The sequence below is a fragment of the Populus nigra genome, chromosome 17 (genome assembly GCF_951802175.1).
Source record: "Populus nigra chromosome 17, ddPopNigr1.1, whole genome shotgun sequence".
Lineage (NCBI taxonomy): Eukaryota > Viridiplantae > Streptophyta > Magnoliopsida > Malpighiales > Salicaceae > Populus > Populus nigra.
Window position 1 is genome coordinate 9,738,326 of NC_084868.1, and position 69,653 is coordinate 9,807,978.

The following is a 69,653-nucleotide window of genomic DNA, read 5'->3' on the forward strand; positions in this document are numbered from 1 at the left end:
ATTGAGGATATGAAATTAAAATATCCTACATAAAATAAAAAAAAATAACAAAGCTCAAAGTTTAATAATATAATATTAAATAATAAAATTAAAAAAAAAATTAATTTAAAAAAATATCAAAGGAAAAAACTTGAGTCAACTCGAGCTTATTTTATTAGACAGTCACCTGCAATATAAGATTCGAATAAAAATTTAAATTCTTAAAAAAAAACCTAGAAAAAATTATCAAAGTTAAATAAAAAAATATTAAAAAAAAACTAAGTATTTGAGTTAACTTGATCAACTCGCGATTCAAGATAATCCCACAAAAAAAAAACAGAAAGCTCAAAGCTAATAACCTAATGTCAAATGATGAAACTAAAAAAAATAAAAAAAAATCCAAATAGATCAAAGTTAAATCGGGTTAATTTTCAAAACCAGTGACTGAGGTTAAGAGATTGATATGACTTCATAGAAGGCGAAAACAAAAAACATAATGAAGCAGAATTCTAAATCATCAAAAATTAAAAAAAAATAACAATCAAAATAATAAAAACTAAATTTGATATTAAATATTAATAAAAGAAAATAATAAGGGACTAAATTAAAAAATAAATTAAATTAAAAAATAATTAAAAAATAATAATCAAAATAATAAGGTTTAAAATTTGATAAAATAAATAAATAAAGTAAAATATTAAAAAAATTTAAAAACTAAATCAAGAAAATAAAATAAAAAGAATGGAAACATTGATATAAAATCAAATCAAATCAAATGGCCCTTGTAATTTAGCTTAGGCCCAATTCTTGTTTCCCTTGTATAATACCCCCTTGTATGATACAAGGAGTCACTGTTTCCCTGAAGCTCGTTTTCCTACTTCAGTGGTTCATCAATGCCATAAAATAACAAAAGCAGGACCGTGTCCCCTCAATTTCATCTTGCAGCGCTACAAAATGGAAGAAGAGCAAGTGAAACCTCAAAACGACAACGCTTTCACTGAAGACGACGACGACCCTCCAACGTTAAGTTCACACGCTCTGGCTGCTTTGAAAGAGTTCCTCCAACAACAACAACCCATCACTGACCAAACTTCACAAACCGACGGAGAAGGTTCTGAAACCGGAGAGAAAGTAGCCTTAGTAGCAGAGGACTGGAGGCTTAGCCAGTTTTGGTACGACCCGTTAACCGCAGAGACTGTAGCAAACGAGGTTCTTGCTTTATTAACCAATCCCAGTTCACTCGCAGTTTGTATCGCTTGTCCAACTCTTTATGCTTACATCAAGGTAGTACACAAAATTGAAACTTTTGAACTGGGTTTTGCTTCTTTTTTTAGTGGGTGCTGTTAATTTTCTTGGTTTTTGGGTAAGTGGGTTCTTTTTTTGTTGGCAGAAAATTGATCCGAGTGTGAATGTGCAATTACTGGAGTATGACAAGAGATTTGAGCAATATGGGAGTGATTTCACGTTTTATGATTATAATAAACCAGAAGATTTGCCTGGTCAACTTAAGCATTCTTTTCAAGTTGTTGTTGCAGATCCTCCTTATTTGGTTAGTTATAAAGTTTGCCTTTCTTTTAACTTAAATTTGTGTTAATTCATGTTGTTTTTGCCATGTAATTAGTTTCTAGTATTACTAGTGCTTATAATAAAAATTCGTATACAGTTAAAAATGTGTTTCAAGGATTATTTTATTAGGATTTTACAGACTCCTAATGCAAGATGTATGGAATGTTATTTAATAGGGTATCTTTTTTTTGTTTTGACTGAAAGATTGAAGATGTCTGTTTTACTTGTTTTATGTTAAGGTTGCCAAGGAGAAGATTTTGTGGTACCTGTCTGTGCCATATTTGGTTTTGAACTGTTGTATTATTGGTTGAATAATTAGATATCCTTTGTTCAGGCATAGTGACCTACTTAGAAGATCTCTAATATTTGTTTTCTTTTTTTCTGGTTATTTTATTACAGATTTTGTTGTGCCATAATTTCTACTTGATCGGTAATTCCTTGTACATGTTTAGTAAGCTTCAGGTTTTCAATTTTGTTCAACTGTGTCTTGTAGTCCCTGGTGGATATATATGCAAGGAAGCTTGTTTCTTGTCATTGTGCCCTGGATCTTTCCCTCTTTTTTTTTTTTTTTTTTGTTTCTGTTTAGTTGATAAACAGCAAACTGTTCAATAGTCATGTGAAAAGGCCATGGTCTCATTTAACTGATGCTTATGATGGCAGAGTCAGGAGTGTTTAGAAAAGGTTGCTCAAGCAATTTCTTTTCTTGCAATACCAGGAAAATCATATTTGCTTCTACTCACAGGTAAACATTGATCGTTCTCCATCCTACTGTGATTGCTTTTGATTCATAAGCTCTTTCTCATTTGCAAGCTCTGGTGAGTCTGCTAAATGATGCTACTAGTCCAATCTCAGCAATCTGTAAATTTGGCTTGTTTACAACATCCACTTTACATCTCTTTACTCTATTTGGAGTGACAAAGTGCTTATAGGGTTCTAGATTATTATGCTTGCCTTCCCCTAAATTTTCTGTTGCCTAGTTTTGATTCTCTTTCCCTGTCTCTTAATTTTTTATGCCATTTTCCTCTCTTTTAGAATCCCTCCTATCGCAGCAAAACTTACTTGTGTGATATTATCTTGGTTGACAATTGGATTTGGACCTTTTGCAAGAAAGTTGTGGGATTTTTAAATTTGTTTGGTAGAGAATATGTGAGTTTTGGACCTGATCTCAAAAAATACAAGGGATCTCTTGAATCTGGGATAAATACACATGGGTTTTCACTAGAGATGCTAGTCTTGTTCTTGTTGCTCAAATCTGTTGATGGAATTACCATTAAGTGGATTATTAGCGGGTTTATAGATCACTTTGGTATAATTGATCAGAACAAGAAAAAACAATAAAGAGAAATCACCTTGTTCTTTGTTGATGGAAATTGAGGGCTTAGAGAAGATTCTTGCAAAATATTTAATTTAGGGGACGGTAATCTACTGGTATTTGTTCTTGTTTTAATGTGTAATCTCTTTCTTGCTTGGTCTTGGACTGCTTGTAATGATGGAAATTTTTTGTTACTAGCTCTTAGTATCTTTTTCCTCTTGCAATTAATTAGTTTGATTAAAATGAAGAGATGTGATGTGGACGTTCTAGATGTGAGTATTGAAAAGCAAGTGTTAGAGTGAGTGTTGCTAGCACTCCAAACGAAGTTGCATTGTATTTTCTTTCCAGCTTTCTGGTGAATCTGATGGATTATATATTCTTGACTTGTAGGAGACGTGCAGAAGGATAGGGCAGCTGAGCTCTTAGGATTGCATTCATGTGGTTTTAGGCCTCAACATTCTAGCAAACTTGGGAATGAATTTAGGCTATTCACAAACTATGACCCTGGAATGAGACTAGGAGGGTGGGAGCTGGAGAAATAGATCTTTTCTCTCACCATGGATCCGGTGAGTTAATATTGTTGAAAACTTGCAAGTATGTACTTTTAGTAGAGTACCGTATGGCATTTGCACATTGCCTAAAAACTTAGCAGAATATATGAACTATACATTGTCCAAGCTCAAAGTTTAACTCTGGCTTAGTTCATCGTATGTGGGCAGAATTTGGACCATTGATTCGATGCAGAGAATGATTATAATGGGAGCCTTTCCTTTAACAATAAATGGAAAAGTCGAGGTAGATCGATGCATTTAAGAATGCTTACACTATTGACGTGGGTGTATGGTGCCAAATTTTCAGCTTCCTCCTGAACCCCAGGATATCTTCTGCTTATTTTAATTTTTGAACTCTGGGAAATTTTAGTTTGTAATTTTGGATATGTGAATTAGTCCAATGCAAACTGTCTAGAGAGAATTTTTGAGATTTTAAATCAGAACCGCTTTCAGATGTGCTCTTGCTCTAGCTGAGTAAAACTCACAGGTTGTACTTCAATCAACTAGTTTTTGTCACATCCCTCTCCTAATTACTTGGTATCTTTGATATATTCACTATAGGATAGTGCTAGCTAAGTAAACCAACCTCTCTAATTGCTTCTTATTGTTACCTAATCAGTTAAAACATGTATAAATATACATAACTTGGGAACTTATATGACATCTTGTTGTCTTGTCTTGATCATTCACTTATAATTTACATCTTTACACATAGTTGTCATATTGATCTATCACACGCCAAAAGAGTTCGTGCATGATATATGTTTACATATGCATTTACATGTGTAATGACCCATACTAAAAAACTAACCTATAAAAGATACAATAGCATCACTTAAGTTTCAAGCTAGGATTCCAAAGAAACTTTGGTTGGTCACTTTGGTTCTTTGAAAATAATTCATCAACTGCTAATGAGATAACCTAGTGAATTCATCAACATGTATGCCCAACATCAATATCTCATATCCATATACCACCACATTGGTAGCATATGTAATATATAGGTGGCCATAATTTCTTTGAATGCAAGCTTTACTCTTTTCACATATCACGTGCAATTATATCAACACAATATTTGGGCTAAAACTTATCTTTTGCTTTAGAAGAACACATCATAATTCAATCGTTCACAATCATACTCTTATTTAGCAACTATCATATGGAGTTTCTATTGAAAACTAAGGTTATACATATATATTATGAAAATCCAGCAAACATTTAAAGAACTTCTTCATACATAAAAGCATCTAAAACTATAGGATTTATGCATACTTATCAATTTAGTCACTCATTTTAAGCTTTAGCCCTCTTTCTTTTCTTTCCTTTCTCTTATAACCTCACAAACCATCTTTGATTTTCTTTCTAACAATTCTATTGAATCTAATCCCCAATACGTCACAATTTGTTCTTGGAATATATGGTTTGGTGGTGTTAATTTGTATGATGGGTGTTTAGCTCTCTTTTAGGTTCAAGAAATGGAAGAAAAGGATGTGGTTAGTTCTGAAAATCTTAAAGGAAAGCACCTCTCTACCTTTCTTTGGACACCTCATGGCTCATGACGTGCCAAAACTTCATGCAAAATTTATTAAACTTTTAACGATTTGATGACATCTCAACATTGAAAGATACATGAAAGATGACACCAGATTATTTAAGGGTAGCAACACAAAATTTTGTGTTTCCTGTGAAAATGGAAACATACAATACAAAATGTTTTAGAAAGAGGGCCAGAATAGAGCTTGTTATGTGATATTTTTTAAAATCTATTTTTATTTAATTATACAAAAATTAAAATAAATATTTGTAAGAAAGACAACATTTAAATTCATGAAAAAATATATTTTTTTAGTCAAAACTGTCATTTCTTATCTATGTAGTTTTTTTTTTTTAGGTTTAGTAATAATATGTCCTTTTATTAGCAACATGATTTATGGAATAAAAATTAATGGCAATTAAAAAAGATATTCGTTAAAATTATAATGACTTAAATTAAATAGGTAAAAAACATGTCTTCTTAATAATAAATAAAACTTCCTTTTTTTTATTCATGTACATATATCTTTAATTGTTTTGATGATAACTTTTATTAGAAGCATTGTTTCTTTTTTTAAAAAAAAAAAAACTTATTATGATCCTGAAGACATGTTTTATACAAAAAAAAAATCAATGAATTAATCATTTCTGCCGACTTGTGTGAATCATTCTAAAAAAAAAATTATATAAAAAATTTAAAACAAAAAATTAACAAAATAGATATAAGTATTAATGAGAAATGTTTTAAATTTCTTTTGCATATTAAGTGATATATAATTATTTATAAAGTAATTGTTAATAAATTTAATTTTCTTTAAAAATGTGATATAATTGGATAGTTTTAATAAATTTATTTAAAGTTAATTTTATTTTAAAATTTAAATAAAAAATAAGATTAAATATTTTTTAATAAACAGGACAGGCGCGCTTGAGTTTGCACACTTGGCCTAAAAGAAAAGGCCTAGTTAAGCATGTCCTAGAAGATCAGGCTCACGTGCCTTGTTTTTTTCAATAGAAATTGTCTTATGGTTCATATTTCAGCCATCTCTTGTGGCTTGAAAGTCAAAGCCATAGTTTTTAAATTCAAAAATCTATTTTTCAACTTGTTTTTTCTCTAAACACCTAAACAATATTTTAGGTACCTATTAAACTATTTTAACCTAAAAGCACTACCCAATCACTCAAAAACCTCAAAAATAGATTAAATAAAAAAAATGTTCCAAAAGCCTAATTTTTTTTTTTTGACATGATGAAAAATTCCAATGGCCTCCATAAAACTCCTCTCTACAAGATAAAAATATTGACACTAAAATTGATCTTTCTTGTAGCGTGAATGTACCCGATCATCATTTTCTTTCTCCTCTCATTTTTAAACGACTTTCTCTCTCATCTCTCAACACTCAATGATTGAAACATGCAAATTAAAGTTTAGGACAAAAACATAAAAATCTAAAACCTTAAGGACCAAATAATACAAACAACCTCCATGAAACCCTTCTCTACAAGATAAAAATATTGACACTGAGATAAGTTATTTTTGTAGCATAAATATGCTTGAACGACCTTTTCTTTGATCTTTTATTTTTTATGACTTTCTCTCTCCTCTTTAACACTCAATGATTGAAACGTGAAAAATAAAGTTTAGGATCGAGATGTAAAATCCTAAAACTTTAAGGACCAAATAATACATAAATTGAAACTTCAAGAACCAAACGGGATAGTTTGGTGTCTTTTGAACAATGTGTTCAATTTTTTTGTTTATTTTGATCATTGTTCTTTGATTTCTTTTAACTATAACCCAAAATTCTATTTCGCAACATGATCTTTAATTTAACATCAGAATTTTCTTCGACAGGTCACATATATGAGAGGATGTAAAGTGAAAACAAAATCCTTAATAAATAAAAACTATAAATATAAAAAATAAAATTCAAGAAAGAAAAAAACACAATGTATAAATAAATAGTTTTGAGTCTACAATGTTTACAGCGAGGGGCTACATTGCTTGTGTAGTAGTCTAACTAGACGAGAGCTCAAGCTACGCTGCTAGTCTGTTCTAATTTTTCATAAAATATTTAGGCATCACAAGTGTGTTTTAAAAAAGAAAAAAAATAAAAATCTAATAACCCGAATCATAGCCTCGACCAACCAATTAGCCTTGGAAAAATCTAGTCAAAACTTGTTGACCTTTTTCTTTTTTAAAGAGGAACAATGTCATTTTACATGTTTATAAAATAAAAAAGAGGGTTGACTTGGATCAATCCACTTGATCCGAGTTAATTCAAGTCAATTAACCTGACCCGTGACTAGGGATTTGCTTCGGGTTCATCCCTGGATTTGGTTTGAAAAGTATGTGACAAATGAATTTTAAAACCTGAGACACATGTTATTAGAAGTGAAGCACCATACATGGAAAAACATAGAATTCTAATCTTCAACAAATCAAATGTTAAAAAATGTAATCGAGAAAAAAATCAATAAAATAAAATAATCTAAAATAAAAAATTACAATCTCGACCCGATAATTTAAATCGTGAACCAGGTGATCCAAGGCCTCTGTTGGGCCAGGTTCCAACAAAAATAAAAGGAGGATTAACCCGAAATCATCTAATTAAAAAATAGGATTGACCTGCAACCCAATAAGCCATGAGAAAACTTATTCAAAATCCTTTGACCTTTTTTTTTCTCTATTTTGTTTTTCAAAATAATGTCATTTTTATATGTTTATATATATATAAAAAATGGGTTGACATGGGTCAACCAACCTTACACGGGTCAACCCACTTGACTTGTTACCTAGGTTAACTCTTAGACATGTGATCCCGGACTTGCCCTGGATTGACCTCTAGGTTGAGTTTAAAAGTTATGTCATAGATAACTTTTAAAACTCGTGGCATGAGTCATTACATCGGAATCACCATATATGAGAAACTGAGAAGCCCATTCCTTGACAAATTAAATGCTGAATAACAAAATTAGAAAAAAAAAACAATTGCATGAAATAATTTAAAATAAAAATTAGTAATTAAAATAATGAGGGTGAAAATAAAAATAAATTACAGGGCAAGAAAAAATCTTTGATTGGAGGGTTAAATTGAAAAATAAAGGACCAAAAAAAAATAAAAGTATAAGGACCAAATTAGAGAAAAAAAACACATCAAACTTGGATTGAATGATGAAATTAAAAACCACCAAAATCTTGATAAAAAGGCCAAGGAAAAATTAGAAATTAAAAGAACAAGTACCAAATTGAAAAATATTATATATGAAAAATTAGAATTGATGACTAAATTGAAAATAAAAAAGGTTTTACAAAAGGACCAGGGAAAAAAATCAGAAATTAAAACGTTAAGGACCAAAGTGGAAAAAATAAAATACCTAAAATTAGAATTGAAGGACTAAATTGAAAACAAATAAAACTTTTATAAAATTATCAAAGAAAAATTAAAAAAATAAAGACTAAAATTGAAATAACAAACAAAAAGAGAAAAACTTGTATTTATTGCGAGGAAAGAGAAAATAAAAAGAGAGAAAATCAATTGGTAACAAACCGCCAAATTATCGATGACATGCGCTGCATCAGGTGGAAAAGAACATAGCGATGTATTCAATGATATGGTGGAAGAGCTTGTTCAATAACCAGAAGGCACTACACACACCGTTCAAAAAATAGTGCTTGCAATTTTATTGATTAAAAGGTTAATATTTTAAGAGAAAAATACTAAATTATCCTTCATGTAGAGATTTACCATAAAACCTATTTAAAAAGATAAAAGACTCTTGAATCCACTGTCATTTTTTCCTTTGCTACAAGGGAAAAGTTGACTTTTTATTGTTCTAATGAAAACAAAAGGTATAATTTTTTTTTTATGAAATTAAGGATGATTATATTATTTAATTGTTTAAAAATTATGGAAGATATATATATACCTGTACAATCTTTAAATGATTAATAAACTGTGTAAAAAAATCTAAAATACGCCGACTTATGGTTTTCCTTGGAAAGGATAAAAGCATTATTTTACTTTAGCCAGCGGTGAATATAAAAATGTGTATGAATACAGTAAATTTGACTTCTGATTTAATTGTTTTTTTATATAAAATTACAAGAGAAACCACCATAGAACGCAGGGTCAATTACTATTCGTTCCTTGGTGACTGACGTGTCATTCAACTTGGACTAAGGGTCGTCTATGACCACAGATTATTAACCGCCAAAACTATCTTAAATATTGAACAATATTACAAATACACCCTCACTATAAGAGCCTCACATCTTTTATCCACGGCTGCGTATCTCCTTCTTCCAAAAGGAAAGGGACCCTTTCACTGAATCCAGCCTCGCCATCAACAGCTTTTCGCAAATCCAACAATCAAGCATCTCGATCCAGGTACTCCATCCCTCCCTCTTTCTCTCACTTTTTGAATTTTTTTGATAAAAAACATATAATTTCAATTTTGAATTGGACAAAATTAATCTGCGAGTTAACAGTAAACTGAGCAATTAAGAGCTAGTGAGTTTTAAAGATTAAAACTTGGTTTAGTTTAGTTGCTTGCTTTAGTGTTGAGTTAGTTCTCTGCTTATTAGTTTCCGGGGGGTATAATTCTGTGTTTTTTTTTGTTCGTTGCTGTGTGTTTTTTCCATGCAGAGTAGACAAAATGTCGTCGCGTTTCTGGACACAGGTTGGTGAAGTTTGCTAATTTTAATTTTGTTATTTCATACTCAAGGAGAAGGGCACGGTGCTATTTATGGTATTTTTAGTTTTGTTGTTTTGGGTGTTCTTATTTTACTTTGTGATTTTGTTATAGGGTGGGAGTGACTCTGACGAGGAGGAGAGTGAAAATGATGAAGATGAGGTTGAGAAGGAAGAAGCTGGGGAGTCTACTGCCCAATCTGCTCAAAACAGATATCTTAGAGAAACTGCTAGTGATAGTGATGACTCTGATGATCAAAAACGTGTGGTCAGGTCAGCCAAAGACAAACGTTTTGAAGAGCTGTCAGCCACTGTTGATCAAATAAAGAATGCAATGAAGATTAATGACTGGGTCAGCTTGCAAGAGAGCTTTGATAAGATTAATAAGCAACTTGAGAAAGTCATGCGGGTGATGGAATCAGAGAAGGCCCCTGCTCTTTACATCAAAGCTCTAGTAATGCTCGAAGATTTCTTGAATCAAGCTTTGGCGAATAAGGAAGCAAAAAAGAAAATGAGCAGCAGCAATGCCAAGGCGTTGAATGCAATGAAGCAAAAATTGAAGAAAAACAATAAACAATATGAAGACCAAATTAATAAATATAGAGAACACCCTGAAAGTGAGGAAGAACCAGAGGCTGAAGAGGAGTCTGAAGAGGAGGATGAGTCAGATTTGGAGTTTGAGGAGGACCCTTCTAAGATCGCAATGTCCAATGAGGAGGATGAGGATAATGTGGATGACCAAACTGAAAAGGACGGGGGCTGGGAGAAGATGATGAGTAAGAAAGATAAGCTCATGGATAAGCAGTTTGCAAAAGATCCTAGTGAAATCACCTGGGATATTGTAAACAAGAAGTTTAAAGAAATTGTTGCTGCCCGGGGAAGGAGGGGCACTGGAAGGTTTGAGCAGGTTGAGCAGCTAACTTTCCTGACAAAGGTTGCTAAGACCCCTGCACAGAAGTTGGAGATTCTATTTAGTGTGGTCTCTGCCCAGTTTGATGTGAGTCCAGGTCTCAGCGGGCACATGCCAATCAATGTCTGGAAAAATTGTGTTCAGAACATGCTTATTATTCTTGACATTCTGGAACAGTATCCTAGCATTGTAGTGGATGACACAGTTGAGCCTGATGAGAATGAAACCCAAAAAGGAGGAGACCATAATGGTCCAATTCGGATTTGGGGAAACTTAGTGGCTTTTCTTGAGAGGATAGATACTGAGTTCTTCAAGAGTTTGCAGTGCATTGATCCACATACGCATGAGTACGTTGAGAGACTGCAGGATGAACCAATGTTTTTAGTTCTTGCTCAGAATGCCCAAGAATATTTAGAGCATGTTGGAGACCTTAAAGCTGCAGCAAAGGTTGCTTTGAAACGAGTTGAGCTGATCTATTACAAACCGCAAGAGGTTTATGATGCCATGAGAAAGTTGGTTGAACAAACAGAAGATGGAGGCAATGGTGAGGAGCCTAAGGTTGAGGGAAGTAGGGGTTCCTCTGCATTTGTTGTTACTTCTGAGCTTGTGTCTCGAAAGCCTACCTTTCCTGAGAATAGCAGAACGATGATGGATGCTTTAGTCTCCCTCATTTACAAGTCTGGAGATGAGCGGACCAAAGCTCGTGCTATGCTCTGTGATATCTACCATCATGCTCTCCTGGATGAGTTCTCAACCTCCCGTGACCTGTTATTGATGAGTCACCTGCAAGATAATATTCAGCACATGGACATTTCAAGCCAGATACTTTTTAACAGGGCTATGGCACAGCTTGGTTTATGTGCATTCCGTGTTGGGATGATCACTGAAGCACATGGCTGCCTTTTTGAGTTATATTCTGGTGGGAGGGTGAAAGAGTTGCTTGCACAAGGTGTTTCACAAAGTCGATATCATGAGAAGACTCAAGAACAGGTGCTGCTCTTCTTCTTATTTTCTAATGATTATTTTTTGTCATACTTGCTGTGCTTAAGGAGTTGCTTTTGTTATTTCTGTGGAGACTGTAAAGCTAAGCTGTAGTTTGTCTCATAATTCAAGCTGGGTGAAGGACAGTTTACTTGTCTCGAGAAGCTCATGATTTTGCTTGGATAAGCAGTCAACAATAGCTGCCAGGGCTGATTTTGTTTCTGGACATTTAGCTCATTGTTTTGAGTTGAATGCTGAGGGCTATGCTTACAGTCTAGGCACCAGATTTAATCACTTGTCATGTACTTCAGCTTTATATACTAAGTTTTGATTTCTATGTGTTCATCATGTTTTTTTTTAACTCTTATATTTTGTATCCTAGTTAAAACAGGTTCTAGATTAGTTGCATCGATCATGTTTATTCAGACTCTTATTATTTGCTGACAATTATGTGCAAATGTTGTGTATTGTGATTTGATTTATCACCCATCCATTTCTTTGCAAGTATAAGTGTTTATTTCTTGTGATATTCAGCATGTAATTCTTGAAGATGTGGTCCATTTTTTGTCATACATACATTTTCACAAATAAACTGTCCTAGGTTAATCATTGTGAATGTTTCTTCACAATAATTATGGTGATAATTATGATGGAGAAAATACCACTGGACTTTGTAATTTCATTTTTTGTGAGGAGTGGTCCTATCTATATATTCAGTTGCAGTTGATTTTAGATGCATGTATATGCATATATATTCAGTTGATTTTAGATGCGTGTATGAGTATATATTCAGTGCTATCAATGCCCGTATTAGTGTATGTAACTAGAGCAAGCATTTGGTCTTTTATCGCAATGCAGTAAATATTCCACCTTTCATATCTCATCTTGAGTAAAATTTTAAAAGCTCATGGATTATGAAAAAATAAGACCTATGAATTGCCGTTGAGCATGAATATGTTGCTCTACATTTGTTAGCTTCAGTGAATAAACTTAAAGTCTTGGATATATCATTTTTTACACAGCTTTTTTCTTGGGTAAATGCTGCTCTTAGATTTATATCCGTCATATTTGATCATTTGTCCAAGGACACCTACTCACTGGCGCAACTAATTGATTTAAACAGGAAAGACTGGAAAGGAGACGTCAGATGCCATATCATATGCACATAAATCTTGAGCTTCTAGAGTCTGTTCATCTAATTTGTGCAATGCTGCTGGAGGTCCCCAACATGGCAGCCAACATTTATGATGCTAAGCGCAAAGTCATTAGCAAGACATTTAGGCGGTCGCTCGAGGTAACTGAGAGGCAAACTTTCACTGGTCCTCCTGAAAATGTCAGGGATCATGTAATGGCTGCTACACGGGCCCTTACCAAAGGAGACTTCCAGAAGGCCTTTGATGTTATCAACTCTCTTGATGTCTGGAAGCTCCTCAGAGATAGAGATGGTGTTCTTGAAATGCTCAAAGCCAAGATAAAGGAAGAAGCTCTGAGGACCTACCTCTTTTCCTACTCTTCCTCCTATGATTCAGTGGGCTTGGACCTGCTGAGCAAAATGTTTGGCCTTTCACCAATCCAGACTCGGATCATTGTAAGCAAAATGATGATCAATGAGGAGCTCCATGCAAGTTGGGACCAGCCAACTCAGTGCATCGTCTTCTATGACATTGAGCGCACATGGTTGCAGGCTCTGGCATTCCAGCTGACAGAGAAGCTGTCAATCCTTGTTGAAAGTAATGAAAGAGCAATAGAGACTAGGATTGGTGGTGGTGGTCTGGATTTGCCTCAGAGGCGGAGAGAAGGCCAGGATTTCGCTAATGCGGCTGCCTCAGGTGGTAAGTGGCAAGAAAACTCATCTTTCATTCAGGGAAGGCCAGGTTATAGCCGTTCTGGATATAGTGGTGGTGGAAGATCCCAGGACCTAGGCCAAGTTGTTGGGGGTGGCCATTCGAGGGGGGCTGGTCACTTACGAGCAGGAGGTGGATATTCTGGAGGCTCAAGGTATCAGGATGGTTCATCTCGCATGGTTAATCTCCAAAGGGGAGCTCGTGCTTGAAGAAATTTTGCTAGAAACCACTGGAAAGAGATTACAACAACCAATTTTCTGCTTTTCTAATTGCTCTTGATATTGATAGGAACCTTATTTGGAATCGAGTAGTAAACTAGGAAGTTTGTTTTGTTGTTTCCATTTCTTGTCAAACACTCTTCATTATCAGAACTCGTCTTTGTGGAAATCTCGATCAAAATAATGAACTCCATCACAGTCATCCTGTTTCTAGCTGCTTTTGCTTGCACGTAGTTGTGACTGTCTGTCTGTTTACTGAGAAGAAATGAAGTAGAGGAATTAAATGGTGAAAGAATAATCCGTGCTGTATGCTAACCCTCTGGTATTTTTCACTTTCACCAGCAGTATTGATTTCCAGTTATCAAATAATATACCATGCATGTCATGTGACATGTACTCATTCCACGTAAGTGCTATTTAGAATAAATAAATAAATTAAAAGGGTTAATGCCTCGCAGCTCACACATCTCTCTGTTACTTTCCTTGCAGGATTGTGGTTTATATGGAGGCATAATTATTCTAACTTATCATGATAACTACAGCGGGGATGTCGGGCTTTTGCACCTGAGTAGCTACCTAGTAGTTGATTGTCATGCAGCCTGGGAAACTACTGATAATAGTTGTAATGTTACTGCTCCGATTTTTGGCAACGTCCAGAGTCAGATGCAGTTAAGTTGGATGCGGACGGAAGCTCTCTTTGAAACCCAGGACGAATTGGTTTTGGTGGTCTCGTCAAGAATCGGGATGACAAATGGCTAATGGATTTCTCAGGTTTTGCAGGTTACAGTCAGAACAAACCTTCTTCCAGAACTATTGGCCCTTAAACATGGCTAGCTGGTTGCTTGGAATCAAGGTTACAGTCAAATTGTTTGTAATTTAGATTGCTTGGAAGCATTACACCTAGTGCATGATAATCATACTCAGTTCCATCGCCCAGGGCAGTTATCATGGATATCAGAAATATTTTAGCCACAGATTTGGAGGTTTATATCTATCATAAGTTAAATGAAGCTAACTCCTGTGCTTATTTCTTAGCCAAGATGGGAGCTGAACAGATGATTGAGTTTTTTATTTGGAATTCTCCTTCCCCATAGATTTCTTGTTTACTTGTTAGTTATCTCAAGGGACGCTAGTTTTCTTCTTCTCTTTTTTCATTCCACTGTACCAAAAAAAAATACATCTCTATGTTGTTATTACCACTCCTGTGCGTGACATTTTTATTACCATTGCACCTTCTGTCAATTAATATTGCTAGAATAGTAAAAAATTAACACGTGTCACATACTCGCGCCGTGAAATTTTTATTGAAGCATATTTTGATCCCTAAAATTTCTTAAGAAATGTAAAAGGAGAGTTGAGAGAGGAAGCTAGTGAGGATTTCAAATTGAAAAAATGGCAAGGAAACAAGGCGAAGGATCAGAAAGTTATTTTATGTTTAAAAAATATATTTTTTTAAAAAAAAAAACTTCAAAACACTATAGTTACTGATTAAAAAAAATCAAAACACTTCGTTATTTTATGTTCTGTAGAAGGGTATTAAAAGAAAATAAAGTAAAAGGCACTTCCTTAATCATATTTTAAAGTATCAAATCCCAAATGGGAAAACATTAAAAGAAGAAATGGAAATTTTAGTAAAATACAAACTAAATTAATGGTTCATTGGCATGATTATTTATGTTTTTACGTTTTAAAACTATTTTAAATAAAATTTATTTTTTATTTTTTTTCTTTACTTTAATTTATTTTTTTAGTATTTTTATATATTTTAACATGTTAATATCAAAAATAAATTTTAAAAAATAAAAAATAAATATTATTTTAATATATTTTTTTTTAAAAAATATTTTTAAAAAATAATCATTATCATAATACCATTAAAGCTCAATAAACATAATATGGACCAACTAAACCACAAGCGATCAAACTATAAATCCCTAAATAAAAGTTGAAACACGTTATAATGAAAATTACATCCTTAAATTTGGTTAGAAAAAGTTGTTTAATCTATTATTTTGAGATTCATTAATTTTTTTTATGGTGATAATATTTGTCTTCTTCATAGTACATTGATTGTCTTCTCAATTCATATTACCTGCTGTCCCAACTTCTGACAGAAATTGGCATAGAACTAACAATACGAACACAATAGTATCTGTTATAGATGGATTAGATAGGAACACAGGATGGATTTTGAAGCGTTTCTGGTCTGAATGTTCGTAGCTGACAAGGGTTATGGGCAGAAATATGAGCCCTCCCTTGAAGCCTCGGTGCTTTCCTCAACCTGACACTGAATCACTACTATCCTTCTGTGCCTGATCTGGTCTTGGAATCCCATGCGTGACGCTGATTCCATGTAAAGAACTACCTTTGAGTGCACTAAGTGCATCTAACCTCGAGTCCCTGTCTTTAATATAACTTAATAATTTGTCTTGAATATCTATAGAAATAATATCTTTTTCCCTGAGTAGATTTATGAAGCCCTCTGCATTATCCATGTCCCCGGAGTCTTTCAAGTGCTGCAAACAGGCAACCCAACTTACAGTGCTGGGTCTGCTCCTTGGTCCAGATAAAACTATCATTTCCTTCATTGCTTCCACCGCCTTTGGAGTTTGATTATGCTGAAGATACCCTTTTGCCAATAAATACCATGTATTTGCATTAGGTTTTGTACCATTTGATATTGTTCTCTGCAGAAGCATTTCAGCCTTCTCCAAAAGACCTTTCCTAGAATAAGCATCGACAAGGAAGTTTGGAATGATGATGTCACCACATAACTTTTGGGATTCCCACTCCTCAAAAATCTTCTCTGCGCTTTCAAGGTCATCAAACTTCAACAGAGAGGTAATGACACTAATATTTGTCCGATTCCCAACATGCTTCCTGTGAAGTTCCCAAACCCTCAAGACATCTTCTTTTGTCCCAGTTGTGGCATATTGTGTCATAAGGTAATCATATGGTGTACTTCGTCTTTCTCCAGTAATCAGTCTCTCGCATCTCTTTAGCTTTTCCAGAGCTTTGTCCAAAAGCCCAACTTTTGAATAGCCATTTGCCACAGTAGCATAAGTGGCCCAGTCCAAAACAACATTGGGATCAGATTCTATCCTTTTTAGAGTCTTCTCCATTCCCTCAATGTCAGAAGCGGCTGCATATGAACTTAGACGTATGCAATACGCAAATTTATCAAAAGCAATGCCATTTTCCTCCATTTCTCGCATCAGAGGGTCAAGTTTCTCAGTGTTCCCGGTCTTGTAATAAAGGTTAAGCATGACTGTGAAAATTAAGGGTTTTCTGGCAAAACCCAATTCCCTCATTCTCTGCATCACAGCCTCTGCTTTTTCCACAGATTTTACATAGGCATAGCAGTTGAGAAGTGCACCATAACTCTCAAGTCCTTTTAATTTTGTTGGAATGTTATTGAAATAGTTTTCTACTTGTTCTATCCCATGAACTTTCGAGATCAAGTCCAGCCGCACTGCAACAGCACGTGATGTCAGAGCAAGATATCTTTTGTCAGTCATCCACATCGAAATCTGGGAAAAAGTAGTAAGATCCACAAATTAGTAACCCGCATTATAAAATCATAATATCATTAAAAATAAAGATAACATCCAAGATATCATCATTTATCTAACATACATTAGAATCACTAACATGAATATATTGTTACGCAAGAGAAGCAGAGATGAAGGACAACAAAGAAGCAGTGTCAGAATCCCACAGCATCACATGCATATAGAATGTCGAGCATGACAATGCAATTGATTATTAAGTACATTAACTTCAAAGCCTTATACTACTTGTGTGAAGTGGCACAATAACGTTATTCAATGACCATTAGCATGCTGGCTGAAAGCTCATTTATGGCAGAGTTTTACCTGAACATACAACTGAATTCAAACATAAAATCAAGGGGAATATACTAATTTCATTTCTAAATTTTAAAAGGTCACGCTCTCTAATCACAAGAATGTAAAAATAAGAGAAAGATCATATGGTAAGAGACATTCCTACCATAAATAACATAAACTAGTCCAAACTTAATTGGACAAAAAATAATTAGAAATTTATGTTAAGGAGTTTATAACAATACATCATGATAAGCTGATTCCGGTTTACCCGAAGAACTCATGTGGTGCAACTTAGATGTAACTTTGATCATAATGAGAACAATACTTCTTTTGAAAAGAAGAAGAAGATGAAGATATTAGTAAAAGGAAGAATTTGTAATAGCATTTTTCTCTTATGGGATACTAAAATAAAAGTAAACACAGAATTGCTTCTCTGAAAATCAGATAAAAGTAATGACACTAAAAGCTTCAGTAGAAACCTACTATTTATTTGTGTAAAACCATTTAATAGAAGTGTAGAAATGGGCTACATGACAACGCTATAAAGAAGTTTTCTAAGTCATCATCTGTTATTGAAAACATTTGAAGAAAAAAAAACGACAATACTATAAACAAATTATCTAACTCATAATTCACTTCCTGATGATATTTGAGAAAATCAAAATTTGGGATTTCTTCACTTCTTATATATATATATATATTGGATTTCTTAACTTCTGGTTACCCCTTAATTTGAGTAGAAAACTTGGAGTAACTAGTATGCGAGTAACTTTAATTTTTGAGACCTAAATGGAGTCAAGATTCATAAAAACAAAATCCAATTTACTTCGCAAACATGAAACAACATAAGCATCTTAAAAGCAAAACAGTCATCACTAATCTATAAAAGAAAAAACACTAAAAAAATCATTGTTAATAGTTGCTTAATTCAGGAGACCCACAATGGTATCTCAACAAGCAAAAGCAAACCCTTTTCATATCATAAAAAATTATGTGAACCCAAAAAAAAGTTCTCAATCAAATTCATTTCTTTACACTTCAAAGGTTCCCACTTTATAAAAAGGAAATTTCAAAAAAAATTATGGGATTAAATACCTCAAGAGCATGATGATAACGCCTGTAATGACGTAACTCCTTGATTAGGGCATGGATTAAATCTTCCCAAATAGTTTCTCCTTCTTGAATCCATTTGTCGAGAACTGGAATCACTGAGACATTGTGGTCTCTGATTCTTGAAAGACGACGTGACAGTCGAGTGAAGGGGCCTTTCCACGGTGGCTCTCTAGATCTTGGGTTTTGTATTTTTGAGTAAAAAAATCGAATGCCCACTACGTTTTTGGGATTCAAGCGACTGATCGTAGAGGATACATAGGCTAATCGAAGGAGATTCATTTGCTGCAAAGAATACCAATAGCAACTGTGAATTTGAGAGAGAAGGGTTCAAGGAGGGTTTTAAAGAAGATAGTGGGCTGGTGATTTTGGCCCAACTTGAATGTTAAAGTTACAAATGAATATGGGTCTATTTGAGATTATAATTAAAAGAAAATTAAGTATTTTTAAAAAAATATATTAAAAACATTATTTTTATTATTAAAACATCAAAATAATCTAAAAATATATATATAAAAATTAATTTAAATTTTAAAAAATTTAGAAATTAAATTTTTTAAAAAAACACAATTTAATAGGGATATCTTGTATTTCTATAAAATAATAATAAAAAAAATCAAATCATACAAACCGGAACGCCTCAGTCATTTTCCTACCTCAATTTTTGAGAGCCTGATATATATATATATCAAATATCATGTCAATAGATATTTAGCAAGTCAGCGGTATTTTTTTTTTAACATAAAAATATATTTAAATAATGATAACTAAGTCAACTTGAGTTTATTTGATTAACTTATTGTTTGAGATAATCTAAAAAAATAAATAAATAACAAAAAATTTAAGATTCAATAATCTAATATTAAAAAATAAAATTAAAAAATAAAATTAAATTGGATTAATTTTCAAAACAAGCAATTTTGATTATGAGATCAAAATGACTATTTACAAAACCAAAAACAAATCTTAAATAAAATTCTTAACCATCAAAATAAGATAACCAAATCTGTTATAAAAAATAATGAAAAAAATAATGAGGGATTTAATAAAAAAATAAAAAAAAGAATAGACAAAGAGAAATTAAAACAATGAGAACCAAAATTGGATAAAAAAACAAATGAAATAAAATGTGAGGGACAAAATTGAAAAATTAAAAAAAAAACAATTAAAAAATAAAAACTAAATCTAAAAAAAAAAGAACTAAAATAAAATATTGAGAGACAAAATTAAAAGAAAACGACAAGAACAAAATAAAATAAAAACAACAATCAAGAGAATAAATATCATACTTAATATAAAAACAAAACAAAATCAAATGAAAATAGGTGAAACTAAAGAAGAAAAAAACAATCTAAAACAAAGAAGAACCAATAAAAAAGAGGATTATAATTAAATTTTTTCTCCATTATTTTTTATCAAAATAATATAATATTTTTCTTTTTAGATGAATAAAATTTCAAGTGATTAGTTACGAAAAAATCATGTCAATAACTATTGATTTTTTTTTTTTTGCTATTATTTTTTTATCAAAATAATTTTATTTTTACTTCCTGCATAATAAAAATCTAATCCTGATGACCCTGATTATTCGACCCAACTCATGACTCAGGATATGATAAGAATCAACTCTTAGGTCGAGTTTTAAAAGTTTTAAAATTATGATAAAAAAAATTAAGTATTAAATGTAATATGAATATTCAATAAAATTAAACAATAAAGATAAAATTAAAAATTAAAAAAATAAAATAAAATCAAAGTATCTTAGGCAAGCAGCTGTGATGTGGATTGCTCGAGTGTCGTACATCACTACTGGAGCATGGCATATAAGTTGCCATACCCTTTTTCCCTTTTGCATCTTTGTACTGCACAGCATTTGAATCTCTAACTAATGTTGGTCCAAGTAAGATTAAGGAATGCTTCTGTTTTTCAAACAAAGATACTGGATAAGCCACTCCAATTTAATTGTCAATATTCAATTGAGTAAGGGGAAAAAAAGAGGGGAAATCGATCAGCTTGGTATGCACATCAGTCATCACTGCTATCCTCCTCTGGACTTGAGGACTCCAGGGTGGTGGTGTTTGCATCCAGAGAAAAGCCTTTCAGAGCCCTGAATACATCTAAATATGAGTCCCAATACAAGTCAAAGATCTGTCTTGAATATCTAAAGAAGGAATAAAATTACTGTTATATGCATATAAATTGAAAGTGACACCTTCTGTCTACCTTAATGTTCTCCTAGATGATATAATCCTTGATGGGATGAGTTTAAACCATGATATTGACTGGGATTATGGTCTCTGCCCCCAGTTCACATTTATGGACATCTGATACATTTCATTTGACCCCCAGCAAACCATGAAATGCATTTGCTTGCGAGCTAATTCTGAAACAAACCATCTATACAGCACAGAACAAATAGCTTGATTTGCGTTATAACTTGGGCTACAGTAAATGGACTTCCCCAACTAAATCCATGGTCCTCGTGCTAGTTGGAGCTTTCACTTCATAAAGTTCCCTGGAATTGTATCTGATATCTTCCTTTGTTGCGGTTCTATTTGGTCTGCAATGGCTGTAACAATCTCTGGCTTTAGTTTCGCTTCAATAGCACTGAAGAATCACAATCCAAATTCGAAGAACATGGTGCATCTGAGATTGTTATCAGATGTGTATTATAATTCAGTTATCCTGAACATTGACAAAGATGATATCCTTATATCCCGGTTAACAAATTCAACGGCTTCCTCCTGGTCTCCTCTTCCAAGTTTTTCAGACAGGCCTACACACTGTCATTACCTGGGGTCCAGCTGTGCCTAGAAACCAGGGTTGCTTTTTGGTCATTTCCGCTCGCTATTGAAGAAACCTTATTGCTGAATAAGACCACGAACATGCTTCAGTTTTCCATGTATTTGACATTTGCCTTGTTGATAAGGTCCTAAGGATTTTCATTTCTAAAAGACCAGGTAAAAGAACTAATTTTTGCACGATAATGGGAGTTAAGTTCACTCAGGAGTTTACCCAGCAAATCTGCAAGAAGTTGCTTGATCATGGACCAAATCACTGCTAACTAAAAGACTGCCAGAAGAAACATCATCCCCCAATTTTTCAGATTTCTGTGTGCCTTTTTTTTCTCTACCTGATTTGCAATAATTGCCAACCCCCTCTGATCTTAAAATTCAAGTTAATTGTTATTCAAAGCACCCAGCACATCTGAGCTTCACTTCGCATTCTTAATGTGATTCAACAATCTTTCTTGAATATCCAAGGAAATAATATAATTATCCCTAAGTAGGTCCATGAAATTCATCAGTTTCCCCAAATCTCCCTCCACTTTCAAGTACCCCAAACAGTTAGCTAAAATTTCATTGCTTGGCTTCCACATTCGTCCAGAAACCACTACTGCTTTCTTCATTGCTTCCACGGCCTTCAGAGTTTGGCCATTCTGAAGATACCCTGTTGCCAAATGGTACCATGTTTTTGCATTAGGTTCCCCTCCTTCTGATATTGCCCTATCAATTAATCTTTCAGCCTTCTCCACGAGACCTTTTCTCGAATAGGCATCAATAAGGAAGTTTGGAATATGGATATCATAACAAGAATGATTCTGGAACTCCCACTCCTCAAAAATCTTTTCTGCATTTTCAAAGTCATCTAACTTCAATAGAGAGGTTATGATACTAATATATGCCTCTTTGTAAACCTTCTCGTTTTTCTTGTAAAGTTCCCAAATTCTTAAGACTTCATTTGTCTTCCCAGTTGCAGCATATAGGGTGATTAGAGAATCATATGCTGTTCCCCTTCTTTTACCAGTAACTAGTCTCTCAGATTTCTCCAGCATTTCCAGAGCCTTGTCAACAAGTCCAACTTTTATATATCCTTTTGCAGCAGCAGTGTACGAGGTCCAGTCCAAGAAAACGTTGGGATCAGATTCCATTTTTGCCAGAGTCTTCTCAATGCCTACAATGTCAGAAACAGATGCGTATGCACTCAGTTGTATGGAATGTGCAAATTTGTCACAGCCAATACCATTTTGTTCCATTTCTTGCATCAGACTGTTGATTTTCTCAGGGTTTCCAGTCTGATAATAAAAATTAAGGATGACATTGTAAACCAACAATGTGTTGGCAAAACCTAGGCTCTTCATCTCCTGCACGACAGACTCTGCTTTTTCCACCAATTTTGCTTTGGCATAGCAGTTGAGGAGTGCACTATAAACCTTTAGAACCTTTAAGTGTTGTGGAGTGTTATTGAAGAGCTTCTGTGCTTGTTCTATCCCATGAACCTTTGAGATCAAGTCCAGCTGAACGGTGACATCTTGTGATGCAAGTTCAAAGTACCCACTGTCAGTCATCCACGTTGAAATCTGGGAGAATTTTAATCAGACATGCTTCTCAGGAAATGAGATTGTGAAATAATAAAAATATTTTTTTTGAGAAATGAAAGAAAGAATCAGCTAAAAGTTTATCCATCAAATTAAGTATAATGAACTTATTCCCCGCGGCCATAGAAGCTAGAATGCTACCATAGTTGAGCTTTTATGCGTCAACTGCCATGAAAGGCACAACAACAGGAAATAACGTGGAATTAATCCAGCATAAATTGCAAATAAAATTTCAAGCAGGATATCTTGATTGTTTTCTTGAATTAGTATTATGATTACACATTACTTCCATAATGATATCCTGTGCTCTATCAATCTGCCTTTTGTAGTCGCACATCAGCAGCATAATTTAACATGCAATATCAAGCCATATTGGTCAGGACTGAAAATGTGTCCAAATATCAGTTCGTGGACTCCGCCCACCCCCACTTCATCAACCAAGAAGCATAAGCTCTCCGTGATAAGAGTTTTGCTGTTATAAATCAGCCATAATCAACAAGCCTAGCAGGACCACATCATACCAAGAATGGGCCATTGACAGCAAGCTCATGCTATCACATTTTCGACTCGGCCTAAAATTAACTATCAGCACCAGCACCACCAAAACTTGTAGGAAAGCAGTAGTTGCTCTACCTAATAGGCAACGGTAGTGAGTTCCAAATGTGTTGCTAGTGGGATGAACATACTTTGAGTTGATTGAACACAATAACACAACGTGACATTACCCAGAGATACTTAAAACCAACACAACCCCCCCCCCCCCCCCAAACTAACTCAAAATTGAGATTATTAGACTTGTTTTTCAAATAAATCGATAATTAGACATTTGGGGCCAAATCAAAAACTTCAGACAACATGTTTCTGTCCTTCATTGTCCTCTTCTCGGTACCCCAAATACAAAAACAGAAAGCTATATAAAAAATAGCAAACACTCATTAAGCAATCAAATTGGTTGTTCTCAAGAACCCACTGGGTTCAATCAAAACCAATTTCAGTATGCACGCATCACACACACAAACATATATATATATATACCTCAAGAGCATGAGCATATCGTTTATGGAACCGGAGCTCCTTGATGAATTCACGGAGCTGATTTTTGTTGACGGGTTGTCGTTCAAGGACCCATTGATTGAGAAATAGTGAAATGGTGATCCTTTGATCTGCAAGTGACGATATTCTGTTGTACAGCACGTTCATTGCATCTGTCCATGGCTTTTTTGTTCTTCCAGTTGGGGTTGTCGAGTACGAACGATTAATGATAAGTGGCTGTCTTCGAGGACCCATTACAGTGTTTCTGATGATCCTGTGGTGCAGTGTTTTAACGGTTAATGGAACAAGTTTCATCGTCTTGAAGACTGACATAGACATGGCTAGCTAGAGGAAGAGAGGGAGAGAGTGAGCCTGGTTTTTAATGAATTATTTATTATTTTTGAGGTGAGTGAGGTATTGAAGGTGTCTACTGTCTGCCATCGTTAAGATCAAGAAGAAATCTACGAGGGCTCTTGATTTTACTATTCATCCCTTCACAAGTCTTTGTGAATTCATACAATGACTTGTTTTTTTTCTTTTAATTTTTTATCATTTTTTTTATTTAGTTATTAGATATTGTATTTATTAGTGTTTGAATTTCCTTATTTGTTCTGATTTAATTTTAATAGGTTATCATGTTCTTTAAAAAGTGTCATTTTTCATTTTTGTGCATTTTACAAAATAAATCAACATTACTATTTAGAACAGATTGAGAGTTAGGGAGCTAAAATTAAAAAGTATAAAAGATAAATAGCATTTTTTTTATAAAAAAAAAAAGGGTTGTATCCAGACCTTAATTTTATTTATTTCTATGTTGAAAAAAGAGTTACAGAAAAGAGAAAAAAAGAGTTGGTAGGTCAAATTTCATTGATAAAAATAATTAAATTTTATATCAAAATACTCTCCTTGACAAAGGAAATGAGATTAAGATGTTTTCAAGATTCTATGTTATAAAAAATTGATCAATATTAAAGATTTTTTTTTATGTTGATTTTGTGTTATTCTACTGAAATGGGTTTTTTTTTATGAGATTAATTTTTGAGGTTATAATGATGTTTTTCCATTGTTTTTAAGTGAAAATAAATTCTTTTAAAAAAATTAGTTTATTGGGTAAAAATTACTCAACTTAATTTTTCAACCACTTTTATAGTGGTAAGAAACCTGGGAGGTAAGCAGATGTGTCATTTATCTTTATATTTTTTAAAAATAAAATAAATTGAGGCGCATGACTAGTCTTCTACCCCCTTTGATATAAAAAAATAAAAGGTTGGGTGCACGGGTCTAGCCTTGTAGGCTTGCATGTGGCTTTTTTATTTAACGAGGTCAAGTTTGTTTGGGCTACCTAGGCTCAAGCGTCTAGTTTTTTTTTTAACTTTTATCTTTTTTTAATTTAGATTAGTTAAAATAGATTAGTTAAATATGTATTTGGCTTGCCGAGTATTCGATTTTAATTTAAATAAATTGAAATTAATTAATAAAAAAGTTGTGTTTTTTTTAATAAAATATCATTTAATTTTTACTTAATTTCCTAATAAAATTAGAACACTTAAAAAAATAGGTTTACGAGCCTTGAGATTAAAATATTTAATTTTTAAATAGATTATTTTCCTTTTATTTATCTTTTAGCCCTTGAAATTTCATAAGAGAGAGGATTATTGAAAATAAAGGGGAGTGAGAAATTAATTGGTCGACTATATTTCAACCACTAAAGAGATTGATTTTAATATTAATGAATTTCTTTTGACAAGAGTAGATTCATTGATGAGATGTTATTTTACCATTCATGTAACCTTAAAAAATATATATAGAATTGGGAATTTTTGTTTGGTTATGTAACACTCCACCCCACTAGTAAGGTATTGTATGTTTTGGCCTATGGGCCTCACGGATTTGTTTTTGAAAGCCACGAATGACCCCAAAATATGTTTTACTAGTCAAAGTGAGCATGATCATATAAAGCTCTCCCCAAAGTCTTCACCCGCCAACGTGGGATATTACAATCCACCCCCTTTAAGGAGCCCGATGATCCCGTCGGCACCATGGGACAGCTAGTGAGTCAGGCTTTGATATCAAATGTAACACTTTACCCCACTAGGAAGATATTGTCCGTTTTAGCCTATGGACCTCATGAATTTGTTCTTGGTAACCACACCTAACTCCAAAACGCGTCTTACTAGTCAAGGTGAGCATGCTCATATAAAGCATTCCCCCAAGTTCTCACCCGTCGATGTGGAATATTATAGTTTGGATTTAAATTTTTTGTTTTTCAACATATTTAAGTGTGTTTTGAGGTTTATAAATAGATTTATAGAAGGTCTCAGGATGTTTTATGATGTTTTTAGGTGAAAACAATATTTGAAATAGGTTTTTGATGAGCATAAACTCAAATCAAAACTTGTTGAGCATCAAAGGTGGTTTTTGGTCGTTGAAAAGCCAACTAAAAGACGGGGTGTCATTTATTAGAGTGGCAACGAGTGTTTTGATATAAAAAATGGATAGATGATGTTTTTTATGCCCATTCAAATAAAAAAAATACAAACCAGCAAGGTGCATGGACTTGGCCTTCCAAGCCCAGGCACGATCAACCTGTTTTTCTTAGGCCATATGTGCATTGGCTGGAAAGCAAGGCCCAGGCCTCGTTTACCTATATATATATATCAATTTATTTGAATTGCATTTAAGCAATTATCTAGTTATTATGATATTTTTAAGAAGATTAGGGTTTTTTTATAGTGGTATTATCGATTACTTTATGAATAGTTATGTATTAGTCTAATATGTATAACTTTTAAAATAATTAGCTCATTAGTATTTAGTGAGAATAAAATATTTATTTTTTTATTTTTATATAATTTTTTCATATTTATTTTTCTTATATTTCTTCTCGATTAATAATTTTTTTAATTTTTTAATTGAAACTTGCTTTCACAATTACAATAAGTTATCTCTCTAGAAGCAATTTTTATCATATTTTTTTTTATCAAAATAGAAAATAAATTAAAAAAATAATAATATTGGGTTTTTAATTAAAAATATAGTTTGTTCCTTTTTTAGTGAAAATAATTATATTTTTGCAAAAGCATTTTCTAATTGTTGTTGTTTTTTATCCTATGAACCAAGATGATAACAAATATGAGTTAAAGCAATTTTTTTAACGTCAAAAACAAATATGAGCGTTGTTAATATCTTTTTATCATTAAAAAATTTTTAATTGCTAACTTAATAGTTGATACATGCGTTTAATAAAATAAATCATGAAATATATATACAAATAATGCTAACAAATCTAATAATTTCAACTAAAAATCTAGTTCGAAATTCAATATAAAAATACATATTAAGATATACCGTGGGAAGCTCTTTAAATTTTTTATTTAATTATACAACAATAAAAATATGTTTTTAAAAAATAAATAATTTCAACACCATCTAAAAAATATAGTTGAATCCCTCCTTTTGTTATTAATATATTCCTTTTAACAACAAAAAAACATATCTTTTTTTTCCATGCTTTCTTAATTTAATAAAAAAACAAATAGAATTAGATTAAATATAGATATTTTATTCTTAAAAAGCAACTTATTATCAAATTTACACATATCCTACTTATATATAATTATCCATAAAGCAATCAAGAATATTTCTATAATTTTTTTTCAATCTTCTTAAAAGCAACAACATTTTTTTTTATTAGGAGCATATTTTTCTAATAAAACGAGCAATAATTACAATAAAAGTTTGTTAAGAATTTAAGCTATTTGAAATAATTTGAAAAAATATATTTTTCAATTCTAAACTCAATTTTCTTATTAATGCATATCTTGATTAATTTAGTAAAATCCTTTTTTAATGGGAGATTGTCAAAGAAAGTTAAGAAAATATATATCAAAATAATATGTTTATATTTTGTATGTTATTGAAGGCTAAAAAAGTAATAATAAGTGATAAAATTATATCGAAAATCTATTTAAAAAATTTTAAAATCAAAATTTGATTTTAAGAAATATTCATGAGCAATTTATTATTATTATTATTATTATTATTATTATTAATTGATTGTAAATTGTTCCTATTTGTTTTGTTTTGACTTAAATTTATTTTTTTTTCAATTCTATCCCTCTATATTTGGTATCATTTTATTTTTATATTAAATTTGGCTCTCATTCTTTTAATTGCTATTTATTTTGTTTTGAAACTTTTTTTTTGTTAAGATATTTTTTTTAATTTCATCTCTTAATATTTTATTAATCTGATTTTGTTAATCAGGAAATTGAATTCATGATTTGTTAGGAAATTTTATCTCATTCTCATTTAATTTTTATTTTATTATCATATAAGATCATGAATTTCTTTTAAGAATATTAGAGAATATATTTCCATAAAATTGATAGTTTATTATTTATAATTAATTAATGCAATTTTTTTCAATTTATCTTATGTCATCCTCTATTTTTTATCATATTATTAAATTAACTAAATTTATTAAATGAAATCAAGTCAATAATACGAGTTTTAAATTTTTTTTACTTCTTTAAAATCCTACCATCACCTGAATATCATTTTTCTATATTACAAAAAAATTAATGTAACTCTAGCGGTATAATGCAGAATATCAATCTAGTTATAAACTAAAAATCTTGGAGACTTTGTATTTTAATTATGACAATGGAGATTTCATGATAAAAATAATTAATAATTAAAAATAAATACTATAGTCAGATGAAAGAGTTCTAAATACTTGTTAACAGGACTCAATCTGAAAATCAAAACTTACCTGCCAGGAGTCATCAAATTTAACCTTTATAAAAATACTAGCACGGCACATTTTCCATAATCGCTTGCCGATTGAGATCTAGTGCCCAGAAAAAATAACCGTATGGGGAGGACAATGTGGGCTAAAATTTAGAATCATTCTACGAAGGTCCATGGGATGTGAAAAATAACCTCGCGGTACAGTAGAATTCTGATAATCAAGCAGCACCGTACCTTTTCACAATTATAATCATCATGCTCCATTTACCAACTTCCATCAGATCGAATGCCTCCAATATCAATTGGCATGATCCTTCGGCAAATTACAGTCAATTAAGAACGGCAAATTCTGACACCATAAACGTAATGACAGAGCAGCGAGATTAACCAGGGTAGAGACTTTCCAAACTTCTCCAATTCTTCTACCCTTAAAAGTCACTGAAGCCACTCATCTGTCCTCCATCCAGAAACATCACTTGTCCTCCGAAAGGGAGAGAAGAGAGGCCATTGCTGCTCCATACTAAAGTGTGTCAAGGATGGAGTCCTTGACCAAATAGTTCAACAAAATAATATTTATAGGTAAACACCCTCGCATTGTTGGCAGTATCCAGAGTTCAAGTCCTACAGTCTACAGCCGAGCTTGGCAATGTTATCATAAGCAAACTAAAACGCCGGATTTCCAAATCAGCAGTTAAACTAAGAAAGGAAGGGTTTGGAATTCAAAGGGTGTAAAACAAAGGCCTACACTTGGGAGACACATTAACAAGGCAGTATCCCAAGACAACCAGACCCGTTTAGTTGAAAGAAGATTAGAGATAAACAACCAGCCATCAAAGGAAACCAAAAACCCAGCGAGTAAAGAGTAATGGAACTGAAGTTACTACATTGTTAACATTATAATGGAACTCCATACATAAAAAGAGTTACTCCTGCCGTCGTACACCAAACAAAACATAAGTATCATGTCTTGGCTGAAGATTTAAAACAAACAAAAGACAAAAATTGTCCGAAAATAACAAAACTCCCTTCCACCATTCTGAAAGAATTCCTCAACGGTTGGCCTTGGCAACTCTTTCAATCTCATCTTTTTTCTTAATGGCATAGCTGAAGATATATATATATAAAAAAAACTACTCAATAATGGCATAGCTGAAGGAAAAAAAACTACTCGGTAAAAATATAGAAAAGCAATTATCAAAGAAAAAACAATCAAGGAGAAAGGAAAAACACCTGTTTGAGGAACCCTTGGCTGCATTGATAAGTTCATCAGCCAAGCATTCAGCTATGGTCTTGATGTTCCTGAAAGCTGCCTCACGAGCACCAGTGGTAAGGAGATACAAGGCCTGGTTTACACGCCTAAGAGGTGAAATATCAACAGCCTGACGTCTGACAACACCAGCTGAGCCAATACGAGTGGCATCTTCACGAGGCCCACTGTTATAAACCAACAAAAAAGTTGTGAGATGAACAGAAAGGGAGCAATAACAGAAAAATACCATGTCAAGATAAGAACACAATAAATACTAATCTTCCGCTGATAACTAACAGTTACCAATCTATAAGAAAAAAAACTATGTACTTGATCACAGACCTGTTGACCACAGCATCAACAATAACTTGGATTGGGTTCTGATCAGTCAAAAGATGAATGATCTCCATGGCATGTTTGACAATGGTCACAGCCTTCAATTTTTTCCCATTGTTTCTGCCGTGCATCTGAAGAGAGTTTGTGAGCCTCTCAACAATTGGGCACTGGGCCTTCCTGAAACGCTTGACAGAGTATCTTCCAGCTGTATGGGGGACATATGTTGCGTGCTTAACTTGGACTCCGACATAGTCAGCAAGAGAAATGTCATTTACCTGACCACCAAAATCAAATCACACCAAATCCAAATTTAAGGAGTAGCATTATACAGCCCAATAATTTATAAGGCAATTTCTAAGATGTTTAATCTATCAATTTCAGAGATCCCAATGGCACCCATCAGTTCCAAATATCATGAATGAATTAGCCATCAACTTAAGACGCAACTGCTGATCAGAATGACCGAGACTAACTACTTGACAAACAAAGCCATGAAATAGACAAGAGATTTTCAAGACAATGAAAATATGTACACTTCAGACCCAATTAGCTACAAAAACAACTAACCCACAGGAACCATCATCACTAATTAAAAGCCAACCAACTTCACCTGCCGCTCTACACACCATAAAAACCACAAAAACGTTACATGATTCCCCAACTATGAAAACTTTTAGTACAATTGTTTTATTTAATCTCATCAGTCTACCAAGGATTCTTCTATTAATCCAATACACAAGAAGAGAAAAGCAAAAACAATAGAAAACAAACACAAATCTCTTCAAATTTTACTACTTAATAGATCACATTCACTAGGAAGTAAGCCCAACACGACCAAACATTCAAATCCTAGAAAAGATGATTGAAATATAATTACTTAATAAAGCAACCACGAATCGAATTACAGATCAGTTAATGGTGAGCCTATTAGGGAAAAGGGAAGGAAAAATACATTAATATCATCGAAAGACCAACGATTGAAGAGCTTGACATCGTAGATAGCCTGATTAGCTTCTGGGTTTGGTGGAGCCACCACAGCTGCTGCCATCTTTGCTGGTTACCTGCACAAACAAAAACGTTCATAGAGGAAACGCTGTTTGTTATATTTTAAGAGATAGAGAAAGAGACTGAGTTGCAGACCTGGAAATCGAAGAGATAGAGAGGCAAGCGGCACTGAGCTCTCGGTGCTGGGGATTACAGAAAAGTTAGAACGACCAAGGCTTTTAGGTATATATAGCGGCTTCGAAATGGAATTAGGGTTTTGGTCAGACGTGAAAGCGGGTGTGGGTTGAGGTATCTTGGGCTCTAGCTTGTTGGGCTTCTTCTTTTTATTTAATTAACTGCTTTAGTTATTTAAGCTTAGTAATTAATATCAAAGAAAGATAACATTTCAATATTGATAAATGAGGTGAAGGTGCGGAAAGAGAGGGATTCGAACTCTCTGTAAACCAAAGTCTACGTAATGTTCCAGTGCTATCCCTTAAATCACCCCGGGTAAAATGGAAAAACCCCTACATCAAGAATTGAACTTTCAACATAAAAATCACCCGTCAGCCATGTGGAATTATGTTCACTTAAAACAAATATTATTTATTGGTTTATTGGCTTGTGCTCTACTTCTTATCAATTAAATTTTTTAAAAAAAGTAAATAAAATATTAAAAACAATAAAAAAATTTTGACAGTATTGTTAAAACTGACATAATAGGTAATAAGTCAATCTTGAAATCTCTTAACCTAACTCTTTGCTTAACTCCGGTTTTAAATTACATCATGCGTAAGTTAACCCGAATTAAATTGATTGATTTCATGGATCAAAATACAATCTTAATAACTAGTAAAAATATGACTTAGATAAAGATGATAATTTTTTTCACAAAAAACTATTAAGGTTATGACAAATTACATTGATCTTAGACCCAAGCAAATCGTTTCATGGACTCCATTGAATTTTATAATTTGTTTTTTATAAAATATTTTTTAATTATATCGTAAAAATATATGGTAAAAAAATTAAGCATCAACGTTAAAATAAAAACTTACTTGAGACATTGATAACCTTAAAGAAAGCAAAAAAATAATTTATGTAGTTTATTTTACAATCGTCCATTATTAAAAGATAAAATCGAGAGAAAACTATTAAAAATAATTAACGAACCAAAAACCAAAAAACATATCCGGTCAGTGGGTGAACTTGTTAAACCTATGAATCGGGTACTCAAGGTTAACACGCTAAACATGTGAATCAAGTTATAGATTAAAGTAGGATTATAATTTTTTTTTTAATATATGATCACAAAATAAAACACCAACTTAATATTGAGATGCTGTAAAAAATTAAGTGACAAATGAATATCAAAATATTTAACATCGCTACATGAGTAATTTACTTTGTAGTGTTTAATGAATTTCTTTATCAAAATAAAATTTGTAATAGATATTGTCACGCACATAAAATTTATTGAATAAAAACAAAAATGCAATGTTGCACACATAAAAAATCTTATACAAAAATCAATATTAAGAAAAAAACAAATATAAACCATATAAAATTAAAAAAAAAATCATCACAAACTAATTAAAACATAAACCCAAATTTTATTTGTAAAAAAAATAAACTAATGCACTATTTAAAAAAAATTGAAAAAACAAAATCAAGTTAGACCCAAGCACACAGGCCTATATTCTTTTTATGTTTAATGGGGGTAGATGACACGTGTATCTAGAAAAAAAAAGAACGTGTCGCCTACATCAATAAACAACGCGTCGTCTATTCATCTCAAAACAATGGAAAAAAAAACAGGGTCTTTTGTTTTTTACCCAAAACCTTATTTTCAACCTATTTTTGGTCTAAAGCAGTTAAAAAACATTCTAAAGACCTTTTTAAATCAATTAATGGCCATGGAAAACATAAAAAAAAACACCTTAAAATATAACCATGTGATATTAAAAAAACCGTTTTGATGGCTAGATTCCTCGCCAATGAACATTTTCCCTCTCCAAGCTAAAAAAAGACTGAAAAATGAGTAAAATGAAGTTTGATATCAAAATTAAATATCCGCTCTTTCTTTCAATCCAACTTTTTTTTTTAAAAAAAACATGCAATTAAACTTTAATTTGATCTCAAAAGGGCTTAATTGTTTAAAAAAATTTGAAAATTTTTAAAGACTGCATTGTTATAATCCACAAAAAAATGTAATGTAATAGAATGAACTATTTTTCTAAACAGCAAAAACACTAAATGTTTTAACTTTATGTATAATAATAAACCAAGGAAAAATCATCCAGCTCCTCAAGCACTGGGCCACACATGTACTCAATGTTCTTTTACGCCTAGTTTTCTTATATAAGCAAATAATTTATTTATTTATTTTTAAAAAAGCTAGGCAACTCTAAAATCCAGTCACCTGTGAAAGAAGAAAATAAAACTTTCAAACCCTAAAACCCATTTTTTTTAAAACCATTTTATTCAAAAACACACAGAACATCCCACCCGAATACTATCATTTATAGCCATAAAAAAAAAAACCCAAAAAACTGTTATAAAAATCAAAACTCAACTCTATCCCAAAAAATTTTCAAGACTTTAATAGATGCATCAAATAACACCTCAATCCAATTCAATTAGCAATCTTTTTCATGGCTGAATCGTTATTAGCTGATGATTTTACCTCTTTTCTCTAAAAATTCGAAGAATTTCTGTCTTCTCTCCTACCAAGGCATGAGAAATAAGAAAAATAAGATATCGAACCAGCTGAAATTTGCTTCAGAATAGGCTGGCCATTATTTTTCTGACTTTAATATTTTGGTCCCTTATCTTTTAATGTCTTTTTTTAATAATATTTGACAAAATAGAAATCAATTCAGTTTAGAAGAATGAAATTAAAGAAAAAAAATTGATGACCAAAACAAATAAATTTACAGTGATTGTCATCGGCGTTTTAGTATATGTTATAATAATTATAATAAATAAACCGCCTAAATCAATCTCTCTACAACAGGATCATGCGCATCTTAAACAAAAAGTTCAACCACTCAAACTCTAAAGAATCACAGAACCACAAAAATGGCTCTCAAGGAACAAGGAACGGGGTTGAAAGGAGAATAAACTGCAACAATACTTTTTACTGCATCAAGCAAGCAGAGTAGTGCGACAAAGGCACATTGGACCCATATATCCCACCAACAAGGCAAAATTCCTCAGCAAGGTCAGTGCATTGAAAACAATAAACAGAAAATACTCTGAAGCAAGAAAAAAAACATCAGGGAGCAACTCAAGAACCAAACTTTCAAGTCTTTTGACATAAACCACACAGAAAATACTTCTATATTTCAATTAAAAGAAAGCTCATGGCGCCATTGGCAGATCAGCGGAGTCTCCTTGCCTCTCTTTCAGACTCAAGCAAAGTGAGGACATCCCCTTCTCTCACGGGTCCCTTCACATTCCTCATGATGAATCGATTTGGATCATCAAGAAACTTGACTCTAACCTGAGTCACCTGCCCCCTCGATCCAGTCCTACCCATAATTTTCATCACAACCGCATGCTTAATCTGAGAATCCATCCTGCAAGAAACCAGGAGTTAGGCTAAGAGGACCAAACTTGTACAAGGCAAAAATCCAGCTCAATGTTCATTACCGGATTACATCCACCAGATAGAACAACAGTAAAGCAATGAGTTCATAAAGAGCAACAACAAATTCCCATTGATAAAATAATTAAAAGGGAAGCAATCAAATCATCAGCCAACACAAAAAAACCCAAATCCAGCATATGCCATGTAACATCGGCCATCCGATGTTACGAAAGACATGTCTAACTATCAAGCTAGAACCACAACCTAAATTTCTTTTGTAAATATAAAGCATATAATCCATCTAATACAGTATGCATGGCATTACTCTTTGCCCCGCACAACAACAGTAACAACAACAACAAAAAATGAAAACTCAATTCATATAAAGCACCTTGAGATTTTTTCCTACAGAATTTCCCAGAAATCAAACAGACCTAACTGGTTTATATGTATTTTCCCAGTAAAACATACGATACCTTAAAAACAAAAGAGAGAAGTGAATAACAAGATTAATTCACTAAATCGTAAATACATGAACAAGAGATCGATTGACGTAGATACTTCAGGGGATCTACTGTGATCAAACCAGTCATCAACAAAGATTTAATGGCTAAAAAATACAAGAAATAATGTAAGGAACCGCGGAGAAGAGAACCTGAGAGGAACGCAGCAGCCGCCTGTAGCTGGTTTTCTGGTTCTTGCAAAGTGGAAGGCAGAAAATACGAATGCCTAGAGTTAGGGTTGTGTTAAGAAGAGTAGGCTTAGTTTGGGGTATTTATGTAATTAGGAATTTAGGTTTAATAAATTGTTCAAAAATACCGATTCACAAAACGAAAAGAGAAAATGGACAGTAGACCTGTGCTACAGGAATATTGAGTTTCGTTATGGATTAAATTTGTGTATGATATTTTAATGTGTGATATTTTTAAAAATATTTGTTTTATTAAAAATATATTAAAATAATATTTTTTAAATTTTATTATTAATATATCAAAATTTATTTAAAAATATTTTTTTAAATAAAAAATAATTTTAAATTTTTTTAAAAAATATGAGATATGACACAAAAGCAAGCTCTCACTAGGTTCACTGACACCAATACATGAGAAGCTTCGATTCAAGACAAGCATCGAACTAGCTGGCCTTAGAAATTATTTTTTGAGTTTCTCATGCTATAACTACTAGCTATTTACTAGAAGTGGGAAAAAAAATTAAAAATATAAGAAAATTAAAAAGAAAGAACTGAAAATACTTAACAGTGAAAAAAAAATTAATTAAAATTTTGAAAAAATTGATCGGTTCGGTTCAGTTTTATAAGCTTGAAACCGAAAAAATCGGGTCAAACCGAAAAAACTGAGCTAAATAAAAAAACTGAGTCAAACCGGTTTTTGTCAAAAAAACTGAACCAAACCGAAACCAGTTGGTTTGAACCGGTTTTGGTTTGGTTTTTTTAAAAAAGTTTTGGTTTAATTTTTTTTTATGAAAACCGAACCGAATCGAAAATAATCACCTTTTATATTTACCATTTAAAAAATAAATAAAAACATACAAAACATGAGAGAGAAAATTAAAAAAATAAAATTTTTTAATAGGAAAGGGAATGTTGTCACTTTTTAGAGGATAAAATGTGATTTTTTCTTTTTCTAGTTACAATTTAAGCACCATATATATATTTTTTCGTTATAAACTCTCTTTATTGATTCAGATGTTAAATCTTTTTTCTTATTATGAGCATTATGTAATCTTGTATAAAAATAATTTATTTAAGCATGGTAGTTCTAAACCAACAAATGCAATATCAGTGATGATAATTTAGCTCAAAGTGAAGGTAAAATGAAAAGTTTTACAGACCCAATCCAAATTGCTTACAATATTTACAAGTCGAGAAACTTGCTTTATCTTTATATATATATATATATATATAGAATTTGTAATGATTTAAAAGATGTGGAATTAGAATACAGAAATCCAGTAAATATATATATTGGCATGTGACAAACATTTTAGTGCTTCATTGTTCATTACTCTCTCTATTACAAAAATGAAAAACATTATAACTGTTTATATGTTTTTACAAAAATAAAAAGTGAATCACATGGTTATAATGGTTTAATAACAATGCGTCTAATTTTGATTAGGTCTGGTTTAATAACTATGCAAATTAATTTGTTTATCAGTTTCATTCTTCAATATTTTAGTTGATTTTGAATTGATTTTCATAATTTGTTTTGGTTTACTTTTTACGAGGTTATCATAATTTTAAACAAACATCTTGATCTCTTATTGATGTTCAATTTTACGAGCGTCTAATTTTATTATCTTATCATAAGTAAAAAATGATTTTTAAAATTTTTTTTATTGAATCTAGTGGAGTTCATGATCCGGATTGCGGGTTTAATAGGTCAAGTCACAAAGCCAATGTCAATCTAATATGTAATTATCTCATTATTAAAAAGTATCATCTTGAAATTTTTTTATAGTCAGGTTATGATTTTTACTTGTTGTTTGGTTTGTCTTTAAATCCATAAAATCAACTGAATTATATCATGATAATTCCCATAATATTAAATAATTACATCATGTTTAATTACAACATTAAATAATTCTGAAGCCTAAACATTATTTTATAGAATATTTTTTAATCCAGCCATCAGTATAAAGCTGTCCAATAAACTAGTTAACTTCTATTCAAGCGAGTGGCAATAGAAAATTTAGAAGAACTTATTTTCAGAGAGGAGTTGAGTACCATGAAAATCAAAAAGTAGACGCTCACGCGAGCCACGGAAAGAAGGGAAGAGATCCGGAAATCGAAGTAAATCCAATGTAATAATCCTGTTGAAACATGCCACTAAGGTGACAACGAAAGAAGAAGGAAAACAACAGGTGTCTTAGGAGCAGATGAAGCAAGAGCAAAAAATAAGTTTTTGGGCAAGCAAAATAAATGAAAAATTACAATTGAAGAAACTGAGAAGAAAAAAAAGGCAATTATCTTTGAAGTAAATGTGAACTTTATTTTTATTAATTTTCAGTTCCTGAAAATTAAGTGAGATAGAAAGTCATCATAAAAGAATGAGAAGGGAGAATTTATCCAACCAATCATGTTTTATTCATTAAAAAATATCGATTATGATGTTAATAAATTCATTTAAAAAAAAAAGAGTTCAATAAAGATGACGGTTTTGCATTTAACCAAACTATAAAAAGTACTATATCGGAACTCGTCGGACACGGTGATTTTCTGCAGCTCTTTTGCTTGAAAGGGCTGATCTCAGGATTCCCAGGTTCAGTTTTGTTGTGTGGTCCCGCACCATGTGATGGTGGGACCACCACATTAATTGTCAAGAGACATGTTGTCTCTTGGAATTTAAATTAATGTGGGTCGGGTACTGTAGTAGCAGCAGCTATTTTGAACAAGAGAGGAGAAGAAAATCGAGAGAAAGAAAGAAGAGGAGGCAGCAGAGCAGTCTGTCTTCTTTCTTCGATTTCCAGTTCGTTCACCGTTGGATCGGGCTGAGATTTTGACAGCAGCTTCTAGACACGTTCCTCTTCATTCTGAACGGTTGGATTGAAGATTGGTGGTGTGGAAGCTGGTCATTTTGACAGAAAACGGGGCTGTCAGTGTTGTGAGCTTTTCTCTAACATTACTCTCTTTAATCTTGTTATAATCCGAGAATAAGTAGTTCTTGATGATATATATGTTGTAGCCCTTAGTTGAATATGAGGAAGAACAATTGTGAACCCATTATTTGTGATAGTGGAAGTTTTTAGGTGGACTCCGGTCCCGTGGTTTTTCCCGCATCGGGTTTTCCACGTAAAAATCTTGGTGTTGATTTGTGTGATTATTTGCATTATATTTGTTCATTGTTTGATTCTGTTTTTACTGCACAAAGAGGGAAAAAGGATTGGGACTTGTGAATTGTGAATTGTATTCCGCTGAATTGATCCGGTTAATTGTCCCGAGTTTTCCCAACAAAGTGGTATCAGAGCATTTGGTTGTGTAGATTGAGTTCTTGTGCAGTTAAAATGGAAAAGGAAGATTCGGGCATGATAAAGCTCACTTCCTCAAATTATTTTCTGTGGAAAACAATGATGGAGGATCACTTATATTGCAATGATTTGGCTTTGCCGATTGAATGTAAAGGAATAAAGCCTGATGACATGGATGATGCAAAATGGAATGGACTAAATAGAAAGGCTACCGCTAATGTTAGAAAATGGGTATCTTCTAAGTCCATTAATCATATTTCTCAAGAACATGACTGCTATACAGTGTGGAAGATGTTGGAAGAAACATTTGCCAAGGAGAGTGCACAAAACAAGGTTTTTGTAATTAGAGACCTTGTGAATTTGAAGTATAGAGATGGTGAAGATGCTTCAGTGCATATAAATGTATTCCAAGGGTTCTTGAATCAGCTGTCATTGATGAACCTTGAGTTAGCCGATGAAATGCAAGCATTAATCCTATTGAGTTCATTGCCGGATAGTTGGGAGACTTTGGTAGTGTCACTTAGCAATTCTACTCCGAATGGAAAGCTCACTTTGAAAACAGTGAAGGATTGTATCCTCAATGAAGAGAAGAGGAGGAAAGGGACAAGCACTTCCGAGTCTCATGCACTTGTTACAGAAAGTCGAGGGAGAAGTCAAAGCAGGTTCTCTCACGGCAAGCAAGATGGAGAATCCAGCAATAGAAAAGGCAAATGGAAGCCAAGAGGAAGATCTCAGTCAAGGAAGGGTTTTAAGTGTTATTACTGTGACAAGCCTGGGCATATGCAAAAAGATTGCAGAAAGTATAAAAGAGATAAAAAGGGTAGAGATGAAGACAAGAATGAAGAGAATGGTACAGCTGCAGTTGTATCTGATGGTGATGTTGCCATTGTGTGTGATGATGGCTGTGTTAATCTTGCATGTCAAGATACCACCTGGGTTGCAGATTCAGCAGCTTCTTACCATGTTACACCTCGACGTGATTTTTACACATCCTACACTGCTGGTGACTTTGGTCAAGTTAGGATGGGAAATCAAGGGATGACCAGTGTTGTGGGCATTGGAGACATTTGGTTGGAAACCAATACTGGGTGCAAGTTGCTACTCAAAGATGTTAGGCATGTGCCTGATATGCGCCTACATTTGATCTCTACTGGTACTCTTGATGAAGAAGGCTATCACAGTTACTTTGGAGATGGTAAATGGAAGCTCTCCAGAAATTCCCTAATTATTGCTAAAGGGAAGAAGATGGGTCTCTACATGTCACAAGCCAAGGTGATCAAAGGGGAGGTGAATGCAATTGAAGATTGCTCTACTGATCTATGGCATAAGCGGCTTGGACATTTGAGTGAGAAAGGCCTTGGCATCCTTGCCAAGAAGAACTACCTTCCTTTAAAAGGTATGAACTTGAACACATGTACTCATTGTTTAGTTGGTAAACAACATAGAGTTGCATTTCAAAGATCACCTTCACATAGAAGGTCACATGTTCTTGATTTAGTTCATACTGATGTTTGCTCAATGATTGATAAGTCTCTTGGAGGTGCATTGTACTTTGTTAGTTTTATTGATGATCACTCCAGGAAGATTTGGGCCACTTGTTTGAAATCCAAAGATCAGGTGCTTGATGTCTTTAAGGACTTCCATGCCAGAGTTGAAAGAGAAACTGGTAGAAAGCTGAAATGTGTTCGAGCAGATAATGGTGGTGAATACAGGGGTCCTTTTGAGAAGTACTGCAGGGAACATGGCATCAAGTTAGAGAAGACAGTTCCTAAGACTCCACAGCAGAATGGAGTGGCTGAGAGAATGAACAGAACAATTGTTGAAAGAATTAGATGTATGCTCTCTCATGCAAAGCTGCCTAAGTCCTTTTGGGGCGAGGCAATGAAGACTGCAGTTGCCATGATCAACCTTTCTCCATCAGTTCCTCTTGAGTTTGATGTTCCAGATAGAGTTTGGAAAGGAAAGGATGTTTCCTATGCACACTTGAGAGTGTTTGGATGCAGAGCATTTGTACATGTTCCAAGGGATGAAAGGTCTAAGCTTGATAGCAAGACAAAGCAGTGTATTTTCTTGGGCTCTGAAGATGATGAGTTTGGTTATAGGTTGTGGGATCCAAAGGAGAAGAAAATTGTGAGAAGCAGAGATGTTATCTTCTTTGAAGATCAAACCATTGAAGACTTTGAACTGAAGGAGAAAACAGAGTCTACTACTTTTATTCCATCTAATTCAAATTCAGCACCTACTCCACAATTATCTTTGATGCCTGCTAATCATGGGGGAGACTTGCAAAATGATGAAAATGGTGGTTTTCTTAATGAGCCATTAGTTGGTGATCCTGAATCAGCTAATGATGATATTGATGTTATTCCTGAACAGGTTATGCAGGAAGCTCCAGATGAGCCACAATTGAGGAGGTCAACTAGACCTCGCCAACCTTCCACCAAATACTCTCCTCATGAGTATGTGCTGGTTACTGACGGGGGAGAGCCAGAATGCTTTGATGAAGCTATGTCACATGAGAAGAAAAGTGAGTGGTTGAAAGCAATGCAAGAAGAGATGAAATCCTTGCATGAAAATCATACATTTGATTTAGTGAAGCTTCCTAAAGGTAAGAGAGCACTCAAAAACAAATGGGTGTTCAGGTTGAAGATTGATGAACATTGCTCACAGCCAAGGTACAAGGCAAGATTGGTTGTGAAAGGTTTCAGTCAGAAGAAGGGTATTGATTTTGAAGAAATCTTTTCACCAGTGGTCAAGATGTCTTCAATCCGAGTTGTGCTTGGCTTAGCTGCTAGTTTGAACCTTGAAGTTGAGCAACTTGATGTGAAAACTGCCTTTCTCCATGGTGATTTAGATGAGGAGATCTACATGGAACAGCCTGAAGGGTTTGAAGCAAAAGGTAAAGAGCAGCTAGTTTGCAAGTTGAAAAAGAGCTTATATGGGTTAAAGCAAGCTCCAAGACAATGGTACAAGAAGTTTGATTCTTTTATGGTGGATCATGGTTATGACAGGACCACTTCTGATCATTGTGTATTTATGAAAAGGTTTCCAGATGGAAACTTTATTATTCTCCTGTTGTATGTGGATGATATGTTGATTGTTGGCCATGATGCTAAGAAGATTCAGATGTTGAAGGAAGAGTTAAGCAAGTCTTTTGCAATGAAAGACTTAGGACCGGCAAAACAGATTCTTGGCATGAAGATCACACGTGACAGGAAGAAGGAGAAACTTTGGCTATCTCAGGAGAGATATGTCCAAAAGGTACTTGAGAGATTCAACATGAGCAACTCCAAACCGGTTTGTTCTCCACTTGCAAGCCACTTTAAATTAAGTTCTAAGCAGTGTCCTTCAAGTGATGAAGAAAGAGATGAAATGGAAAAGGTTCCTTATGCATCCGCAGTTGGTAGCTTGATGTATGCCATGGTTTGCACAAGGCCGGATATAGCTCATGCAGTTGGTGTGGTTAGTCGGTTCCTCTCCAATCCTGGTAAAGAACACTGGTCAGCAGTGAAATGGATACTCAGGTATCTCAAAGGTACTTCCAGTTTCAGCTTATGTTTTGGTAATGATAAACCTGTGTTGGATGGATACACAGATGCAGATATGGCTGGTGATGTTGATTCTAGAAAGTCCACATCAGGATACTTGATGAAGTTTGCAGGGGGAGCAGTCTCATGGCAATCAAGGTTGCAAAAATGTGTGGCATTATCCACTACAGAGGCTGAATATATTGCTCTTACTGAAGGGGGCAAAGAGTTGTTATGGATGAAGAAGTTCTTACATGAACTTGGCCTAGTTCAAGAGAACTTTGTGTTGCACTGTGATAGTCAAAGTGCAATCCATCTCAGTAAGCATCCTACTTTTCACTCTCGGTCAAAGCACATTGAGGTTAGATATCAATGGATTCGAGATGCTATGGAGATGAAGTCATTTGTTGTCGAGAAGATCCATACCGATGACAACGTGTCAGACATGATGACCAAACCTCTACCGAGAGAGAAGTTTGAGTTTTGCAGAAGGGAAGCAGGCTTATCAGAGCCTCCTAAATTGAAGTTTACATATTGATCGCCAGTATGGCGAATTCCTCACATGGTGCGTGAGGGGGAGATTTGTTGTGTGGTCCCGCACCATGTGATGGTGGGACCACCACATTAATTGTCAAGAGACATGTTGTCTCTTGGAATTTAAATTAATGTGGGTCGGGTACTGTAGTAGCAGCAGCTATTTTGAACAAGAGAGGAGAAGAAAATCGAGAGAAAGAAAGAAGAGGAGGCAGCAGAGCAGTCTGTCTTCTTTCTTCGATTTCCAGTTCGTTCACCGTTGGATCGGGCTGAGATTTTGACAGCAGCTTCTAGACACGTTCCTCTTCATTCTGAACGGTTGGATTGAAGATTGGTGGTGTGGAAGCTGGTCATTTTGACAGAAAACGGGGCTGTCAGTGTTGTGAGCTTTTCTCTAACATTACTCTCTTTAATCTTGTTATAATCCGAGAATAAGTAGTTCTTGATGATATATATGTTGTAGCCCTTAGTTGAATATGAGGAAGAACAATTGTGAACCCATTATTTGTGATAGTGGAAGTTTTTAGGTGGACTCCGGTCCCGTGGTTTTTCCCGCATCGGGTTTTCCACGTAAAAATCTTGGTGTTGATTTGTGTGATTATTTGCATTATATTTGTTCATTGTTTGATTCTGTTTTTACTGCACAAAGAGGGAAAAAGGATTGGGACTTGTGAATTGTGAATTGTATTCCGCTGAATTGATCCGGTTAATTGTCCCGAGTTTTCCCAACAAGTTTTTAGGTTTGCGATCACTAGGTACATGTTTTGAGTTCTGAAAGAAAATATTTCTCCTGATAAAGCTGGAAGGCTACGACTGACTTCACATTCTCCCTCACAAGACGAGATGTCCCTCGTCCTCCCTGGCTAATGGTATTTTAGATGTTGCAGATGACTTCAAGAAACTTTAAGAATGATATAGAAACCCTTTGTCTCAAATATTGGGACAGCTAAGTGCCTGCTTAACCCTTTACTTCTCATTTCATTTTTGTGTGTCTACAGAAGAGAGGTATTGATAATGGCGTATACAAAGAATTAATGCCCTATATCATTTCTATTCTATCCCAGTAAATAAGCAAAAGAAAAATTCTTGATCCAACAGTGTCTAAAGGTTTGCTGTTTGTGAAAATAACACTTGGTCTGGAGCAAGGGGACTTCTGCATGATGTTTCTTTAAATAATGAAGCTTGTGTCAAAACCATTGGTGATGAAACGGTCGGGCTAAGCCGAGGTGCGGTCCGTGGTGATGAGTTATCACTTCTTGTTCGTGGCGACAAATTTGCGTTCTCTAAAACCCGGAATCGAAGCTCTGATGGATAATCCCTCATGCATCCTATCCGTGGCCCTGCACCAGTAGTCCATTTAGATGATGGTAATTGCTTCGCCAATTGATATGACTTCATTCCTTTATGAGAATCTATCCTTTGGAGGATTTTTTCTTTGGGGACGGGCTCCTCATTTTCTTCTTCGTTATCTTCGTCAAACAAGTTGAGTTTAGTAATCATGAAATCTTCCTCCGTCAAAAATGAATCTTCTGCCGTTTCATAGCCATCTTCTCCAGAAGAATGAGGATCTTCAGCCTGGCAGCTTGGTCCAAGTTGTTCTGTTTTGAAAGTGTCAATCACATCTCCTCTTGCTGGTATTTCAAGTTCAGTAATTTTAAATTGTAATCCACGTGACAACTTTGATGTGTGCAGATTAGCATTTTCTGCCACATTAGAATCTTGTTTCCTTGAAACTGTGTTCTCTAGAGCCAAGACTTCAACATTTGTTGCTTTGGTGTCTTCAAGTAAATCTGCATCAGGTTGGTCTCGGAGGCTACCACGAATGTCCTTTTTTATAACAGATTCATCTTCTTCATCAGTTGGGCTTTCCTGAATATATAAGAGAAGAAGAGAAGTGCATCAATGATTCGCCACTATAGTTCCGAAAATGCATAAATGACAGCTTGAAAAATAATAACCGATCTGCTATGAACCCTGGAGCACAAAGTTTCCACATAAAAAAAAGGCATGAGCCTTTGGCTTCCTACAGAGGTGAAATTGTTACCAATGTCAATTGTAGAGACCACCATATTCAGAACAACCCTAATTCATGGGAAATGGTACTAATTTGGATGCTGTCAGCTGATAGTGTACTGCTGAAAATTTTTTGTTTCATGGGGTTTATAGCAGATGCTAACTTCATTGATGTGACTGAGAGCAAACTTAATAGTTTCTTACCTTTACATCGGTTAGATCTACGTTGTGTTCCCTGAGGAATGACATGAATGCCTGGAAGTTTTCTTCCGTTGGGAGATAATGGCCGCTGTGAGGCCAAACTGCCTGTCAAATCGATAGAACCTTATAAATATATAGAGAGAGTAAAATTAGGCAGAAAGGAGGAAATTCGTGAAGCTACCAAAGACAGTTTCTATGCTACCTTGAGAACACCATCTTCCACGACTAATCTTCCAGCAGATAGAGTGGCTCCACCAGCCAAGAAACTTGAATGTTGAAACATTCCCTTGATCTTCAGACCAACATACAAGGTCTTTGATGTACTCAGAACAAAAATCCATTTGGCATCCTTCGGTCCTTCTGCTGTATGGAGAAGTTTCCCACTCTGTTTATATAATAATCTCCCATTCTGCACTGCTACTTCAAAAGCTTCTCTTTCAGCCTGAAAGATGGACACACAATGCTTGTAAGCAGATTTTAATAGCTGGGTAAGCCAAAAAAGATGACCGAATATATAAAAATATTGACGTTCATTTAAAGTTTCAGGTTTTGGAATAGATTTCAAATTGAAGCAGAAAACTGCTGTAACTATTCCAACCGCCAGATTTTGCGAGTCCTCTCATGACTATTGGAATAAAAGATTGATAATAAGTGATGATACTTACAGGACCAAGATATTTGATGCATTGTTGTTGAAGCTTTGATCTAGCACATCTATCAAGGTTCACTTCTTTCCCAGCTCCAATATCGAGCCTGCAAGTTTAAGAGTTTGAGATCAACTGTGAATAATGTCTTTCCTGGAGCGAAGATGAAATTGTCGAATGCAAGTCTTCAATTTCAAGAAAATTTACCAATAGAAGAAAGGCTGTGTGCTCTGGCAATGAAGCCAATTGACATAATAAAATTGAAGGTTGTGTCCATAACGATGCCGTGGATCAATCTATTAGAGAGAAAGAATAAGATCAATATGAGGTAAAGTAAACCAGTAAATCCGTTCCAAAGTTTTATTTCAAGACTGTATCTTACTGCCTCTAGCCAATGCAGTAAAGCTAGCTTCCGAGCCTTTGCATCCTTCGACAAGCCTTTTCCTACCTGCAAAGGATAAAAATTCTGGTACTTAGAAATTCTGTACAATAAATTTGATAACACACACACACACACATCAATTTCTTTAGAACGAACCTTAGCAGCTCTCATTCTTGCTCTGGACCAACGTGAAATTGCAGTCTCAGGTTTCTCAATATCAAAAAAAGATATGGAGCTTCTCTTGAGCTCTGCAAATTCCAACAACTTCCACCTACAAAACATATCACAAGAACATTAATCTTCGAAAAGGAGATATCCTACAACAAGAAATTCAGAGAGAAACCTTTTGGAATATGTGTGTGTGTGTGTGTGTGTTTACACAGAGAGGAAAGCGAAAGAAAGATTTGTGTTCATGAAATAGATACAAAAGGAATTGCAACTTTAGACTAATACCAACCATCTCTGCTCGACAACAACAGCACAATCAGCCAGCTGCCTCCTGGTTCTGAAGCTTTTATACACTTTCTGCAATGTCACCGCGGCCTGGTGTCTTTGGTTCCCTGACTCAAGCAATGACAAGTGAAGTTTTTTGTCCGGCAAGCTATCTGTCCTTGTCAACTGATTACCCTTTTCTCCAACTTGAGGACTAATGATTGATCTAGCGAGCACATCCATATCCGAGGCAGTACTTTTGAAGGAGAATGTGGTACTGAATTCCCTCTCCTTAAAGCTAAGGCATTCTTCAAATATCATCTTTCCTGAAACATATGATCTCATGGAATGAGGTTCTGAATCACAGACATTAAAACCGACAGATTGCGAAGCAGTCCCAAAACTAATTGATCTAATAAGAACAGTGTCGAAAGGACTATTCAATTCATCGAATTCAGCAAGGGCACATGAAAAGGCCATTCCCATTTTAGGAATGGAAACACAGGTATCTTTCTCAAACTCCAAACAAACAAGAGCTATGGGTCTCATTAACTGTTAGAAAATAAGCAAAACAAGGAGAATTGATTCAAAATAAAATTACATGGGACTAAGGCATGGTATGTTAGAGATATCAAGACCCATTTTTTTTGCGTTCTCAAATGTTCACCCACGCCTTTAATTAAGGAAAAAAAAAACACAGAGAGAGAGTTCACAAACACCATTTTTTCTACTTCTTCTCTAGACAGCTATTGACAGAGGCGGCAGTGACCAAAATATAACAAGTTCCAAGGTTGGAGGCGAAAAGAAGTGGAAGCTTTCAGATTAAACACACAAAGAACAAAGCTTTAGCCCAGTACACTGGAAAGGAAAAAAAAAACATTCAGCTACGTTCCATGGCCCCCCATTATCATTAAAACAACATAAACAGGAAAAATCCATAATAAAAAAATATCAGGGCAAGTTTCATACAGAGAAAATGTCCATAACGTCCCATTTCCTAACCTTAACAAACAAAAACAACAGTCTTAAAGAAACAATGAATCAAAGTACAAAGACAACAGCATAAGAACGAAATGAAGGGAACGTTGCAGGGTTACCTCAATCTGAGGCAGGACAGAGTAACAAAAAAATCTTTTGCAAGACGGGGAGAACCAAAGAATGTTAAAGAGAAGGAGGGATAATAAAAGATGGGAGATTTGGTAAGAAACGTGAGAGGGAGCGAACAATGTGGGGTTTGTTAATGATTTAAGCAGGTTCCGAGGACTGTTTACAGAATGGCTCTTTCTCTTGCTTTGTCCAAGGAATTTATTGTGTTTGTTCTTTCAATGCTAGCCAAATTAATAGGTTGGCTTCCTGTGCTATTCTTGCAATGCAAATCAGTGAATTTTATATATATAGAGAAAAAAAAACAGCAAAAGAGATGGAGAGCTACGGGCGTGTCACAGCACAGGTAGACATATTCCAACCATGTGTGCTGACTTCAAACCACTTTTTTTTTTTTTATAACAACTTATATTTTACTCTCTCTTTTTCGAATATAAAATATTTTTTGAGTAATTTTTTATTCACTCCTTCTCTTTCATATTTCCAATTTTGGACTAATGGGATTTTTTTTGATTTTTTAGCTTCGGTATTTTAATTTTACTCGTAAGAGGGGATGTGATTAGATTGGGCTAAACTTAGGAATCAATGGCATGATACGTGGTGGTTCAATATTTTTAACTTAATATTTGTCTGATTTAAAAGAGTTTAGAATAACATCGATTTGATAATATATTATACTTAATATAATTGGATTTAGTTATGAGTTAAACTCAAAATAAAAGGGGTAAGATAATATATCAGATATAATACATTTATATTCAACTATTAACTGAATTCAAAGTAACGTGGGTCTAGTAAGTTCTTAGTTCTAGGGCTGAACATTTTCGGTTCGGTCCGGTCCAGTTTTGAAACAAAATAACTAACCAAACCAATTTTTTTTAAGTTTTTGAATTGAACCGAACCGAAAACCGGTTCAAACAAATTAATTTTAGTTCGGTTCGATTTTTTCCCCTTCCAAACCGACTCAAATTGAAATGCAATGCCAAGATGCCATCCTTCAAGAATCAACAATGTTGTTCTCGTTGTTACAACTTCTTGCAAAGGAAAAAATAATTGCAAAAAAAATAGCATCAGTTCTTAGCAATCACTGCTTTGATTTTTTTGGACACTCTTCAGTTTCTAGACCCAAAATAATTATTCTCAGGCAATCGAGGTGGGATCTTTTTATACCGTGACTCATGAAGGAGAATCAAGTAAATCAAAGGAAGAATCATCAACAATTCACCACTGACATGACAAGTTTAAGAGATGAGAGATATAGATAGAGAGCATGGAAGATTGGAAGAGAAGAAGACAATTTTGACTCAAATGTTGAAAGGAAATATTGAAGCTTTACTTGTAATCAATTAATGGGAGGGGAAGGGGCGGCTGTGTGAAAGGAAAAAAAATGATAAATGGTCTGCTAGGGTTGTTGATGCCTAATGGCTAATGGGAGGAAGGAGGCGACTTGCGACTTGTTTTTTTTTATATTTATTTTTAAACCGAACCGGTTCGGTTCGGGTTGGCCAGTTCAAGCACACCAAAACTGAAAACCGAACCAAACCACATATTTTCCTAAATATTTTAACTAGTTCAATCGGTTTTTTTTACTGGTTTGGTTTTTTTAGTTAATTTTTTTGTTTTCTCGGTTAAATCGGTTTTTCAGTTTTTTTTGCTCACTCCTAGTTAGTTCCAGATACTGAGTCTATTTTAATTAATTTTTTTATTCATTCATTCTATTTAATATTCTTAATTTTGGACCAAAATGGATTTTTTTTTGAATTTTTAGCTTTAATATTTTTATTTTACTTGTAAAAGGGATGAGATTAGACTTGTAATTAATGGCATGATATGATATTGCATGCATATCATATTACCAATATATTGGTCTAAAATATAATTTCAGGAACTAATTTAATTCACAATTTCATTTGAGAAATCAGAATGTGGGGCATTATTATTGTGAAAGGAGATTGATATAAAGATTTTTTTATTATTTTCTTTTAATTGTTACGTTTCTCAAAAATGGGTTCCATTACCTACCATTTTTATTTGTAAAGCCAATAACCTGCTTTAATTAAGTGCATTGTGAAGGGAAATTGATAGAAATATTTTCTTGATTAATTGTAACGTTTCTAAAAAATGTGCTCAAGGGATTGGTCAACCCTAAATCAATCAAGTCAATTACCTACCATTTTTAATTGTAAAGTCATTGTTTATAGTAATTCTCATGCACCAAGTCATTGTTTGTGGTAATTTTCACATCACAAAGGTTGACGTGACTCACGTGGAGGTTAAGAGAAGCCTACCGACCATGTTTAGTGTCTTTTTCTCCGAGAATGACATGGTAGTTTACAATTGCCTTTCAATTAAATTTTGAAATTTCTGTTTTTGAAATTAATTTTTTATGTTTTTTTTGCATTTTAACGTGCTAATATTAAAAATAATTATAAAAAATAAAAAATTATTGTAATATATTTTGTTAAAAAAATAATTTAAAAAATAATCACTATAGTATGCTCCAATATATTTTCTTAATCACCCACATATTATTGATACCACTAGTTTGTAGGGCATTTTTCCTTGCAAGTTCCTCGAATTCTTATTCCGGGCAAAGAAACTTTGAAATTCAAAAGTTCTAAGGCCAATCATAAAGAAAGAAAGAAATAGCTGCTCCCATCTGTGAGCAGAAAGAAAGCAAATTAATACTAATAAGTAATTCTAATAAAAATTAGCAAAAAAAAAATGGTGTCGGAAAGTTTTCCCTCCACCGTCACAGTACGCTGATTAATGGTACCCTAAAGTACATTTTTCATCGAAACCTAGATTGCCACGATCAGTGCTCTCTCTTGCCCTTCTCGCATTCCGTTGAGGTAACTGCCACGCTCCGAGAACTTGCAAGTTGCTCCGTGTGAGAGTGTATGCACGCGACACTGGGTAGCGTGGGAGCTATTATTATTGAAAGTCAAACAACGTAGACATGTGATGATATACAGCTAGCCTACTGTTGCTTCTCGGGATCCATGCAACAGCTGTGGTACTTGTTATTTACGGACACTCAATTCAGAGACACGTTTTTTTTTTTTTTTTTTAATTTAGCAAGTTAAAAAAGAAAATAACAAGGATAGAAATATTTAGAAAAGTAATATAGTTTGACTATTTAAATGTTATATCTGCGACCCACAAAAAAAAAATACCCAATGCAATTTTTTTTAGCTTCTCAATTCATTTTCACAAATAACCAACCCAACAATTTATAATTTATAAACACTTTGATCTTCTCAACACAATTAAAATATTAATAAATTTCATAATTCATCAAAATTAATAATTAGTAATTCATAATTTTTATAACATTAAAGTATATAATCAAATTGCATCTAAAAATTATCTTAGTTGTAAGCGAGCCTGAAATGCTAGTGGGCGAGTGGAGTGTTCGTGTATAGGCATGTACAACCCTAACCCGTTCAACTCGAGGACAAACTTGCAGCACCAAAATCACCTCAGCTTATAGACAGGTCTGAAAAGCTTTGTGGACGAGCCTGGATCACTCGTGGACAAACTTGCCTCCATAACTACATGTCCCCGTCACGATAAGCAATCTCATCTTCCACTAAGGTTACTTTGAGGCGCTCAACTTCCTCAAACTCCTTAAGTCCACCAATAAGAATGACAATAGATACCCACGAGTCGAGTTTCTCTATATCCATACCCTAGTTATTGCACATTAGATAATAAATTTAGATATTCATGCCTTATTTATCAGATTTCATAGCCATATAGATATCTATTATTTGACTATTATTTAATATTCAATAAAAAATAAATTAGTGTGTGTGTATGTGTATATATATGAAGTGTGTATACTTATATGTGTGTATTATGTCAGTATTGAGATATGTAAATATTATATTGGATTCAAAAAATTATAAATATTCTACACACACACACATATTGTGTTAGGTTTGGATTGAGTCGAGTCGGATTTGACAATATCCATATCCTATCTATTACCCATTGGATAAGATAACTATTAAAAAAAACCTACTTATTCGGGTTAGGTTGATATCCATCATGTTTGGATTAAATTGTCATCCCTTTCCACCATAACACAAAATTAAGTGTGTTGTTGGTTAAGGCACATCCAATCTCATCAGCTGGCACGTCCAATCTCATCAACTCCTTCATGGACAACGATTGCTACTCTCCAGGCATCTCGTAATAAGTGAAACATCTAATAAATACATTAAAAAAATAATTATCATCCATCATCTATAATAACAATTTAGATAGCTTGGTAAGAGACATATCTAATACATCAACTAGGAACTTATTGCTTTCTCCATTATAAGTAGTATCATTGTTGGTATAGAAAAAGCTACCACCACAAAAGCATAGTATCCCAATATCACAAGACATTATGTTAAACAATACAACGAAATCCAAGCTTCATTTAGCAATATAACAAATTAATCAAGGCAAATAATTTCGATAAAAAATTATTTAGAAAAGCTCTAACCATGACATAATCGGTAAAAACCCAAATTCAGTAATTTTCTCAATAAATAATGAAATTATCAACCTAATTGATATATTTAATAGCTAATCAACATATTTTTTTAAAATCAATTTCAATAAATCCTTAATTTAACCTAAAAAACCCTAAACCTAATTCACATTCAACAACAACTCAAAATCATTTATTTTCATCACAAATAACAAAATTAACAACTCAAATTAATGTGTTTTATAGCTAATTAACATAATTTAAACCTAATTAATAAAAAACCTATTTTTTAAAAAAAACCCTAATTCTAAACCTTAAAATAATTAAAATCAACAATTAGCACAAATTAGCCCAAATTCTATTAAATTGATAGAGAAGAAGTGTGTAATATACCTCCAAGTTTTGAATGTGGGTGGTGATGGCGGCCAAGATTGCAAGGATAGCTCGCGGGGAAGGGGGGAGAACTTGCACGTCACGTTGGAGAGAGAGAAAGGGAGAGAGGGGTGGTGTTGTTATGGTGATAAGGACGTTTTACGATGAAAAGAGAGGGAAAATGGTGTGGGTAGAGGTTGATCATGAGTTGTGGTGGTAGTTGGGAGGATAGGGAAAATACCTAAGAAGAAAAGTGTATAGTTTTAATTCGTTTTGAGTCTCATGCGACTTATGACCCAGATATGAGGTATGTGATTCACAAGTCATAGATATCGTATGTGACTTGTTAACTTGTATTATTTCTCTATTTTTTACTAAATTATATAAAAAAAACTTGAGATACAACTTCGTATTGTTTTTTATATGGATTATAAAATTTGTTTTAAAATGGAAAGTTGTAAGTTCTCGGAGTTAAGAATTAAGAAGCTCACTAAATGCAAAAGATAAGGCAAATCTTGAAACATTATATCATGATGGATAGGACGTATGTCAATACATTTATATTGATATTGGAAAACAATCAAATTGCAAAATAAATAAATAAAACTCCAAACAAAGGGCAGCTGGAAAGCATGATAGAAAGGCAAGAACATGGAAAAATGATAAAACAACATGATCAAGTCCAAATAGAGACATGCAGCGTCCGAGAGCGTTGGATTTTAGGTAACCTTCACAGCTTTATATGCTGCCTGCCACTCATCTTGACAGAACGGAGGCAATCAGAGATTCTATCAGAAAGCAAGCACCGACATCCCTTCTCAGTCTCTCGAAGCACCTGTGTGGAAATTTGAATATTGTTTTTAAAATTAATTTTTTAATATTTTTAGATAATTTCAATGTTAAAAGTAATTATTTTAAAAATAAAAAAAATATTCTTTTAATATATTTCCATATAAAAAATACTCGTACTCCCAACTGTTGTTGCATGGAAGTGGTAGGTGGTGTCTCAAATCACTCATCTGTTTATCATTACGTAAATTACATTTTTCAATGCCCATCAAATCTCAAGAGGAAAGTCTTTGAATTCTATCTAATCTTTATAATATAAGTGATAAATATTGATTTAAATTGATAATAACTAAACACGTGTTCTTATGGGTTTTGAATTGATGCGGTGGCCAAGTCATTGATGATCAATGTAATTTGTTTTTATTTCGTCTATATATAAAATAAGAGTGAGACATAAATGTCATTTTTAACGTCAAATGATAATTCATGATATCTTTCAAAGTAAAATATAATTTTGTTTTAAATATATTTTTAACCATAGTTTTTAGAGTATGTTTGTGTATATATATATATATATATATATATATATATATATATATATGTTTTTCAAAATACATTTTCTTTTAAAATACATGATAATAATTGTTTTTCAAAATATTTTTTTTAAAATACATCTAAATAATATATATTTTTATTTTTAAAAAATATATTCTTAATATCAGCACATCAAAACAATTCAAAAATTTAAAAAATAATTTTTTTAAAAAAACCAAAAATTTTAAAAACATAAGCTTTTAATCTTAATATTTAGAATCTCAAGTATACATGTCATTAAGAGTTAATTTTAAATAAAGATTTTCATATTTTAAAAATAAAAAACTCATTAGGAGTTGCATTATCTGATTCACGAGGATGGAGTGGACAAAATCTTCTTAGTTCACATGTTTAATAATCCTAGCACATTTGTCTATTTATAGGTGGGCATATATTCAAGTAATTAATTAATTAAAATAAATATAAGCTAGTTAACTTAATTAATAACTTAGTTCACTTTTAGGCAATGTTCGGGAATACGGTGTAAACCGCATTCCTAAAAAATTTAATTTTTTTTTACTAAAATTTAATATGATTTGTACATTTTGGATCATTTTGACGTGCTGATATCAAAAATAATTTTTAAAAAATAAAAAAATCATTAATATGCATTTCAGCACAAAAAATTATTTAAAAAACAATCACTATCAAGCACCATCTTACTCAATTTAAAACTATTTTTAATATTAAAATGTAGCATCAAACGTTCTTGAATGCTTTTGAATCGAACATTTGATATTGTTTGCAGTCAAATCAGTTTTTCTTTTTATAAGAAGTGGGGTTTAACTTTTAACGTGGATTGTGGAATATTTACACAACAAATTTAATTCGGTCATCAGGCAATATGAACCCTGAATTTCCCACAAGGACTTGGTCACGACTTTGGCTAGATACTTTTCCTTCCATCAGAGATTAAATATTCTTCCACAAGGACTCTGTCATTTCCTTGAATTTTCAGTTTCAATGTGTTTGATTTGATAATTGAGAAAGTGGAAGAGCTAAAATAATGAAGGATTGAATCTGTTCAAAGCCAGAGATTTTGTCAAAATCTTAAAGGATTCTGCCTGGAACTATCAAGAAATACAGTCTCTGCTTCTAGATTGGACGTTATAGCGCGTTCAGAACTTCAGATTCTTACTCCATCTACATTTTATTGCTATTTGTCCATTTCTCCAGCAGCCTTCAGCTCATGATGTGGAGGACAGAGCAACGATAAGAAACTAGGCTTCGGCCTCTCCATCAACCCTTAGGCCCATTTGAACAGCCGAGCTTTACGTATCATGCTGTGGGTTTAACCCTACATCCATAGGATGGCACAGAAGCGCTCTCTCTCTCTGTCTAACTGTATGGCTATTATTTTTAATAATAGGTGCTTATGGTGGGTGAATTACACCACACACCCTTGAAATATATTTGCCTTTTTTCGCGTTGTAACTTTCACTGGAAATCTAGTGATTGATTGCTTTGTTGACTGCGCAAGGCTGTTCAAGACTGTTAATCATATGAAATGTAACTAGTTTGTATAAACTTGTGTTCTTTCCTAGTCACAGATCATACAAAAAGAAGTTGTGATTATGAGGGTAACACCTCTCGGAGGAGGCGCTCAGCTCTTCTTTCCTGAATTTGAAAAAGAATTTGGTTGTGTAGTGGATGCAAGGTAATACGATTGTTTATCATGTAGCTTTATATATTAATCGTGGGAAGCATATTTGACAATCTGAACAAAACGCTTGGAAATCACACCATTTTTTTTCTCCTATTAAAGCAAAATTTTGGTAGCTCGGACGAAACTGCAAGTCGACCTTCTATTTGGGAGTTATTAGACAGGAGAGAACCATCATACATTAATGATTCTTCGTGAGGATTAAATCACAGAAAATTGTTTTGCCTCTGGAAATCAGCCAGAGTGAACTGCTAAAGAATGATAAGCAGATTTTTTTTTTACCTATAATAATGATGTGCAAAGCGGACGAAGCAAGCGGCAATGAGGAGCACGATTTCCTGTGAATCAGCTTTTGATGTTCAACAGAACTAGGATGGTTCCACAGTGCTTGGGATTTAATGAATGCAAAAACAATTTTTCAGCATGGCAGAAGTGTATTAGGTGTCAACTTGCATCCCAGCTTCCTTTCATGCACGCCCTTAAATTTGAATGCTCGACAGTTCTTCACCAACCTTATTTATGGTCTCATTGGACTTTTCACTGCCAATTTTGTCTACCTCGGTCGATTCATCACCACCCTTGTTGAAAGCTTCAATGGGTTCTTCACTACTGTTCTCTCCAGCCTTGTTGGGTTCTTCACTAACCTTTTCAGCAGCTTTAACTTCCAAAGGCCCAAGCTTTGCTTCAACATCCTTGACTTTGAGGATTAGAGATCTCGCATCCCTAGCATCTGCTAGTCGACCAGGGGATGACTGTCATAAAGCATGAAAAATGTTGCTGCCGGTTAAGTATTGCCAGGAATTTTACATGCCACATTTGACAAATACAATAAAAGAAAACAAATTGTGTACTGCATTGCAGTAGGTGTTCCATGATCAAAATAAATTTCATCATGCAGTCCCTCGTAACAAATCAAACCCACTGATGAACAACAAGCAAAAAACCCATATACCAAAGTAGCTTGGAAAATAACAGCATCTGCCACACGACCCTGCCCAATGTGGAAAAGCTCTAAACAACAAAAACAACCAATTCTCAAAAGCTTTAAGCATTGATCCAACATATGTTAAAAATTATGTATGAGCGTGGGAATGCACACCTCGATTCATGTCCACAAGTCCATTCACAAGACCAGAATGGGCAAGGCTTTGCTTAAAGACATGCGTTCAAAAACTAAAATAGCAACTAGTGGCAGTACAAGTTAGTATATACAGCCACTCAAGATTTGTCATAGTGAAAAAGAGGAATGACAAAGGTTCTTGATCATGCCTTTCGAGTTAATAAGGAAACAAAAACATGGGAAGCTACCGCAAAGCACCATGGATGTTCAAAAATTGTATAAGCAAAACATCATATAATCAACTAAGACTCACCTCCACTATTTGGTCAACACGTTTTTTCAGATCCTCCTCTGATCCTCCCTTGTGAATACTTTTAAGAGTATATAGCAAGTGTGAATGGAGATTGTCGGAACGATGTTGCTGAATTATAGAATGAGGCATAGTGGACTGACAACCCACTGCATAGAAAGGACAGCTCACAATCTTCATAGGACAGACAGTTATGCAGTGCCGATCCATTTCACGTCTCATGATGTTTTCTGAGCACTGCTGCTCACATGGGATTATTTTGAATGGACAAGCTGAATCATGCTTCTCCAAATGGCTTGCACAAAATACTGTTGAGCAACCCTCATTTGTGCAGTTCATGGTCCTAAATCCACAGTTGACGACATGCTCAACAAGCTCTTCAGCAGTGTTGAACTTCTTGTCACAATGAAAAATGTTCTTGAAGTCAACATTCTTAACCAAAATCTGTGCAACTGCTTCTCTCCTGTCCAGCAACCAAAACCCATTTATTTCCATCTCTTGCACGAAATCATCTATTTTATCTTCTCTCTTTTCACTCAGTAACCATCCTGAAACCCGACTAAACAAATTCCTTTTCAAACTAGCAAAGTCATCAACCATGTTAGAAATAATATCATATGGATGGTCGGACACCTCCCCATCTAGATCACCTTCTAGTACAACTGATTCCGCAACAAAACTTTCACTTCTCTGGGTCAGATAATCAACCATTTCTTTCCTAATATCAGCAGCCACAGAACCAGGGTTCCTAAACATATCCCCAGTTGTGTTATCAACACAAGCCGAGGATAATCCAGGGAGAAAAGCTTGAGCTATCTTGCGAACTATTTCTGTGTCATAGAGCTCACAATGAAATGTGAGTCCTCTCTCTTTCTCATCTTCTCGCACAAGCTCCACATCATTTGTAGGAAGATCCATGCTTATGATTTCACCTACATTAAAGTTCATTCCCCAAACCATGAATTAAAGCCAATAAACTATCATACCCACCCACCAATCACTATGTTAAAATGCTAGAATCAATATCATGTTTAATTTCAAGCAATCAAATGTGAATTTCTGCAAATCTCCTTGTAAAATTGTTGGCATTTGAGAAAGACACAAACTTTACCACTTGAAAAACAAAAAAAATCCCATTAAAAAACCCTTCACACTCTTGTCAAATCACCTCTTCTTTCTTTAAAATCTAAGCATAAATCCTTAATGTACTTTTCGTGATGAGTTAAGAAGAAAAAACATCAAGAGTTTTACCACATACACAGTAAGATACTTCTAAGAATAAAAAACACTAGAATTTGCTTTTACCTGGAATTTATTTTCCAAATATGATGCTTTAGAGATCTGAACAGAGAAAATCACCAAATGGGATCTTAAAATTTTAGTATTATCATCTGTCTATTTTTAGCACCGTATGTGGCAGAGTTTTTAGCCCTCTCCCTCTCCCTCTCCCTGCTTTTCTCTTCTGTTATATACGTTGTTAACTGTTATAAACGAACCTTTAGTTGCTGACCACGTATTTACTAATTGACTATTATACCCCTCCATTTTAAGCTGTAAAGGCCAAGGTTGCTTTCCATAAAAAGAAAGGCATTAGGGACATTTCCTATCACGGGACCATGCATGTGGACGGTCCAGATTGAAATTGAATAAATTAAAATTAAGGTGAATTTTCTCCATAACATTTTTACTAGTATTTTTCTCGGCAACCAAACAGGAATTGGGTTTTTTCAGAGAAACTTTTTCGAAGAATAATTTTTTTTTGTGGTGCTATTTGGTTGAAAAGAGAAAAGTTCTGCAATGGCAACAGCTACATTTCCACCACCGCCACCGTTTTACAGACTGTACAAAGATTATATTGAAAACCCTAAATCAGCTCCAGAACCTCCTCCTCCTATTGAAGGCACTTATGTGTGTTTTGCTAGCAGTTACACTGTAATCTCTCTTTCCCTCTCATTTTTCTCGAATTTTTTGCTCCAGTTTTGGAATTGCTTCGAAAGGGAATGAAAAAGAAGGTGATTTTAGTGTTTATGGAGATGTTGGGGCTCCACTTTTGCACATTATGTGTGTGCCTAGAGGATTTCCTTGTCTCTGTACTTTTGGGAATTAGGGTTTCTCATTGGTGTTTTTATTTTGTTGTTTTATTTTAGACTGATGATGTGCTTCCAAGCTTAGAAGAGCAGGGAGTGCGACAACTGTACCCAAAAGGACCAAATGTTGGTATGTTTTACATCTACTTCATTGCTGCTTGATTGTATTTTTTTTATGAAAGTACACAATAATAATGATACAATTGAGGAATTTTAATGCCTGCTGTATTTGCGAAATATTGTTTGTTTTCGTTTTTAATTAAAAAGATTTCTCTATTGAAGGTTGATAGCTTGTAAGGCCACTAGGTGAATGTTAGGCCATTAGTTCGATCGTTGCGCGACTTAATCTTTTCATGATTTCTATGGAGTTTTGATGCTAAAAACTTACACCTAGAAAGCAACTGCATAGCGCATAACAGGGACATTCCAAATGAAAAAAATTCTACTTAGACTCCCCCAAAAAAATAAAATGTATGGGGATGTATTGTGCCTGCTATTATCCTTTTCATATTGAGCTCCTTATATGGTCTAGGATTTGCTTAATGTTCTGCAAAGGGACAGCAAAAGACATTCCTGGTAAGAAATGGATGTAAAACCGCTCCTTATCCATTTGTTTCCCCATAAAATGGATGTTATTGTTTCTTCTCTTTGTTTCTTTCGTTCTTTCTTTCTTTTTAATGATTTTGGTCTCTTGATATGCAAAGCTGCAGGCTGATTGATATTCTTGTTTACTGTAGATTTCAAGAAAGAACTGAGGTCACTTAATAGAGAATTGCAGCTTCACATTTTGGAGCTTGCCGATGTTCTTGTTGAGAGACCTTCACAATATGCTAGGAGAGTGGAAGACATTTCCCTTATCTTCAAGAATTTGCATCACCTCCTCAATTCTTTGCGTCCCCATCAGGTGAAGTCCTTTTGAGGTATCTTGCATACTTTGTTCTGATTCTGTCTGAGAATTACATTCACTGTGTGAATGGTTTCCCCACAGGCTAGGGCCACATTGATTCATATTCTAGAGCTTCAGATACAACGTCGTAAACAAGCTGTGGAGGATATAAAGAGGTATCTTCTTGAATATCTTATTTAATGTTTGGAGCTTCTTGCAAATAATAGTCCTTTTTTTTAATTAATTGCCAAAGCATCTTGATTGAGTTTCTTTCATTCTTTTAACATCTTTAGTTCATGGTTAACCCTGAATAACATAACCACCTTATATCCTTTTGAGATTGAGGAACATGGGACTGGGGAAACAACATGCTGGTATAGTTTCTTGAAAAGTGATCTGGATCTGGCAGTCTGTGTCGGAAAAAATTTTGAGCAATTTTTACTGTGGCTTTCTATCTCATATGCAAGGAAACATTTATCAAGGTGGAAAAACGTTTCCACATTGTATTAGGCATATTGGTTTCCTCCTTTGATGACCTGTATTGTAGTCTGAACTATAGCGTCACTACCTGCAACAATGCCCTCTTCCAAAAGCAAGATTGCATAAATCACTAGATCTAAATTGGTTGTTTTCTACATTTGGTGGATTATCTTTATCTAGGCTGGTATTATCCATTCTTGGTTATTTTCCTATTATGACATGGAGTGTTTGTTATTGACCAACAAGGGTTCGTCTTTCTATTCACGTTAGTGATATTGAAATTGTAAATATGCTGAAACATCTCCTCACCACTTCTTCCTTCACTTGTCTAGGCAGAGAGAAGAGGCACAGAAACTCCTCAAGGAGGCTCTCGGAACCCTAGCTGGGCAGTAGAGCATGGATTTTAGGGTTCATGTGCTGCCCACCCTGTTAGTTGGGTCGCCCTGCTCGTGGAATTTTTCCAAAAGGCTCGTAGATTGCAGATTCAACTGGCATCTCAAGAGGGTCTCTTCATATGACAACCATTTATTTTTTCATTTTCCATTTCGCAAACAGATTAGTTTCTGCACTACGTGTGAAATTGTAGTTTAACAACTAAAGAAAGCTGCTTTAACAAGTAAAAGATTGCCTTCGCTGACTCGAGAAGCGTTTAATTCTTCTGCAGTAAGGTATTGACATTGATGTCAGCAATCAAACATTTCATCAAATCTTAGATTCTCTAAACCCAGTTATGAAGAGCCAATAGTTAACTAATGATACCGAACAAAACCTTATTGTTCGTTTCAATTTGGACTCGATCGAAACATTAAAAAAGTTCAAGACATTATTTAACACACCCGCTCGATCACTTTAAATTAAAGTTTGATGCTATTTTGAAAAAGGAAGTAGAGTAATTGTTCTTTTTCAGAAATTATTTTGACATTTTCATGTGGATCATAACCTAATTCTTATAGCATAAAAAATAATTAAGTAGTCATTTGATCAACTTTAACCATACTTAATTTAGTTTTTCTTGTTTTCCTGATAAAATTTTCAGGTTTTACCTACTTCTCCTTAACTCTATTTAGTTAATTAACTGTGTGACTGCTTCATAATTAAGTGCTAAATAGATCTAATTTCACATTGTTTAGACCTTTCCTTTTAGGTCACTTGAATTCTGAGTTGTTTTTAAGCTTATTAGTGCAAGGAAAATGAACTAAATTTGCTAGTTTTTGTAATCTTTTATTATTATTTAATCATGAAGATAGAATTAAATTTCTGCTGCTGTGGGTTTGGATTATTTATTTATCTATATTAATACTTTTGTTGCTGGAGACGTCAAATAGAGTTGGCGATTATAGGGGGAAGATGGGATTGTACAGGCAACATAGGAGAAACCTTTATGCGGCACAATCAAAGATATTGCTGTTGTCCCGTGGAATGGTAAGTTCCATTAACGGTCTCCTTATGGTTATTTTTTTAATTAATTTTTTTTAAAAAATATTTTTATAAAATATCATTTAAATTATGTTTCCAAACACATTTAAGTTCCATGAGTATTCTCCGCGGTTGAGTCTTTTTATTCTAACTATTAAAATCTAAATTTATTCATGACATTATAAAAACTCATTAACTCATTTCTGAACTTGTTTTAAAATTAAAAACATTTATATCGATCTCTAAAAACTATGATACAAATTAATCTAAATGATAAAATTTAAACTTGATCAAAACATAACATTAATATTATGAAAACTGCGTATATTATATGTTTATTTGTTTTTTAATAAATATTTACACACATAATCATTTATAAAAAAATGAAAGTGTAGTTTTATAAACTAAAACTAACATTGACAGAAAACAATAAAAAAAAATGCATAGGTGAACATTAACCTATTTCAGAAAATAATTATTTACACGTACATGCACATAAAAAGATAAAAGCATAATTTTACCAAATGAAGATATGTGAATGTGAAATCAAAAGAAATAGTAATCATGAATAAATATAAATAGTATAATGTACATTATTTTCATTATTAAATAATAACCTGCTTTAAAAATAAATTTATACACTACGTAAAAAGAAAATAAACTAAATTTTATAAAAACGAAGCTAATGTAAATACGAAAGCTATAAAAATGAAACAAAAATGCCTTAATGAATAGTAACTATAATGTGAATTATATATATATATTATTTTTCCCCTCTCTTAGCTCTTATTCGAACGAACTTCAGTATCTCAAGCTCAAAACTCTCTCTTGTTTTCCCTCTCTCAATCTCAGGTCCCCTTCTTTTGTCTCTTCTTTCACTATTTATATATAGGGAAAGTCCTCTAGAAACTCTTCTAGGTGGCTTGATTAGGACCCTTGGTCTATGAGGAAGAATCCTAGCCCTTAATGTAACTTGTCCCGTTGAAAAAGGTATGACCGACCAGCCATTTTTAGCCTCATTTTGCAATGGTTTCACTCATCATTTCAGAATGGAAAAGAGTGGAGACGACTGACGAGGGAGGAGGGGATGCCAGGGAAGGGAATGGGTGTTTTTTTGTGTGGCAATGTTCGGGAGTGTGGGCGGAAGGATAAAATTCCATCATTTGGGAACGGGTGCAGTAGAGAAAAAGGAAGACGATGAGCTGGACATGCGCTAAAACGGTGTCGTTTTGGTGGTTCTTCTTTTTTAAAACAGCGTCATTTCTCTTACAGGAGGAAGTTTCTTTTAAAAAAAGCTGTTCCTCCAAGCTTGTTGATTTTTCAGTTTAAAACGGTGTTGTTTTGGTGCTTCTTCTTTTTCAGATTCTTTTTTCTTGTTATTGGTCTTTTTAATTAATGCTTGCTTATGTAAGAATAAAAATATGCAAAAATTATTATAAGACTCCAAATAATAAAAATTTAGAAAAATTACCGAAATTAAAGTTAAAGCGTGATTTAAAAAAAACACTTTTTTTAGCAATTTTTGTTTCTTCTTCAGACAAGAAATTTTTTGTTCCTTTTATTCACTACAACATTATCAAGTTTCACCGAAGGACCAATTCCGTCGGTGAAAGCAATGAAATCCATCGATGAAATAATTACCGACGGAACACGTTCGTCGGTAAACCCCATTTTCGTCGTTAATTCTGTCACAAATAAAAAAAAACACCCACCAATGGAACACCGACGGTCTTACAGACGGATACACGCGCGCCAAAAAAAAGTTTCCCGCGGGAACATATTACCGACGGAATAAATCTGTCTGAAATTTCATCGGTAAGTACCGACGGCTTTACCGACGGATGTATCCATCGGTAATTATGGCATGGCTGGTAATTGTGTTGCAATTCTCTGTGAAATACCGACGGATATTATCCGTCGGTAAAGCTGTCTGAATTTAATCACCGACGGATATAATCCGTCGGTGATGCCGTCGGTAATGATGGCATGACTGGTAATTGTTTGGCAACTCTCTGTGTAATACCGACGAATATTATCCATCGGTATATCCGTCGGTAGGTATTTAACATATATATATATATATATAAATAATTTATTAATTGTAAAAAACCTTAATAAACAAATAAAAATGGATTAAACATTAAAAATATAAAAGTAATGTTAAATAATATTCATTACAAATTTAATGTGTTTAAAAAACAAAATTAAACTAGAATAGCGGCGGAGCTGGAGGAGGAGGAGGAGGAGGAGGCTGGTTGTTCCCGGGACCATACGGCCAAAAAGAAGTTGCACAAGTATCGTCACCCATCTTTGATCTCATCTCCATGACTATTTGACGGAGCTCATCATAATTCGTCGAGAGTTGTTGATATTGTTGTTTCAACGCAATGAACTCTTCAGACTGGGTGTTCGATACTGATGGAGAGCTTCCAACAGTTGAGACACTACGAGTCGAACGCAAGTTTTCAGCCGTAGTGATACGGATCAGCCCAACACCAAGGGTAATCATGCCAACGACCCATTGGAGGTGCCAATTGGGCCAATCACAAGAGTTAGGGCAAAGAAGCTTAAATAAGCATTGAATGGGCTTGTTCAGAACATATTGAGCAAAATGGATTTAGATGGGCTTGAGACATTTAAGGAGCATGAAGGGCAGCCTTTAATCCATCTAGTTCAGGTCCAAGAAGAGCCCAATTCGTGTGGAACATGGGGTTGATGTGTCCGGCCCAATACCAGCCTTGTTAGGCTTGTTTTTCCTAATGCTACAAGGATAAAAAGTCAGCAATTGATTCTCCTAATTAAGTAAGGAAGTTGGCCATATCTTATTCCTAAAGAGAGGAGGACTATTTAATGTTTTTCCTAACTTAGAAAGGAAAGTAATTAAATCAGCAACAAAGGAGGAAATTTGTTTTTTTTTATTTGTCAAAGTTAAACAAGGAAATCCAAGCTAATCAAGGACATCAAGGGGGGGCAGCAACACAAAATTTCCAAATCAGATTTGTCCTAGTTTATTTGGGACTTCTTAAGGGTGACAAATCTGATTCTAGCATATTTAGCATGATAATTTTCGGAATTTTATTATTTTTATTATTTTCTTCTTAGTTTTTTGGGTTATTATTACTTATTTGGGTCAATTGTAAGTGGGCTTCATATAAGTCCACCTAAGGGGGGTCCATTAGGGTTTTCTTAAGTCTAGAGTCAGTACAAATAAAGGCATAACCAAACATGTAAAGTTACGCAATTTTCAGATCAATAAACTTCTTTGCTGCACTTATTGTGTGTTGGTGGGATAATCTCCCTTCCTTGGTTCTCTAAAGAACTGAAAACAACTTATCGAAGAACAACTGTCTTCGTGGCGTCATCCTTATACTTCTCGTTCGCGAATCAATATTCGTTGGGTGGGGGTCTCTGTTTTCAATAGTGCTGGTGCCTAGGTACAAGTTATCTTTGTGTCACACTCCTATCAAACCTGATTTACTTAGCTTTCCGGGAATTGATGTCTTTGCGTGTGGGTTGCGTGACCACGTGATCACGAGGTTCACATCATTAGTGTTGGAGAGCCCGTAGACCCTATTTTTATCGGGTCCACCAAACGATCCCGCCTCCATCCACAAATCTGGATCGAAATCTGGATGGGTCGACGGATTGTCCCCATATCTCTCCCTCAACCGGCTATTATAGGTCTCCTGAAAATTCCATCGGTAAAAAAATCATCAAATGCAATTCAAGATGCAATTCAAGAAAATAATAACTTAAAAAATAAAATGAATGAATGAACATACCACGAAGTGTTGAGCACGGTTGTCCACGAACTGTTGCACCCCCTTTTGGCGATCTTGACTCCGCACATGCGTCTCTACAAACAGCTCCATTGGACTCGATTCACGTCCAAGAGACGCAGCCTGTAAGGAAAAAATAGGTTGAAAGTTAAATATATTATAAGGAACGACAAATTAATTAACGATATATTTCATTAAAATTAATCTTACCATCCGCTTTGCATGTGCGCTGAACGGGACGGATCCGCCAGTGTGCGTGGTCACCGAACCATGAATTTGCCGGTTCTGGTTGTCGGCGCCGGACTATGAGCGCCGTGAGAACCGCTCTGAGGTCACGTGCTCAATATATGCCGTCTATATTTCCCCTGAGATGAATGGAGGTTTGAATTCCTGCCAAACCGCCACCTCATTCCATCCTTCAAGACCATTATCCCTCGCATTTCTTTTTGATTTTTTTTTGGTGTCATACCAAAAATCACGCAACCTACTTTCATAGTAACAAATTAGAATTTAAAACATAAAATTATAAAACAAAAATAAATATTATTTTCGATGTTACCTAGTTGCCGCGTGATTCTCCCATACCCTCCTCACAACATTGTTGTTCGCCCTATCCCACTCAAATTTGTTATGTGTATATAAATAATTCATATAAAATAAAAATAGTACAAGATATAAAATTATAAAAATCATTTATTAAAAATAAGCTAGAAATTAAAAATTAACACCGACCTGAAATCGCTCCATGCATCGATATTAGGTTTCCACTCAGGATGGTTGGAAACATGGCTCCATTGAAACAATGGAATCTCCATCGACGATTTAAACGTCAATGTTATAGTCCTTGCAGCCTCAATGTTTGTGAACCTGAAATTAAATAAAAGTAGTAATATTAATTAGTTGTTCATAAATTATGTTATAAGTATATATATATAAAAACTAAAACCTAAACAAACTTACATTGAGAGGTCATCCTTCCATTGTGCCTGGTACTTGCGGGTGAATTGACCCCGCTGTGAAGGCACACCGCTTCTGCGCTGTGAAACCGCGCTAGAAGAGGCAGCATCACAAGTTGGCGTAGATTCCTCGCCGTGATCAACACCTAAGGATACATCCTCCTCGCTGCTAGAAGAACTAGCTGCAACCATCTTCTGACGACGTGCTGTAGATTTCATTCTACACAAATTTATACGAATAATTACATAATTAACTTCGATTATTTTAAAAAAAATTCGACAGAGTCTCCCCTGTACTGGGGGGTCCCAAGTTGTCGACAAAATCATATTACACTTCCAATTTTATTTCACATCCCGATCCAATCATCCTGGATCTTAACCCAACTCATCATCATCATCAACACAACATTTTATTCAATAATATCATATAGAATTACAACTATGAACATTCATTGTTAAATTGGTACTTAGAGTTACAAACATTAGATTAAAGTCATACATTCAAATTTACGGACTAATATTACATTTCAAGTTTTAGGAGACAAGACTCTTAATTTATAAATAATTACATGGTCAAAAGGAAAAGATAACTAAATCAATATCATTCCTAACACGATCGACCCTAACGGACCTCAAAATAGAAATTAACGTGTACACATAAATATAAAAATGTAATAACAAGCAATAACAATGACATGGAAACAATAATATCCTAAATTAAGATAAACTAATTAAATGTAATTATATATATATAAATTAACATTTTTAACATAAATGCAACAATAACAATTATATATATAAATTAAGATTTTTAACATAAATCAACAATAACAATTATATATATAAATTAACATTTTTAACATAAATTCAACAATAACAATTATAGCAATACAAACAATAATATCCTAAATTAAGATAAACTAATTAAATGTAATTCTACATATATAAATTAACATTTTTAAAATAAATCAACAATAACAATTATATATATAAATTAACATTTTTAACATAAATTCAACAATAACAATTATAGCAATACAAACAATAATATCCTAAATTAATAAATAAAATTAAAAAACCAAAAAACACTACACAAAACAACATAAACACAAAACAAACAATACACAAAACTAAAAAACACTATATCAATTCAAAATAAATTTGGGAATAAAAAATGCTTACCTTAATAATGTGTTGAATTTAAGATTTTATCTACAAACAATACACAAAACAAAGAACACAAAAAAAAATAATCATAATTAAAATAAAAAAAAATACAAAGATAAAGAAAAAAGAATACATACCTTGGTAAAATCAAAACCACCAAAACAATAAAATCTCTTCAATTTGCCAAATAGAAACGAAGAGGAGATCAGAAATGAAGAAGAAGAGAAACGAAGCCGAGAGAAAAAAATGAACCAAATGGGGGAAAGGGGGGATTTATATGGCAATTTTTTCGACGGAATTACCGACGGACATTAATTGTTGTCGGTGGCATTAAATTCCGTCGGAAATTAATTGAAATGCGCACCAAAAATGTTCAAAAATCCCGCCGAACTTTTCGATCCGTCGGCAAATACGTCGGCACATCCGTCGGTATTAGTGTAGACGGACATGTGTCATACATGCGTTATCCGTCGGTGATGCCATCGGTATTGGGCGTCGGAAAATCCGTCGGTATTGGTGCAGTCGGACACGTGTCAGACATGCGTGCGCTTCAGGATGTGCGTAAAGCCGTTAGTGATTCCATCGGTATTATCCGTCGGAAAAGCCGTCGGTGATAGTGGCACAATCCTGTAATTTTTTTTGCAACTCTCTGTGAAATACCGATGGGTTATAGTCTGTCGGTAAATTCGTTGGTGATAGTGGCACAATCCCGTAATTTTTTTTGCAACTCTCTGTGAAATACCGACGGGTTATATTTTGTCGGTAAATCCGTCGGTGATGGTGGCACAATCCTGTAATTTTTTGCAACTCTCTGTGGAATACCGACGGGTTATAGTCCGTCGGTATACCCGTCGGTGAAACCGTAAATTTTTCTTATTTTTTTTATGTAACCCTGTCAAAAAATATTGAACTGCAATCTTACAGCACACACAACACAATAACAAGGGCTGACCATTAAAGAAGAATAAATATTTCATGTTTCAAAGTATTACATTACAAAATAAGGCTTTATAACATGTTTAGTTAGTCGGAATTTTCATCTTCTTCCTCTATTGAATTGTTATCCTCAACTTCATCGCACTCTTTAATTTCGTTATCATCTTCTTCAACAACATTTTTTTCCACTAGTAGAGCTGAGAACAACATTCAAGTCCTCTGCGTCAACATCAACAAGACTATCATTGAAAACACGAAAATTCAAATTTTCTTCTAAGTCAATCGATGGAGCAACTCGGTATGGTTCAACCAACTTACTAGCTTGAAAGACTTCATCTATCACACTTGTGTCTTCGTTCTCATTCTGAACAACCTCAACACGACCCTTGGGTTTTGTTTTTAAAACGGATAACCAATCAACTCTTGATCGGTTCTTTCTAAAGGAAGGGGTGTATGTGTAATAAACTTGTTGGCATTGCTTTGCGAAAACAAAGACGTCGTTTACGTTGCGGTGTCAAACTTTTGAGTTGATTTCAACGAGACCATAGTGAGGATCTACTCTGATTCCTCTTTTAGTTGTGTCATACCAATAGCATTTGAATAAAAACATTCTATTTTGCTCGCTATGATATTGCAGTTCGATGACCTCTTCTAATCTACCGTAGTAGTCAACTTCAAACTCACTAGAAGTCGATCCCTTAATACAAACACCGATGTTGTATGTCTTTCTTCCATGCCCGTATTCTTCAGTATGAAAGACATATCCATTGACAAAATATCCATTATAACACTTGACTTTTCTTTCAGGGCTCAGACATAGTAAAGACAGTGAAATAGCAGCACTACCTTCCATTTGATAAACCTAGCTTGTAAATTAAATACAACAATAATCAATAAACGGATATTATGTAACATTGACTACAATTAATTACATTGCAAGAGATAATGAGTTTGTGATAGGACTTACATGTGTTCTAAA

General features: G+C 33.9%; 8 protein-coding genes and 1 long non-coding RNA gene across 15 annotated transcripts; 3 read left to right on the top strand and 6 right to left on the bottom strand.

Annotated features, from left to right (window-relative positions):
* Positions 1-807: 807 nt before the first annotated feature.
* Positions 808-3,924, top strand: LOC133676720 (uncharacterized). Of its 4 annotated transcripts, none has more exons than XM_062098447.1 (5): positions 809-1,263; positions 1,370-1,528; positions 2,206-2,287; positions 3,248-3,423; positions 3,559-3,924. In XM_062098447.1, the coding sequence occupies exons 1-4, from the start codon at positions 934-936 to the stop codon at positions 3,397-3,399; spliced, it is 723 nt and encodes a 240-aa protein (XP_061954431.1). In that variant the 5' UTR covers positions 809-933; the 3' UTR covers positions 3,400-3,423; positions 3,559-3,924. The 4 variants fall into 4 exon arrangements, with proteins under 4 accessions (XP_061954432.1, XP_061954431.1, XP_061954429.1 ...); XM_062098446.1 differs by having other exon boundaries at positions 810-1,263; positions 3,577-3,924; XM_062098445.1 differs by having other exon boundaries at positions 3,248-3,924.
* A 5,288-nt stretch (positions 3,925-9,212) lies between these two features.
* On the top strand, positions 9,213-13,804 carry LOC133677353 (eukaryotic translation initiation factor 3 subunit C-like). 2 transcript variants are annotated; one of them, XM_062099338.1, is made up of 4 exons: positions 9,213-9,332; positions 9,591-9,624; positions 9,751-11,535; positions 12,650-13,804. In XM_062099338.1, exons 2-4 carry the CDS (start codon positions 9,601-9,603, stop codon positions 13,577-13,579), a joined length of 2,739 nt encoding a protein of 912 aa, XP_061955322.1. In that variant the 5' UTR covers positions 9,213-9,332; positions 9,591-9,600; the 3' UTR covers positions 13,580-13,804. The 2 variants fall into 2 exon arrangements, with proteins under 2 accessions (XP_061955322.1, XP_061955323.1); XM_062099339.1 differs by having other exon boundaries at positions 9,215-9,332; positions 9,596-9,624.
* Positions 13,805-15,568: 1,764 nt separating this feature from the next.
* LOC133677567 (uncharacterized) lies at positions 15,569-24,449 on the bottom strand. The gene is made up of 7 exons (XM_062099646.1): positions 23,960-24,449; positions 21,765-22,906; positions 21,562-21,618; positions 21,049-21,153; positions 20,901-20,943; positions 18,532-18,861; positions 15,569-17,118 (listed from the first exon to the last, which is right to left on the bottom strand). Exons 1-7 carry the CDS (start codon positions 24,293-24,295, stop codon positions 15,865-15,867), a joined length of 3,267 nt encoding a protein of 1,088 aa, XP_061955630.1. The 5' UTR covers positions 24,296-24,449; the 3' UTR covers positions 15,569-15,864.
* A 5,115-nt stretch (positions 24,450-29,564) lies between these two features.
* Positions 29,565-31,583, bottom strand: LOC133677720 (small ribosomal subunit protein uS7). 2 transcript variants are annotated; one of them, XM_062099852.1, is made up of 5 exons: positions 31,434-31,583; positions 31,246-31,354; positions 30,300-30,568; positions 29,939-30,142; positions 29,565-29,812 (listed from the first exon to the last, which is right to left on the bottom strand). In XM_062099852.1, exons 2-5 carry the CDS (start codon positions 31,339-31,341, stop codon positions 29,758-29,760), a joined length of 624 nt encoding a protein of 207 aa, XP_061955836.1. In that variant the 5' UTR covers positions 31,342-31,354; positions 31,434-31,583; the 3' UTR covers positions 29,565-29,757. The 2 variants fall into 2 exon arrangements, with proteins under 2 accessions (XP_061955836.1, XP_061955837.1); XM_062099853.1 differs by lacking the exon at positions 29,565-29,812 and adding an exon at positions 29,824-29,857.
* A 2,802-nt stretch (positions 31,584-34,385) lies between these two features.
* Positions 34,386-35,658, bottom strand: LOC133676764 (small ribosomal subunit protein eS28x-like). Its single transcript, XM_062098497.1, has 2 exons — positions 35,525-35,658; positions 34,386-34,858 (listed from the first exon to the last, which is right to left on the bottom strand). Exon 2 carries the CDS (start codon positions 34,855-34,857, stop codon positions 34,660-34,662), a length of 198 nt encoding a protein of 65 aa, XP_061954481.1. The 5' UTR covers position 34,858; positions 35,525-35,658; the 3' UTR covers positions 34,386-34,659.
* An 8,210-nt stretch (positions 35,659-43,868) lies between these two features.
* Positions 43,869-47,075, bottom strand: LOC133677722 (IQ domain-containing protein IQM6-like). Its single transcript, XM_062099855.1, has 8 exons — positions 46,615-47,075; positions 46,314-46,428; positions 46,158-46,223; positions 45,983-46,071; positions 45,797-45,884; positions 45,334-45,573; positions 45,135-45,236; positions 43,869-44,786 (listed from the first exon to the last, which is right to left on the bottom strand). The coding sequence occupies exons 1-8, from the start codon at positions 47,073-47,075 to the stop codon at positions 44,019-44,021; spliced, it is 1,929 nt and encodes a 642-aa protein (XP_061955839.1). The 3' UTR covers positions 43,869-44,018.
* An 8,685-nt stretch (positions 47,076-55,760) lies between these two features.
* On the bottom strand, positions 55,761-58,411 carry LOC133676581 (uncharacterized). 2 transcript variants are annotated; one of them, XM_062098272.1, is made up of 4 exons: positions 58,273-58,411; positions 56,971-57,899; positions 56,226-56,349; positions 55,761-56,192 (listed from the first exon to the last, which is right to left on the bottom strand). In XM_062098272.1, exons 2-4 carry the CDS (start codon positions 57,883-57,885, stop codon positions 56,077-56,079), a joined length of 1,155 nt encoding a protein of 384 aa, XP_061954256.1. In that variant the 5' UTR covers positions 57,886-57,899; positions 58,273-58,411; the 3' UTR covers positions 55,761-56,076. The 2 variants fall into 2 exon arrangements, with proteins under 2 accessions (XP_061954256.1, XP_061954255.1); XM_062098271.1 differs by having other exon boundaries at positions 55,761-56,349.
* LOC133676582 (uncharacterized) lies at positions 56,356-56,964 on the bottom strand. Its single transcript, XR_009835631.1, has 2 exons — positions 56,697-56,964; positions 56,356-56,608 (listed from the first exon to the last, which is right to left on the bottom strand). It is a non-coding gene; the product is annotated as an uncharacterized LOC133676582 (long non-coding RNA).
* Positions 58,412-58,633: 222 nt separating the features above from the next.
* Positions 58,634-61,057, top strand: LOC133676963 (mediator of RNA polymerase II transcription subunit 7a-like). The gene is made up of 5 exons (XM_062098785.1): positions 58,634-58,899; positions 59,115-59,184; positions 59,792-59,958; positions 60,043-60,116; positions 60,753-61,057. Exons 1-5 carry the CDS (start codon positions 58,765-58,767, stop codon positions 60,811-60,813), a joined length of 507 nt encoding a protein of 168 aa, XP_061954769.1. The 5' UTR covers positions 58,634-58,764; the 3' UTR covers positions 60,814-61,057.
* The last annotated feature ends 8,596 nt before the right edge of the window (positions 61,058-69,653 follow it).

Excerpts from the sequence above, each read along its gene's own strand:
- LOC133676764 (XM_062098497.1), bottom strand. The coding sequence starts at position 34,857 with ATGGATTCTCAGATTAAGCATGCGGTTGTGATGAAAATTATGGGTAGG.
- LOC133676581 (XM_062098271.1), bottom strand. The coding sequence starts at position 57,885 with ATGGATCTTCCTACAAATGATGTGGAGCTTGTGCGAGAAGATGAGAAA. Across the intron at positions 56,350-56,970 it reads GTGTTGACCAAATAGTGGAG|TCATCCCCTGGTCGACTAGC; the intron begins GTGAGTCTTAGT and ends GCTTTATGACAG.
- LOC133676720 (XM_062098445.1), top strand. The coding sequence starts at position 934 with ATGGAAGAAGAGCAAGTGAAACCTCAAAACGACAACGCTTTCACTGAA. Across the intron at positions 1,529-2,205 it reads TTGCAGATCCTCCTTATTTG|AGTCAGGAGTGTTTAGAAAA; the intron begins GTTAGTTATAAA and ends TTATGATGGCAG. Across the intron at positions 2,288-3,247 it reads ATATTTGCTTCTACTCACAG|GAGACGTGCAGAAGGATAGG; the intron begins GTAAACATTGAT and ends CTTGACTTGTAG.
- LOC133676963 (XM_062098785.1), top strand. The coding sequence starts at position 58,765 with ATGGCAACAGCTACATTTCCACCACCGCCACCGTTTTACAGACTGTAC. Across the intron at positions 58,900-59,114 it reads GTTTTGCTAGCAGTTACACT|ACTGATGATGTGCTTCCAAG; the intron begins GTAATCTCTCTT and ends GTTTTATTTTAG. Across the intron at positions 60,117-60,752 it reads GCTGTGGAGGATATAAAGAG|GCAGAGAGAAGAGGCACAGA; the intron begins GTATCTTCTTGA and ends TCACTTGTCTAG.
- LOC133677353 (XM_062099338.1), top strand. The coding sequence starts at position 9,601 with ATGTCGTCGCGTTTCTGGACACAG. Across the intron at positions 9,625-9,750 it reads CGTCGCGTTTCTGGACACAG|GGTGGGAGTGACTCTGACGA; the intron begins GTTGGTGAAGTT and ends ATTTTGTTATAG. Across the intron at positions 11,536-12,649 it reads ATGAGAAGACTCAAGAACAG|GAAAGACTGGAAAGGAGACG; the intron begins GTGCTGCTCTTC and ends TGATTTAAACAG.
- LOC133677720 (XM_062099852.1), bottom strand. The coding sequence starts at position 31,341 with ATGGCAGCAGCTGTGGTGGCTCCACCAAACCCAGAAGCTAATCAGGCT. Across the intron at positions 30,143-30,299 it reads GTTGATGCTGTGGTCAACAG|TGGGCCTCGTGAAGATGCCA; the intron begins GTCTGTGATCAA and ends GGTTTATAACAG. Across the intron at positions 29,813-29,938 it reads GCCAAGGGTTCCTCAAACAG|CTATGCCATTAAGAAAAAAG; the intron begins GTGTTTTTCCTT and ends ATATATCTTCAG.
- LOC133677567 (XM_062099646.1), bottom strand. The coding sequence starts at position 24,295 with ATGTCTATGTCAGTCTTCAAGACGATGAAACTTGTTCCATTAACCGTT. Across the intron at positions 20,944-21,048 it reads ATTCCAGGGAACTTTATGAA|ATGGTTTGTTTCAGAATTAG; the intron begins GTGAAAGCTCCA and ends TGTGCTGTATAG. Across the intron at positions 18,862-20,900 it reads GCAAGCAAATGCATTTCATG|ATTCACAGTTGCTATTGGTA; the intron begins GTTTGCTGGGGG and ends CTTCTCTCTCAA.
- LOC133677722 (XM_062099855.1), bottom strand. The coding sequence starts at position 47,075 with ATGGGAATGGCCTTTTCATGTGCCCTTGCTGAATTCGATGAATTGAAT. Across the intron at positions 46,224-46,313 it reads CAAGAATGAGAGCTGCTAAG|GTAGGAAAAGGCTTGTCGAA; the intron begins GTTCGTTCTAAA and ends TATCCTTTGCAG. Across the intron at positions 45,885-45,982 it reads ACACAGCCTTTCTTCTATTG|GCTCGATATTGGAGCTGGGA; the intron begins GTAAATTTTCTT and ends TTAAACTTGCAG.